Genomic DNA, 72,089 nt, shown 5'->3' with positions numbered 1-72,089 from the left:
GGAAAAATATGAACGACACATCTTCTGAGATTCGGAACTCGTCGAAGTTCCTACATTGTTCAACTCAAACAATGAAGTATCGCTTTCCGATTTCGACACAGCTAATAATCATAACTGATAAATGTTCATATACCGCATACTGTTCTTTCTTTATATGAGAAGAATTCGTGCCCTCTGAAATAAACTTCCATAATTTAAAACAAACATATTATAACTGACAACATCTGAGGAATAATTGTAAATATTGGCTATGACAACTGCAAAAAGGTGAGTCGTCCCAATCAAAATTCTTCTTCTTTACTAAAGGTGAGTATTCGTTTTTAATAATTTAGACAATTAACACAACAAAAAAAAAATAACAAATTATTTATACTCTTCCAGGCATCTAATTTTTTAATCTATCAACTATGTGGTAAGAGATAAATATCTAACAATCCAATGCAATACAATGCTATATCAAACTAATACGCTCTAACGTGGTTTAAACTTTGTATTTACAAAGGGATGTGATCAAATAAGGTGAGAATTATAATTTACACAATTTAAGTAATTTTTCCTAACAGATATATGTTTTCAAAGAAACTAAATCAAAATTGTATAAATATTCTAGACATATTTATTTATTTTAAGCAACAAAATATATAACATTTTTTTATTATTAACATTTTTTTGAAAATACGAAGTTTTGATAATAATTTAGAAAATGATACAAAATCTTGATTGAAAGCTAAACGTAGATAAAGAGTCCAAAAAAAGTACCCAAAAGTTTTATATTTTGTCTTTATTTCATCATACTATTATTAAAAATTATAGAGCTTATAAAATTTATAGAAATTATAGAATCAGTACAAGCAAATTACTTGAAATAACTGCTTTATGATTTCCAAAAATGGAAGTAGTATATCCTTTAATGTGTAGAAAATCAGCATTGTCAATTTTATACACAAGACCTTTAGGGACAATCTGTAGCAATAATCATATTGTTTGAAAAACTTATACCAGTTCAAACATGAAAGAAACTATTCTTTAGTTAGTTTAGTTAGCTTTTGGCATATTCATGTTTAAGGAAAATTTCATTTTAATATCTTTTTTACTGATTCAGAAAATTTGATCAACCGAATTTTGAATCGTTAAATTTTATATCTACAAATTTCCTTAGCTGAACTTGACAATATAAGAAAGAAATACAATAAAAGACTGACAGCATAAGTTAACCTCTATTTCCACTATTTCCCGTCTAAAAGGAGCTGACCGTTCAATCATTAATTAAAATTCAATTGCTTTAAGTGAAAACCCCACTCTTCTTTTTAGTGATCTGATAAAGCTAAATTGATTGCTTAAGAAACCACATAGCAGTCACTCCAATGAAATTTAACCCACTCATTTTAGTGAGGTCCGTGATAAAAGGTTTACTTATTTTATTTTATATTATACATTGTATAGTTAAAATAAAAATTGTAATATTATGTGATTAGTGATAAGATTTTAAAACTTTTTGTTCGTAAGAAAAGATACAATAAAAAAAAATTTTATTTCTGCCGTACTGTCCATGATGCCCCGGTCTATGTTATTACTCTTCAGGAATTACTCTTATTACTCTTCGCCGTGTGCAAATTCGAATAAATTAATGGTAAATTGGTAAAGGAGATAGTACATTATGTCGGTATGGCAGCAAATGTTGATGTTTATTAAAATTTCGAGTAGGGTAAATTAGATAAAAATTAGGTAAATTAGGTGTTACCATTGTGAACATTTTATAAGATGTTTTATAAATAAATAAGTGTAATAAATAAATAAATAAGTATTTACATAAGATCAGTGAAATAAATCGCTAGAAAATTACAATTTACTTTACCTCAATTTACTCGAACTCGCACATGGCCTATATTATATTTTGAAATAATATCGTTACCGGCTCTTTTTGTTTGAGGCACACAAATGTAGGGCTTAAAGAGATCCATATAAACTTTAAATTTTGGCAATTTTATCTTAAAAGTGTGTGTGTGTGTATGTATGTGTGTGTGTGTATTTGTGACTGCCTGTAGCATATAACAAGCTATTTTGAGTTTTTATATCATATGATGTAATCATACGATTGAAGTGGTTGTGTTTTCTTTTAATTATGCACAATTTTACTTCAATTAATTTCATCAATTATAATGATTGACAACTGTGTGTCTGTTATATTGAAGTATATAATCGAATAGATAATAAAAATTAAACAAAAACAGTTCTAGCAATTATTTTATAGATAAAAAAGTTTAGAATCTTCAATACAACAATACAAGGATAATGTACAGAGGCACACGTAAAAGTGAAATCTGTTGATCGTCAATCACAACAAGTGAGTGAGTGAATGAGTAAATGAGTGCACATCAAATGTTTCCAATCATTTCAGTCTGAAAGTACTGACATTGATACAGGGTGCTGCTTACAGGAGTGCTCTACAAATGCACAAGTGTCCGCTTCAGTGGAAATAAATTGCAATTATTTTTGTATTAGCATAAGCGTGCGAAATTCATTAATTTAGAATTGTGTGGATTACATACATAAATTACTTCATATGCACTTATGAGCGCACATTCATAAATACTTACTCGTGCCATGGCGAACGAATGAATGAATGAATGAATGAAAGAATGATTGCATGCGGCAATGAATGAGCGAACGAATGCGTTTTCATTAGGTGGTATACATTACTTCATAAACACATCATTCAAATGATAAGCACATTTACACAAGGTTTTTTTTATGTTTTTACTCTTATTCCTATCTATGGGAAAGCATGGATGTATTGGTATGTGCACACATAAGAGCGTGTGATGTGTGATACTTGGCAGCTAGCTCTTATTGGAAGCAACAGTGTGTGGCATCAACAACAAAAACAACACATAACAAAAACACCAACAGTAACAACTACTACAACAACAATACAACAGTACAAACAGCACAAGTAGTTGGCACGCGTTTGTTCATTTCTTAAATTCAGTTTTGTGTTTAACTCTCATGTTGTTGTTGTTTTTTGTGATGCTGTTGCGCTTATTATTATTGTTGTGTTGTTGTTATTGTTATTGTGTTGTACTTTAGTTTCATGTATATTGTGTTTTAATATTTTTTATTTTTTTTTTAGGTTTGGTTTTGATGAATTGTTTGTGTTTGTGTTTTTGGTTTTTAGTTTACATATATGAGTCCTCTTTTCGCTTTGGCTTTGTTTTTGTTTTTTTTTTTGTTTTCTTTTATTTGTCTATTTAAATATTGAATTGTGCTTTTGAAATGTGCAAACGAAATTTCTTAAGCGAATAAGCAGCGTTTGTTGTGAGAAGACATACAGTGTAGACAGTGTAGTTCGTTGCGGAGTAGTTCGGTGCGGAGTGGATTCATTTATGCTGCAAGCACATTTGAATAAACACTAATCAGCAAAAGAACAAAAATTGATTGAAATGTTTTACAAATAAATTGGGTTGCACCGGCGCCACTTCCACTTATCCAATTCAATTCCAAACACAAAACATGGAAATTTATTTGACGCAATAACGCACTCGTTGCACCTCCATGCATGAGCCCGCATGTGGGTGTCCATGTGATTATTAGGCAACACGTGTACTTGGAGTTAGCGAGTCCTGCTTAGGACAGGACTTCACTGTGTTGCTTCATACTTCACAAATGGAGATCGTAATTTTATTAGTACCTCAGAGGATATATAGTAAGGATAATGCACGCATATTTTGAGGTAAATAATTGCCATTAAATTACTGTGCAACATTTCTCTATAGGTTCCAATAGAGGTTGCCCCACTATTAATTTAGAACTCTTATCAATTTCAAACTGGTGGCAACCACTTCGTCTATATTTTGCGTAATTCATTAATATTGGGTTTAATTCAGATTGCTGCGAAATTCGAATTGCACGAATTTTGTAGAAAGTCCATAATAAGCTTATATACAATACATTATACATAAAGGTATAAAAGTATAGTAGAACTCTACTAAACCGTATCTATTAAAATTGAGGTTTATCAGGATTACTTATATATTCGAATTGCAGAATTCATATAAAAATCTTAGAAAAGTCAATTTAAATAAGTATAGTTTGAATCCGCTTATCCAACTTCAAAAAAAATTTGGGTCAATTCAAATCACTAAAACTTTTGGATTCTGATAGTCATACAAAGAATCTAAAAAAACTCCATATAAATAAGTACATTAGATATGTGCTAACCTTAATTATGTCAATATAATAAAAATATAATATAATATAATATAAAAATGTCAATATAAGTAAGTCCACTGTTTCTTTCAAATTAGGGTGAAACCTGTAATCTGCATCCATAAATGTCGTGGTTATTTTAGATTACGGAGATATTTAAAAAGTCATATCAAAAATGTATATATGAGTAAAATTGGATCATTAAAATTCGAATTCCATAAATATCGTAATTATTTTAGATTACGAAGACATTAAGAAAGTCGTATTAAAAATGTCTATATAAGTAAATCCGTCAATTTAGATCTATTAAAATTGGGATTAAGCCGGATTAGTAGGATATATAAAAAATGAGAGTAAGCTTAACTACTTAAATAAATGCATCAGAATATTAGAACATTAAAAATTCAGAAAAGGACTTTATAAATATTAAATACTTATATTTATGACCAAAAATTATTATTATAATAATTTGTTACCGGGCTAATTGGTCAAATTTAAATATAAATAAAAAGACACTGATTTATTATTTATATTTAAAAATCGTTTATACTTTATTTCCGATATTTCGACTATCTTCGATAGTCATCTTCAGGGAAACGATTTTTAAATATAAATAATAAATCAGTGTCTTTTTATTTATATTTAAATTTGACCAATTAGCCCGGTAACAAATTATTATAATGAAAAGGACTTTATTGAAAAATACACCAGAAACCCGCTAATTCGGATCCACTAAAATTGGAATAAGATCAGATAACTGTTGCATTCCGATTGTAGAAATCATGTTAAAAAATCAGATTGCTATTATTATAATCAAAATTCAGGAATTGTAAATAAATACAGTAAAACCTCACTATTTCAAATCCGTTAAAATTGTGGTCAATCCGCATTACGAATTTATTCAGTAATCTAGACATTTACATTTATTTACAAACTTTGTAGAAGCCGATATAAATAAATACAGTACAACCACGATAAACCGGATGAATTCAAATTAGTACCAATCCGACCAATCTGATAGCTGGAATTTTTGGGAAAAAATATTTTGAAAACTATTTTCATTAAAATATTTTGGTGACTCAGCGTGGTTGTTGGAACAATGATTTGCATCATCACATAATTTACCAACAATGGCTGAGTGTGAGTGATTCACACTTTATATATAGATTCTTACAGCCTCTTTAGTCACAAGAAGCTAATCATCGCATAAAGTACGTAATAATTAACAATGGCTGGTGGACAATATTTCACAGTGGTCAGAAGCAAACCATCATATGAAGTACGTGCTAACTAGCGATGGCTGAGTGAGACTTCATTCTGATACTTCATTCCATTCCCACAAAGTGTTACAATCATCACGGTCGGTAGAAAAAAACCATAAAGTACTTTCCACATAACAGTGTCTAGAGGCAACGTTCCAGAATTAACTACGAAGGGTGTTAAAACCTTCACAGTCGTCAGAAACTAACTCGCTTGGGTTTTCAGTATGAGGGTTGGATATACAGCATTATCAGCAATGAAAAAGATCGAGGTATTGATATGCTTAAGAAAGTATTTTTTTTAAGAATGGATTTAAAACGATGAACTTTTAGCTACAGGTGTGTCTTTTGTAGGAATACTCAGAAAAAGAGCCCGTGCTTACGATGATCATATTGAAAATTTCAAATAGATTCTACAATTTTTTTTCCACTGTTTTGAAATTTAGTTACAAATAAAGAAGGTGAGGTTTCAAAATATATTTGGCTTAATTGAAGCACTCTGTAAGAATAGCTGAATGTAAGATAATGTAATTTCAACGAATGTATCTTAAAAATGCGTTTAAAAAAGCGTATTCTTAATTAAAGAATAATAATGAATAATATAAAAATCTGATAACTTATAGAAAGTAAATGGTTCGTCTATGTTTAAATTTCGTTTAAAATTTATACTTAATTAATTGCTTTTATACGGACCAATAGCAAGTCTAATTTTTATATTACAAACTTATAGTAAAAATAGACCACCCCATGGGTGATAATACTGCAATATATGTGACTGCAGGCTTTTATAATATTTTATTGGATATTTCACTTACGTTTATTAAAAACGTTTAAAGTTTAAAAACCGAAGTAATTTACGCAAACATATTTTAACTTTTAGTTTTAATTAAAATATTCACTTTACCATACATAGTATGTAGAATATTAAAAAATATTACAAGCTTTAAAATAATTTAATTGAATTTTTCACTTTTGTTTTTTCATTTTTATTAATTTTAAATTAAAAGAAAACCTTATTTCTTTTATTGAAATTATATAAAAATATTGTAAGCCTAAAAATAATTAATAAAATAAAATGTTTTCTTACTACAAATTCCAATTACCAAACAATTAACGAAAGTACTTCATTATTTTGAACAAAAACCAATAATATTCCAATAATAAACCAATGATATTCACATATCCTTTACACACAAAAAAAGGGTGTATCAGGTTTGTCAATGCACTTGTCACGCAATAAAGAAAATATCGTAGCTCAACGAGAAATGTATATCAGACATGTCCATTTAAATATTTAAACATGAATTTGTCACAGAGTATATAAGCACATTTTTTCCCATAGAGTTTTTCGGAAGGAGTTTTTCGGAGTTTTTCGGACCTTCAAAACTCACCAGAATTATGAAAATCGAAGGACTTTATGCATAAATATGCAATGAAAACTGAACAGTTGGAAGTAATTCTTCATCTTTTTTTATAAAGGCATTTTGTTAAGATTTGCTAAATAATTAGTATGAATAAAATTTATATTTAGGAGAAGAGTTGGTATGGCGACATGATACGGCGAGTAATGGCTCTATTACAGCCATTGCACATCATACCTTGTTTCCCGTACAAGCGGCCTGTCTTGTTCTTCGATTTGGTGACTCAAAACACTTACACTCTTTCGTGTAGGTAAATATTTTTAAGAATTACCGATGCATTTTTAAATTAACTTCAGAAATTCTTTAATCTCAGGATTTCTTTTTGTTAATCCTTTGAAGTCCCACAAATCTACTAGACCCAATAAAGTTGCTTGATTTTAGACTACTTAATGCTGGCTTCGAATGAAGATCTTTTATAAAAAATAGTTTGAAAGCTCAATTTTTTATATATTGCTGAATATACCAATTTTTAGTTTTGATATGAATTTACTTTTTCTTACATATTAAGAAGCTTTAAGAAATCTTTTTAACACAATATTATGGTTGTTTGGTTAGAGTGACTAATCGGAAGACACCCCTTCCGATTCAAATACTTACGAATTGATTGCCATTTCAACAGCACATTCCTCGCTCTATTTTATTTTTTATTAGTAGGACAACATTCTGTAATTATGCCTAATTATGGTCTTGATATACGAGATCATTTCTAGTTGTAGGCTATTTTCTTCTGACTAATATGGTCCTTTCAGATGACTTTCTCAAGCTGTTTAAAAATCTGCGATTGTTAAGAAAATTTTAAGAACAAAAAATCATTATAAACAATCTGCGCAAGTATAGTCTTAAAAGGTGCAAAGAAACAATCCTACAAAATGGAACAACTCGCGCTAAAAGCTCCTAACGCAAAAGGAAAGAGAAAAAGAGAGAGACAGATAGAGAGAGACAAAAAGAGAAAGACAGAAGTAGAGAGGGAGATAAGGAGTGAGATAAGGAGAGTGACTGAAGGAGCGAGACTGGAGGTGAGAGAGAGAAGAAGAAAGAGAGTAAGAGAAAAAGAAAGACAGGGAAAGAGTAAGACTGTGAAGAAGGGAATGAGAAGAGGGGAGAGAGAAAGAAAAGGAGAAAAGAAGAGCAGAAGAAAAAGTTATAGATTAAGAGAGTAAGAGTAAGTTCAATGCTACTAAGGTTGCTGTACAAAAAATAATGGTTAAAACATATTGTTCAATAAGGAAAATTTTTTTTTATAACAATTAATTATCAAATTTTCATATAGTAATTATTTGTTTAAATCGTTTATTTGTAATTATCTAAAAGAACAACAAAATAAAACCAATGTTTCCAATCTGTAATAATAATAATACATGTAGGGTACAAAGGATTCTATAAAGCTCATTCTTAATTTATCATTTTTTTATTTTTCTATTGAAATTATGTCAAACAATTTTGAATTTAAGTGGCTTTTGTATTTTTATATTATGATTAATTTTACATTTCATTAATTAGCCTATCAATCATATAAGAGAAATTTTGGTCCCATATTAATTTCTTTGATTTTTTCTAATTAAACGAATAATTAAAATTGAAATAATTTTGAGATTTTGAAATTTTTGCGAATAGCAAAAATCCATTATAATGAAAAAACCTCAATATTGTTTGAATTCCTCCACACATAATCGCCCTTATGAGATCATTTTGTGAGTAAATTACTTCGTTTTTTATTCAAGACAATAAATATGTGAAGAATTCTATAAGATTTATTGAAGATTTGAAAAAAAATGGCATAATAAATTTTGATTTCTAACCGAAACAGAGCATGGACTGCATCTGAGAACATAAAACGAGCGTATGTCTTAATATAATTTTATCAGAAAAATGTTGAATATTTGGTAAATAGATTGAAATAAAAATTTTTATTATTGTTGAAGTATTAAAAAAAAAATATATATACATATATACATATTTATTAAGTACGATTTTATATTGGCAATTTTAATAGACAAATTTAATAAAAAAATTTATTACAAAAAAAATGTAGCTTAGAATCTATCTTGTAGATAAATAGATATATTAAATTTTACTATTTATTTAAATCAAATCGACTTGTCATACTATTCAATAATGTACCTATATGGTCAACGACATATTCTTCTCTTCACAAATTTTCAAATGTTTTGAAAAATCCACTGAATATATATTTGCATATATATATATATATATATATATATTCACTATATATATATATATATATATATATATATATATATGTATATATATCCACTATATATATATAGATATTAATCTGACCTTCGTAAGTCACGCAAAAACGTCCCTAGTGTTACCCTATGTACGATTATCGCTAGGGAATAAAGACAAGTATTAAGTGGAGTTAAACATTATGTACTAGTAAATTCGTAGTTATGTGGGATGTCAATGGATTTTACGAATCTCAATAATGCTTTAAATTCTATTATTGACTTTTAATCTCTTATATTTCACTACATTTCAAACTTGGAATAAAAAATTTTTTTTCTATCGAATTTCGCCAACTTAGTAATAAAACCCCAACATGAAGAAAATTCTTTTACTATAACTCTTGCTATATTATCTTGCAGTTCTAATATTGCCTTAGTTTTTTTTTTATTATTGAAACATAATAACCGATTGCAGTTAAAAGATATTAAAAAAAGCGACTAAATAATGCCTTATACTAAATCTATCAGGTTTTTATATACGTCATTCTTAAAATTTATTGCTTTAGTGTGTGGTAAAAATAAGCCCATGATGGACTAAAAAAACTTAGCAATTCGGTTTATTCTAAATGGAAATAAAAAAAAGAATCTAAAAAATCGTGAAAATGTTTACAATGTAAAGAAAAAAAATGAAATCCATTTGTAGATCAAAAAAGCCTATTATGAAAAATACATTTTTTCAGGTTGAATGTTTCGCATATTAAATATTTTCAAACCGCAACAATTTAAAAGCCCGCCATTAACGTTTGCGAATTCGGTCGTATGCCATAATTTCATTGGATTTTATATAAATTTGTCAACAAATTAGCATTACCACTAATTGATTTAGTTTTATTTTATTGGAGCAATTAAGTGCTGCCTTCAATTAAAGTGTGAATTATTGAATCAAGGCAGAAATTGACAACAAATTCTGGAACAAAATTTAACTAAATGCTTTAAAAATTGATTACACAGACTGGAATCAAATCACTGTGGATGAAATATATAACTGCATGTGGTTTATATGCTATAGTATATGAATACTATTATCATACATTCACTTATATATTTCAACTATCGAAGCAACTATAGTTCCGAGGTGCTCTAAAACTGACTGAACAGAGTTCTTCTATTTGTTCGTCTGAGAGTGTACCCCACGCAGTCTCATTTGCCAAAATTCTGAGAGTGTGCCCCATCCAGTTTTATTTGCATATCTGAACTAATTCCGTTGCTTGTCTGAGCCAACAGATCAAGACAAAATTTATCGTAGACATTAGTTTATAAAAGTATAAATTTTAGACTTTACTAAAGTTGGTACTCTTTACCATGTTCTATTTCCATAACATAAAATTAATCTACGGAGTTTAGAATTGTATTTAGGGTCGATAAAAACTTCTGGGTTTCTATAAAAAATGATAAATGCATTTTTACTTAAATAAAAAAGCAGAATATATATAAATTAGAAGTTGAGTGAGTGCAAATTTATTCTTAGAACCACATATTAATTCATATATTTTCGTTTATTATGGATACTTAATTAGTTCTGTTCAAATTATGTTGTCAAGTATTTTTAAAAAAACCGAAGCAACAATAGTGATTTGACTGAAAAGATAACAACTTCATGAGATATGGGGCAAGACTACATTCTGCTACTTATATTATTTAATATATACTCTGAGAAGAGCTTCCAAAATTCGATTACCAAAATTGGTTAACTTGTCAAAGTGTATAGTGCTTTTCAAACTTATAAGAAGTTATTGAACCATCATATTTAAACAGTCAAAACTAAAGTTCTAAGATATAAGTTGTAAATGTTCCACTACTATATCTTATTCCCTGAAAACATGAATTTTGGAAATATAAGACATTAAATAACTCAATTTCTTCAAATTGTGGGCCTTTCAAAAAATTCTGAAAATATTGTTGACTATTATTTAGAATAAACTACGCTCAAGAGCTAGTGAAAGATGTAATTAAAAATAAAACACATCGTATATATAACATATCATGCGAAATTCCATACATAATCTACTGTAAATTAATGAAGCAGCAACGGAAAACGAGTAACTGACCCCAAACAATTCTCGTGGCTAGAAAATATCCTGATCCAGACCCGTAGCAAGGAATTTACTGAGAAGGTGGAGGTGGCTTTCAGATAACTTTAATTAGGAAAGAAGGTGAAAGAAGATGAAAGAAGAAAATCATATTAGAACCCGCGGATAATCTTAAGCATTTTAATAATTTAAAAAACTTTTCGTCTAATTGTAATAATTAATGATAAATTAATAAAAGATTATGAAAATTGTTTTAAAATCTTAATTTAAAAAAAAAATAAGGGAAGAGGAGAGTTCAATTTGGAGGCCGAAGCCTCACTTCCCATTCTCCCCCTTACCCTTACTAACTTGATTGGAATAAATATGCATTAATAATATATACTTCTGTTCATTCACTCAAGATATGGGATATGGGGTCCTCCTCTAGTTACGTGTGTGATATGATAGAAAAATAAAATATTGCTGAACTTATAGATGTGGCCAGAAACAGAGTATTAAATATGGAGGTGATTTTGGAGTTTAAAAAAAATAAATGATCGCCATAGTTGAGTTATAGCAGCGTAAGTAGTATAATATGTAGATAATAAATAAAAATATCAATAAAAATAATAAAAGATAATAGATAATATATAGCTAATGCATAATAAAAGGATAATATAAAGAAGAAAGTAAAAAGAATTATATTTAAATTTCTACATATTTTATTTCCAAACCAAATTTACAATAAATTTGATTATTGTTGTAATATATATATGTATGGAAGTACATATCTCTTCCAATAGCACTATATTATTGTAGATGTGATAAATTAAAATGATTATAAATATCTTTTTATTGTATCTATTCTTACGTCTGCAATAGAATAGGGCTATTTACAGAGATGTGTATTTAAAATTACAATAATAATGAAATTTATTGCAAATTTAATTTACAAATAAAATTTTAAAAAATTAAAATTAATTCAAAAAAAAAAAAATAAATTAAAAATACAATAATATACCAGAAAGAAATTTTTAAAAAAAAAATTAATAAAAAAAAACAAAATTTAAAAAAAGGCTTAACATAATTTTTATTAAATTCTGTAAATTCTGAAACTATTTTTTTTTTGGGGCACTGTTAGCTCCACGGTTTTCAGTAATTTTCCCATAAATTTTGTGCGCTAATTCGAAATCAGTTTGACTCGTCTATGCTCTATTTAGAGTCAAAATTCGTTTGCTTCGACTGCAAGTGGAAGCGGAGCAGTCGTCTTTATGTACTTTGCATGCCGTATGGTGTACAGTGTACGGTGTACAGTGTACGGTGCATTTTGTATTTAAAACACTTAAGCCAAATCGAATTGAAAATAATTTCTATTACGCAAACGAATAAATAAAATTATGAACTTCAACAGCAAATAAAATCAATCAATTTCTACATACAAAATAAAATGAAGTAAAATAAAATAAAGTATTCGTATAGGAAAAGTGAAGTTAAGTAAAAAGTGTTTGCTTAAAATTTAGTACTGAAACAATAACAACAATAACAACAATAACAACAAACAACAACCACAACAACAACAACGAGAAGAATAACACATCGGCAGAAAGTCAAGAAAGTCACTGAAATGCATTTAAAGTAAACTACATACGTATATATAGATATGCATAGATAGATAGATATGTGCATATCTGAACTGAGTACCCCTTATTACACTAGTCTACATGTGCATGAAAACAAACCAACAAACTAACCACTTAGCATTCGGTATGAACAGAAGTGAAGTGAACGAAGTCTAGAAAATTGTATTAACACATTTTCAGAGATTCACCCATTGGAATTGGTTTACGACTGTGGTACATATTGGTTCGCATATACATCCATCCGTAGACGTACTAAATGTGCTCATATATCATATGCATACATATACGTATGTATTGAGAAGAATAATTAATATAGCATTCTTCGGTACGAAAAAAAAAAAAATAAAAAAAAAAAATAAGCAAAACAGCAACAAAACAGTGTTGGAAAAAAAAAACTCAACTGAACTGAACTGAATGAAAAATGTGGGGTGCACATAATAAGTGAAAATTTAATCCATTTTCCGAATACGAATGACAAGCTGTCAATGCTTGAATGCCTTAATGTGAGTGTCCTTAGCTGGTATAAGAGCGTTAAATGATTTATCAGCAAAAGTAAACAAATAATATTCGACTGCGGATACACATAAATATACATACAGGCACTTGTATCTGTAACTCTGTATCTGAAGACACATCGAGACAGACGGTGAGATTGACTTAACGCGGACGGACACACAAATATAAACCATCGCACGCTTACACATCAGCAGAGAAGTAGAAAATTCAGAGTACGGATACCAAAGGCAGAGAATTCGTTTCTAATTCTGTTGAATGAATACAAATACGGATGTAAATGTAAACACTTCTGTAGGATTTGTCCCATATCGGAACTGTTTTAGCACTTAACAAGCCTCAAGCAGGCAAACGGAGAATGGAGCACGGAGAATGGAGCACGGAGAACGTCAAACGGCGAACGGCGAACGACAAACGGCGGTATGGGCAAATGGGCGAACAGACTAGTTGCCGTTTATTTTGACGAGGCGGCTTTGTATCTGTTGCCTTTTGATCATATCGAAAGAGTTTCAACTTTAACATTTGTGTGCTTAATTTTTATTAATTTAATGGCACAACAGCAGCAATAGTACAAGCAATTTGCTACTATGCTATCGCCAACATCAACATCAACATCAACACCAACGCCATCTTACCATCTCACCATCTCACCATCGCATCATCGCATCATCTTCAAATGGAAGACCATTTTCATCGGTTTTCTCATCACCATTGCTTGCCATCACCAACGCGCTATTGCCATTATCAGCATTAACATCAACACCAGGGAAAGAATGAGTATGAAATTGAAATTAGAATCAGAATTGGAATTTTCATTAGGCGTAAATTGCTATCAATGTGCGTTTTCGTGGTGGAATTTTTTTTTTTTTCTTTTTTTTCGGGGGGGATTTTTCTCATTTGATTTCACTTTTCATGAAGTTTCCTCTTGTTTTCTTATTTGTTTGATTGTCTAACCCACTATCTGCCTATCCGTCTGTCTATCTGTCTGTCTGTCTGTCCGTCTGTCTGCCTGACTGTTTTTATTTTTTTAACGCATCTGTCAAGGGCATTTAGGAATGAATTTAAATTCACCCAATTTGCCACAATATAATTCCCTTAAGAATACAATTTTTCTTTCCTTACAACTTTTTGTTTTTCTTAATTGATGTGAGCATAAAAATCAATCAACACACGTTCTTAATAGCGACCCAATATTCAATTATAGTTCTATGTATCTGACAGATACTTTGACGACTGATGTTGTTTTCATTAAATATACTTGCACTACGCATTCGTGCACAAATTTTTTATTTTTATTTTTATTTTTATTTTTTTATTTCTTTCTTATTTTTACTTTATGCCTTATTTAATTTAGATTTTTATTTTTTTTTTTTTGAGATTTTTTACACTTCTAAGGTGTTGAGGGGCACAGTTTGTGGATTCTCGTACAGACAAATTATTGTTCTGTATTGTTGCACCAATTTGTATATATAGCTATATAGCTGCTATAAGTACATAAGAGCACGTGCGGCATAGGGAAGCATTCTAAAAGAAAATATTCACACGATACACAAAAAAAAAAAAAAACAAAAAAAAAAGAAAAAAAAAAGAAATTATATAGACGCGCACACGGAATTCAGATTTACAAATTTAGGGCAACAAAAACTTTGACTGGCTGATTACCGCGCGAAGCATTGTAATCTTCTGCACTCATAATTATTTTTATTTATTTTATTTATGTAAATCAAAATAGGTTCTTTCATATAACATTTTTTATTAGATACTTTCCCTTTACACACAATACACAATACACAATACAAATCCACAAGTTACACTTTACGTTTTAGTTCTTTCTTTTCTTTCATTTTGTTAAGCTTTTAATTTTTAACCTGAAAATATATATACATATATCGAAATTATACACATAGACAGAAAAAAAAAACAAAGACGAGGTCTCTCCCATTTCACGCATTTGTAGAAAATTAAAAAACAACGAGAAAATTTTTATTTTAACAGTCTTTTTTATGTCTGGCCTTCGTCGTTGCATCTTAGTACTTTTATGGACTACCCTTTCAAAGTGAAGATATATTAAATTCAAGACTACATATGTGATCGGTTGTAAGTGGAGCAATAGTCTTTATCAACTATTCAAAAAATTCAACGAAAATAAAAGTTCTATACTATTACTTTGATTAGAGTTTGTGAATATGACTTTTAAATATACTTAATATATTCTTAATGTATACTTCATTAATACTTAATACAAACTGTTATATATCATATACATAGTGTTCTTTATATTCTTTATTCGTATGGCGTTTTCAATTGACAAATCTGTATTCACTCCAGCTTTACTCTAGGTCTCTCAAATATTATTTCCCAAATGAACATTTTTAGAGTAATCTACAAATTTTGTGAAACTGCTGTTAATTTCAAGATTATCTTGCTGCTCTGGCAATATGCCTAGAGTCCTATAAATTAGTCTCGAGTGTCTTACATTAATTTCGAGTCTTATATATAAAACTCGAGTTTCATACTGATTGACCAATCGAAAAAAAAAAATTGCACTGAAAGTTAATCTCGATTAAGAAAGTCACTCAAGATTTACCAATCGAAAACGCCATTAGTGTGAACGTTATAAGTTAAGTACGAATTAGATATTTAGAATAAAAAAAGCACCAAATTCCATATTTGGTCTTCAAAAAACGTTAATTTAAAATTAAATATTTTGCTGATATTGCTAGAATTTTATATGTATGAGCCCTGACAATTGTCAAATCTAAATTAGTACCAGCAAAGCAATAAATTAAAAAAAAAAAAGCGTTGCTTAGACTTCTATCAATAGCAACAATTTCTGACTATCAAATTAAGCTGAAATATAAGGTAACTGAAGATGAGACTTAGATTTCTGCATTAGTTCTGAAAAGAACTCATCAATCAAATGCAAAAATAAAAGTCAACACCTAACAGATAACGCCAGGGTTATATTAATAATTTTCTTCGATTATCGTGGCATGGTGCGTTATGTCTCTTGTATATATATCTTGTACCAAATTTTTAACAATGATTATTATTTTTATTTTTTTGTTTTATATTCACGTTTATGTGTAGCTTTTTGTAATAAAAGTACAGAATTATAGATAGACCTCTATATGGTTTTTACTTCACTATAATACGCCAGTTTATATTGCAAAGGTTATTCAAGACCACTTCTTCAAATAAATTTAACTCACGTTTATGCACAACTAACGTATTTGTCTGATTTAAAATTTAAAACACTTTTTCGACACGATTCAAAATATAAAGTCTTTACCTTTGTTATATAGTAACATTTCAAAACTAACATTTAATTCCAGAAACTTTCGCTTCATTATCTTAACTATTGTTATCGCCTTTCTCATATTTTTTATAAGTTTCTTACATCAAAAAGTCATTTTTATCATTGCTTTTTCTCTTTCTTTGTTTATTTATCTTTCTTTTTTTCTGCTTAATTCTAACTTCTCCATTATCTCTGAGATAATCAGCTTTCCATGCGGTTTTTACATTATTATATTACTATAATACTTCATATATGTTTTTATATATTGTTTGTTGTTATTACCTCATATTGTTAATGCAATATGTTATGGGTCCCTGGCTATATTAAACCCAGTACTTTTTACCAATGGTTTCTTGTAAAGATAGTGACTGTTGCGGTCATAATGGTAACTAGATAATAGATAATGAAATAGTATGTGTATTATTGTAGTCTGATTTTGTATAGTAACCCACTTATACTAATTTATAACTTAGACTAATTCTTTTTTTTTTAACTCCGATTGCTATATAATATAATACATATAATCATTTTTATTTTCTCTTCCGATAAAATGTGGTAAATTTGCTTATTAGGACCTTTTATATATAATTAATAAGTTTATTATTTTGGATTTAAAAATTGTTTCATATTTTTAAATATTTTTTTATATGTTTCTCGGATCTATGGTTTGTATAGCAACTCAGAATCTTGTTAACTAATAACAATCTAATATTATATTAAGTTCATTATTGAGTTCAATATTTTGACCTATCTTCAAGGAACAGATATATTGATTTTAATGTGACTGAGCTTATATTATTATTAATTTCCATTTTAATTTTAGTATTGCCATATATAAATATATGCATGAATTCCCTTGAGAATAATGAAAAATGGTTTTAATTAAATTTATTTTACAAATGAATCAAGAGGAGAAAGCACATATTAATTAAATTTATTTTGTAATTAAATAATTAAGAGAAAGCACATATGATAATAGGAGATCCAGGGAAACGCAACTAACCTATACGATGTCTCCATGGATTCTGCCACATAATCATGCAGTATATTTTCTTCAGCTGATGGGTAATCCTTATGAGTTGGTTAAAATATATTTATGTATTTATTGTTACATTCATTATATATTAATGGTAATATTTTATTCTAATAGCATATTAATATTGTTAATAACTGATTGTTAATATAATTTTTGGCTAATGGTTTGATTTTTAAGCTACTCTTGTTAGTAGAAGCCATTTAGACAACTGGCGGATAGTTCATATACTGTACGGTTTGTTACGGTCAAAATTTTTGTCGATCTTATGATCTAAGGAAATTGTTGACACATATTTCTTCAAAGATAGTACCAATTGAAAGATATGTTATTATCAATGGATATTGTTATGTGTCCATAAAGACTTTTTGTGCATTTTTTTGGAACTTTACTAAAAGAATCATATTTATAAAGATAATTCTAAAACTCTTGACATTTTGAAAATAAACATCTGTCAAGTTATTGTCGAGAAATTGCCAGCTGTGTGCCAAAAAGTTATAGAAAACCTCACTAAAAGGATTCACTGCTGTACAATGTACCCTGAAGAATATTTGAATGATGTTGTATTGACATCGGAGTTTTCTTCTAAGAAACTCCGATATTCCAGAGACTCCTTAAAAATACGTTATGATTAATAGAAAGTATTATAAATCGATAGTTATAGACTTTTTGTTCATGAAACTATTGAAATATGTAACAGCTTAAGATTCAATAAGTTTCAGCATATTGCAATATATTATAATGGGCGCTATCAGGTAATTGCAGAAAACATTCCATTGGCGTATATTTTCAAGCGTATATTTTAGGGCTCTGTAAATTGAGCTGCACAACATGTGACCTCACCTATCCGGATTAATCACTATAAGAATATATGAAGTTTCTAATATGCTCTAATAAACTAAAGACATTGGTAAGCTAAAAACCCTGCAGAATTACTATTAATATGCGGCCACAGCTTACTGAGATTCTAGATGGCAAATCTCATTTATGCTTTAAGCCATTATCAAAAATTAATGTCAGACAATTATTTTCAATATTATCCATTTCTATAGATATTACTGTGATTTCAATGTGTTTAATATCAGTTTCAAAAGCTAGACCTCTAAGACAAACCTTGTTTATTAAGTTGGGGCTTTAATGATTTTCAATGAGTGCATTTCTTCCAATATTATTGGGTTATATACACAAAACTATAGCCATACTAATTTGTTTATTATAAATATATTATTGTACATAAGTTCGTAGTAAAGCACAAATATGCCAATGTATATAAATACTAAAGTGTCTTATATGGATTGAGCACTGACATTTTCTTTGGCAAAATTCTTACTTTGTGGACATGGAATTACACGATTTCGTTCTAAATAAACTCTTTAAGCGATTTTAATATCCGCAGTAACTTTTTACTTTCTGATTTTTGAAGCAATAAAATTGATTTCTTTAAAAGTTAATAGGAATTCTAATTGGGTTCTTTCATCTGTGAGTCTAAATCGTTTCCAGATGTGAGTGTACAATATTTATGTTAGAGATTGTAGAGACTGAGCGCTGTTTAGGGTACCAAACGACCAGTGTTTACCCATAAGTAATTGAGAAGCTTCTCTACATATTTACATTTGCACTTTTTGTGTTTTCTTTTTAGGGAAAATCACTTTCCCAACCACTTTGTGGGTGCTTAAATTGTTGACAGTCGGACTGACAGATTGATGAATGTTTTATTTTATTATCTTTTACATTTCCTACGTTGTATGCTATACGTAATATGTGGAACATTTTAAATATATAAGCGCATTTACATTTTAGTTTAAAATATCTTTTCTAAATATACATTCACCCAAACCAGAAAACTTACTGCTAATATGCCTCACGCTGCAAAGCAAACAGCAATGATGATTTGATGAATTAAGCTCTTTTAAGGTGAATTAACATTTGATGTGAGGTGAAGAGAAAAGATATATCAAATCAGTAGAATATAAATATTATTGAATGCTTTAGTGTAGTATTGAAATTTACCGAAATTTGGTATAATATAAACTAACAAATCTACACACAAATATTGGAACTATTCCATAAACTAATGGCACCCAGATCAAAAGAAAGAAAAATACAAGTTTTTGTGGTGATAATCACAAGTAAAGACAAGATATATCTGTAATAAATTATATATAAATTATGTTCCCATATTAATTGAAGTGAGCTATATATGTAAATATGAACAGACAAATACTTAAACTTTAGTTTAGAGTTCTCTAAAATTATTTATAGGTTAGGTTATGCCGATGTGCCAAAGAATTAACTTAGACTGATTGCCTAATTGTGTTGCCGTACAAGGAAAATCTGATAGGTTTAAAAACCAGCTTGAAGCTGCCTAAATCTGTTTTATTGCCCAAGAACCTAAAAAAAACTTGATTGTAACATATAGATTTTAATGATCGAGCTACTCATGAAAACCGGGCTACACGAGGAAATTGGACTAACATAGTCATGAAACCGAGTTAGTCATGAAACCCAGGTTAGATATAACAACCGGGCGAGTCATAAAAACCGTATAAATGGTTAGGTAAAGTCTGAGTGAGTGGTGAACTAAACTGATCATCGCAATCATTCAACCTAACCTAACTAACAAATATACCTGACTAATTTATTTAAAAGATATGTGCATTATTTTTAGTTATCACGTTTGAATCTGCTAACTGAATTATATACACAAAATTCCAAACTCCACACATAAAAAAATTTGTATATTTTATTTAATATATCGGAAAGTAATAATCAATTGTTTTTTTTAACATATATTGTAGGACACCTTTCAACGCAAAGGTTTGCAGTTGGAGAGGTACTTATGCTAATCAGACCACATATTCAATAGTAAATTTATCTTTATTATCATTTAACCAATCTGTAAATCATCAGATGATTTCACCCATAACAATCTTCTGTTGAGTTGTATAAAGCATATAGTTTTTAATAAATTCTTCAGCTAATATGAAAATAAATACGATTAAAAAAAATGAAAAAATCACTTGTATTGTAAGATGCTTACCATCTTAAGCGAACAGCACAGTGTTTCTTAGATCTGGGTCCAGTGACAATGAAATGCAGAGTGAAACGGAAAAGTCGTTGAACTGACGGGGAAATGGTGTACTTTGCAAGAAGCCCTTATAGTATTAGTGTTTATTCAATTTAATGTCATTAAATAAGCTATTATCACAAAATATCTAATATCAAGTAATCACTATAGAACATAATAGCTTGGTCACAATCTCAAGCAAAGAGGAACTTAAAAACAGAAAGCGAAAGAATCTCTTTAAACAGACGGTAAGAATTATCGCTAGTAAATAGAAAGAGAAATTTCTCTAGGTAGTAAGTACCAGGTGCTGGCTAATTACAGAGCAGTCTATTAAAATGAGACTTCTCATATTATCTGTTACAGTTACTATTAAATAGAGATAAAAAAAATTTTACTAGTTTCTGAATGCAATTTTTCAATATTGATCAAAAGGTATCTCTAGAAATTTTAGTAGATATGAAATGATCTTCTCCCTTCGCATTTTTTTGAATGGTTCCCGAATTAATGTAGTGGCTTCAATCGCACTTGAACAAACTGAAATTTGCACAGCACTACTTTTTCCGTAACTTATGGCTTTTCTGATATACCTATAAGATAAGGAGCACAATTTAAACAAATGAGTCAAGACTTAATTTTGTATAATATTGTAAACATTGATGTAAATTATGGTTAATTACGAATCACGAAAACATCTTGTAAGTTGGATTTTGACTGAACTAATTGTTAACAACTATTTTAAAATAACTAAGGCCTTACTTATGCAATGTCATGTTTTACTAATAATGCATAAATCGTTGTTGAAATGTCGACCATAGACTTTATGTAAAATCAAAAAATGGTACACAGGTGGTTATATTGTTATGTATTGTCATAGGTGAAATTTAACAGGTTAAGAAGAAATTTAGGTTAAGAAATTGAGAATATCGAGGTCCAAGCCAATTAAGAAAGTAATAGTTCAAAACAAACCCACACAAACAATATAAATACAGCTTACATTAAACATGAAAATCAGTACTTAGGGAAATTAATTATAAATCAGGGATGGTCAGCAAAAAAAAATTGATCTATTATAAATCAACAAAATAATAATATCGTATATCAAACATAAGTACTAGTTGTCAAGAGATTAAAATAAATACAAAAAAAATTAAATAAGTAACAATTTTGGAATCACCCATTCATAAATATGTAAAAGTCGTAAAGGATATTCCCTTTAAGCAGCAATATGGCACGATACAAACTGATAATATAATAATAGGTGAAAAATTCCTACAAGATTTCACATATACACAACAATACAATATGATACAATGAACTACATATTATTATTATTTTTTTATTTATAATTATTTGATCACAATTCTAATTATTATTTATTTTAATTCTTATTATTATAATGTTATTATAATTTTTATTATTACTGTATTGTAATTCTTACTACCATTTTATTGTAATTCTTATTATAAGTTTATTATAATTCTTATAATAATTTTATTATATTTCTTATTATTATTTAATTATAATTCTTATTATTATTTTATTATAATTCTTATAATAATTTTATTATAATTCTTATTATTATTTGATTATAATTCTTATTATTATTTAATTATAGTTCTTATGTTTTGTTGTAATTCTTATACTAATTTTATTATTATTTTATTTTAATTCTTATTATTATTTTATTATAATTCTTATTATTATTTAGTAATAATTGTTGTTATCATTTTTTATAATTCTTATTACTATTTTATTTTAATTTTTAATTTGTATTTTATTATATAATATTATATATTATATTCATGTACGGTATATGGTATAATAGTATATTATATTAATTATACAATACTGAAAATTTAAAGCATTTATATTATTATCCAACAAGTTGCTTAAACATAATGCAATGAAGTAATAAAAGTACAGTACTTTCTCGGCAAGACGAGCATACTGCGAGTCCTAAAGAAAATGAAAAGTAAGAAGCAGTCGGGATAATCCAGACATAGCAAAATCTTTTGTCCTTATCTAGTTAAACCCGGAATTAAGAACAAGCTTTATCTCTATAATTGGTAAACTAATTTTCATTAGTTTGTAATCATATATTCATCATATATATAATATAACATATATTGTATATATAGTATATATCATATATAATAGGATCATATATTTTTATTTATTATTCATAATATTCATATATTTTCATATATTACATGTATTTGTATATTTATATATTCATATATTATATATTTTTATACATATGGTATTCTATATGTTTAAGGACAATTTAATTTGATACTTTGGTCGTTAATGTATAGTTTCTGTCCGTACGAAATTTTTCGACTTTCGTTTCGGAGTATGATTGTTAGGCAGTTCTGTCGCGTAAATACACACTACAAATATATTATTTTATGACTATATAACATATTAATAATTTTTAAAAATTAATGTTTATTATTTATTATAACAACATCTGCATTATTTTTCAATTAGCAAAAAAATGATTAATATTATATTATATTATTGTATTCATTGTCTTTATTTCTTGGAATAATTGTCGATATGTACACTGAAGATGGCCTACGAAGTAATCCGAAATATGTATATTAAAATATATTTTTTTTAAATATAAACAAAATTTTACCAAAAACCTAGTAAGTATTACTTACTAAAATTTGAGTTGGTAAATAAAAATAACCGTCGTTAAGTCCAATTAAATAAAATTTTATTGTTTAAATATGCTTTTGATTATCCATAGTATTATGTTCCAATTTTTATTCTGATTATCAAGAACATATTGTACATATTATAAATGATAAGTACAAAATATAAAATATTATTAATGTTTTTTTTCAACGTTTCATATAGTGATTTTTCATTTATCCCCACATATCAGAGACATATCAGAAATTTTGACCCTTTGCTAGGTTTGGGTTCATAAATTTAATTTAGTATCAGCTTAAGATTTCTTTTAACATATATTTCTCATAATTTTTATCATTTTTATCGATAGAAATTACAGTAAAAAATAAATTGTTAAATATTCTAATATTAGATAAAGTTTATCAAAGACTCAATCTCAAAAATTTAAAAACCTTCTACGCTAAAACGAGGGGAGTAGTGACTGTCTAAAATCTTCTACACTTAAACGAGGGAGTAGTGATTGTCTAAAATCTTGTACAATGAGAAGAGGGGAGAAGTGATTGTCAGCGACGGTAGTTGTTATTAGTTTATATTACAAAAACTTCTAATTTAAGTGCATATATATTTCAGTTCATAATATATAAATGTATTTAAATTAATTTTTATTTAATATTTACTAAAAAATTCAATCCATTCAATTTAAATTAAAAGTAAAATAAAATAAGAAAGGAATTAATTTGAATATTTTTTTTGTTTTAATTTTTTTTTTTTTTTTAATTTTTTATAATTTAAATTGACCACCGCATGCACAGCAATTAATTGCATCCTGCGTCGCTTGAAAATTTAAATTCAATAACAAAAATAATTTTATGGCATTTGTTAATTAGCTCATAAAAACTGACAATGTCAGACCATAAAAAACATGAGATCAATTTTAGATATTTCCTGACATTGTCCCACAATTATTTAATTTTTTTTTTAGTGAAATTTAAATAGAAAAACTTTCCGCTCTATTGCGCACTTCCCGCATCCCGTTGGGCCTGAAGCTTTCGTTGCACATTTAATGATCGCACATAAATTTATTATTTGAAAAATGTAATAAAAATTAAAGTTCAAAGCGTTTTGACATCAAAACTCAATTAAGAAATTTTCATCAAATTTGATGATATTATAATTAAAATGCCGCCAAAAACGGCGCACTCAAAGCCTACAGATCGCATTATGGAAACAGAGTCTCAAAACAAGCCATGATGACACTTACTTGATTGACTACGGGGTCGAGTACCGTAAATTGACACTGCAGGTTCGATGCCTGACAGGAAGGAAATCCAAGTTGAGTTCTCTGTTGAGCTAGGTTTTGTTCTGGACACGAAGGATATCACTGGACACAGTTAAAATTTGTTTATTTCAGCATTTCAGGTTATTACATTTTTTTTTTATTTCTTTGAATTTTTTTTTATTAAACAATTATTTTTCACACAACTTGAATAGGTTTTCAATTAATTCTTAATTTTTTTAAATATTTTCTTAATATTCTTTCTTTTTGTTTGTGCCAACTGCACTGTCAAATTTATTTTTATTTCTTAAGTATTTTCACAAATTTCTTGATCTCAATTTAGAGATAAATATTAATTTATTTTTGTTCCAAATTTTGTTCAAAAAAAAATTTTTTTTCTATATATTTTTTACAGTAATTATTTTTAATTTTTTTTTTTAATAATTTAATTTATTATTTAGAATTTATTTTCTCTTTTTCTCACACAATTTCAAATTCAAATGTAACCGTTTATCAGTTGTCATTCGTGTTATTTGACTGCCAAAGCAAAAATTGAACTAAACGCCACTGTACACAAAACATTGAACATTCATTGAAAATGCCACAAATCCAAAATGAACTTTCCGTCAATTGAACCGTCTTAATGAGCGCGTCTAATATGACTGAATTTACGTCGCAACAAGCCCATCAAATGTTGCAAGAAGCACAACGATTGGCCAACAGTCGTCGAACAGTCACACATATTTCTGCTCGCAAATCGGTTCGCACGCACGAAGCGCATAAACCCAACAACAATGCACACAACGTTAGGGCACGAAGTGAAGTTTGTCTACCTTCGTAAATTTATGTTTGATGAAGGGCAACTGTAGCACTCTGTAGCACACTGTAGCGGTGGCAACAAAACAACACCACCAGCCGCAACAACAACAACAGCAACACCAGCAGCAACTACATTGAGAATGGTAATAAAGTTAACAGCACCAACAACAATGTCATATCGTAATAACTGTATTATAACCATTACAACAGTTAAGGGAATAACGGTGCTACTGTCTGACTACACAAACTACACTCCTTGTGTATTTTACAGTAACATGAAGTTGCAACTCAACATTACCACTGTTAAAGATGCTGTTAGTGGTAATGTTAAGCACTGAATTCGCCGCAATAAAATGCGTACCAAAGGATGGTTTGAATGAAATAAAAGCGTAAGTGTTAGCAGTAATAAATTCAAAGTTTTTTATTTAATTTTTTTTTTTAAAGTCTTTTATTTATTCCTAACCATATTTTTTTTTAAATTTTTTATTACATATTTATTAAAATTATTATTTAAATTTTAATTTAAATTATATATTAAATTTGTGTTTAAATTTTTATTTGAATTATCATTTAAATTTTTATTTGAATTTTTTATCAAATATATAATTAAATTTTTGTCAAACTTTTTTTTAAATTTAAAAATTTAAATATTTTTTATTAAATTTTTACTTAAATTTTTAATTAAATTTATATTTAAATTTTAATTAAAATCTTATTGAAATATTTACTTAAATATTTATTTAAGTTTCTGTTTAAATTATCAAATAAATTTCTATTTAAATGATTAATTAAATTTTTATTAAAATTTTTATCTAAATTATTTATATTATAATTTCTATTTAATTTCTTATTTAAGTTTTAATAAAATGTTTAAATTGTTTTAAGTTATTATTTTTATTTACATTTTGATTAAAATTTTATTGAAATTTTTATTTAAATTTGAATTTAAATATTTATTTAAATTTCTATTTTCATTTTGATTTAAATGTTAAGTTAAATTTTAATTTTAGTTTTATTTAAATTTTTTATTAAATTTTTATTTAAGTTTTCATTTTAATTTTCATCAAAATTTTTATTAAAACTTCTACTTAAATGATTAATTAAATTTTTATTCAAAATTTTTATTTAATTGTTATTTAAATCTTTATTTGAATTTTTATTTAAATTTTATTTTAAATTTTTTATTTAAATTTTTAAATAACCATATTTCTTTTTTAAATTTTTTATTATATATTTATTAGAATTATTATTTTAATTTTAATTTATATTATATATTAAATTTCTGTTTAAATATTTATTTGAATTTTCATTTAAATTTATATTTGAAATTTTTATCAAATATTTAGTTAAATTTTTATTCAAACTTTTTTTAAAATTTTTATATAAATTTTTTATTAAATATTTAATTAAATTTTTTTTCAAACTTTATGATTAATTTAATGAAATTTTTAATAATAATAAAATTAAAAATTTAATAATCAAATAATCAAATTAAAAATTTAATAAATTTTTAATTTGAGTTTCAATTTAAATTTTATTTAAACTTTTATTTAAATTTCTGTTTTATTTATTAATTAAACTTCTATTTAAAGTAAATAGAAGAATACATATTCATTTAAGTTATTTAATAAATTTCTATTTAAATTCTTATTTAAATTTTTATTTAAATTTATAATTAATTTAAAATTAAATTTTTATTTAAATTTTATATAGATTTTTAGTTTATTTTTATTTAAACTTGTATTTAAATTTTCATTTGAATTTTTATTTCAACTTTTATTCAATTTTTTATTTAAGCTTTTTGTTAAATTTTTATTCAAATTATTAATCACATTTATTTTTATATATATTTTGTTTTATATATTTATTTTTTAGTTTTTTTGAACATGCCTCAAAACAGTCGAAATTATTATATATTTTATATAATTGTTTTTTTTTATTACTTAGGTATATTTCATAATATAGTATTTCTAAGATCACAATTTGTTAGTTATTATTTTTAATTAATACTCTTCTTAAATTATTTTTTAAAATTATATTACATTTTTTTACCATTTCCTACACTTTTTAATACCATTTCGATTTCACAGACCTTAACTCAAGCCACAATATTAACTTAGGTGGTGCTTAGGTCAGTATATTGCTGATTTAATTGATACGGGTACTTACATCACTTTCAAAACTCTATATAGAGCGCTACCTTAATTCTAAATAAGAAAGACACCGAACTTATGGGAGGACAAGTAAACAATGTTTCTCTAAAACTCCGCAAAGAAAATCAGAGAACATCCGGGTGTTTCCGCTGCAATTAAACGCAGAACAACTTTTAAAAAATACGGAAGACGACTAAAGTCCTACTGATAGCTGACTTTTATAATTTGTTATTAAAAGTGTGTCTGTCCATTGTAGAGTTCAGTACTTTATTTCATTTTTCAAAGTCTATCTTCCGGATAGAGGAGTATTCGTAATTCTTATTCAAAATAAGTCTGTCGGAGAGCTAAGTATATTTTTTTTCTTATTGAAAGTCTAATTTCGAATAGATGAGGAAAATTAGTTTTTATTCGATTTGAGTTCATTTGATAACTGAGTGCTCTAATTACTTATTAAAATTGTGATTCCAAATTGCTGAGCATTTTTTACTTTTTATATAAAGCGTGTCCTGAGTAATAGCTGAGTATTGATATTACTTCTTTAAAACGTATTGTTCGAATAGTTGAGTATTATTATTTCTCACTTTACGTTTACCTATAGGTAAGTTGACTATTGTATAAATATCAGCTTATCATATTACCGCTTTATACTCTAATTCTTTTCTAGGTGGTGGAAAAGGGTTACATAAAACCTCTTTTAGGCCGGTTTACACTCACAATAAAACCATAACTCATAATAATAGTTATACTAGTGATACTATTAGCTTATAGGTTTGTGATAAAGTAAATGCAGTTGAGTTGTAATATTTAATATCATAAGGCAAGATATTCTAATCACCACTGTTTCAAGTTCAACCGATTCCATTTATGGCGAATTTTTAATTGCGCCTACTAATAATCAATATGCTTCATGTTGTAGAAGAGACTAGTAGTTCTAGAGAGAAAAGACTAATAGAAGAAGTTTTAATGTTTTTTAATATTTTATGCATACATATCTTTATTTATTACACATTATCATGATATGATTGTATGCTAATATGATAGCCCAAAAAGCAAAATTCTGGCTACAATCCTAACCGTCAATATAGACTTTCTCTGTGTAATTACTTTCAACAAATACCACTTACAAGCAGGCTGAAGATCTACTCTTTCTTTATTGATTAAAGCAGTTAACACTCATGCCATCCAGTGCTAGGATTGTCTTGAGAATATAGAAAAAAATATGTAATACTAATTACTTATTACAGTAATTACAGTAATATATATTTTTGGGTATTCAACACTCATATTTTTATTACAATTCTGATATATTCGTCAGGCATTTATAGGGTAACACTTGTACATAGAGCGTTGCCCTTTTGACTACGCGTATTTCATTAAATTAAAATAATAATGCTATTAATAATAATAATAATAATAATCTTGTATTTCCCTGTTCCCTTGAAATGCACACTTGGTAGTTTCGATTTAATAATCCCGTTTAACTTCACCGAAACATCTGTTGAGGGTCTTCGGAATGTGAATTTAATTGTGCATATCAGCCTGAATATTGCTTGGAATAATTGGGGTATTTAGCATGCCAATTGACATGAATGTTAACAACATGCTGCATGTTGCCATCGAACATGTTGTATGTCGCATAACATTAATTGAACAATTGTTATGAATAATGCATATCATGAACTCACACAATGCGCGAGCATGTGAAGCGCCAGAAAAAAGTTAGTTGATTATAAAAAAATTTTTTATATATTTATTATAAAAAAAAAAATCCCTTAAATATAAAAAACGATAACGAGAAATATTTAAATAAAATTTTTCTTATTAAAATATAAAAATATTAAAATAATTGAAACGCGCTAAAACTAATATGCGTTAAATAAAATGCATCTCCAGCTTCTATTGAGACTGTTATCAGTCACCATTTCTGGAACAGATAAATGGAGCTATAGAGAAAGCGACGGACACAAAGACAACTATTTGACCAATCAGTTTGTGAAGTTCTTCGTTTCGATTGGTTAATGTGAAAGGTTGCTATCAGGCAACCTTTCAATAATATTCGCTGATATCGTATGCGCGCCGTAGTCGATTTCCAAACGGAAGTCACCATACTGTATTCTCCAGAATGATGTCAAAGGGAGTTACACTAGAAAATTTTTATTTTGGCCGTATTTTTGATGTGTCTAATCTGATGATTATATTGACAAAGAATGCATCTTTTCCTTGCCTAGATACCAAACCTTTCCCCCAGCCCACATTTCTTAAACCACTTTCCCACTTACGGCACTGCGGACTTGCATGCAATTTAAAGCTCCTAAATTAAAGCACTTAAGCTTCTAAATTATGGATTAATGAAGTTACTTTCTGTTAATTTTCCAGTAATAAAAAGTAACTTTGTCAAGAAACGGGTTATATTGAGTGATTGAACTGCATATCTGTCAAACAGAATAATTGCGATGGATTACTTTAACTTAAATTGGTTAATTTCGGGTACTCATGCCACAAACAGACTGAAGACAATCATCTGTCGTTCTAAAAAGTTAATGATTTGAGTGGATCACTCTATGTATTTTTGCTGAATAGAAGATAGCAGACTAACCTTATAGCTAAGGTATTGACAAGAATATACATATTTGTCATGGTGCATTATAAATATGAAATAGAATCACTCTCTCGACTTGAAAAAAAAATTGTACTACCATTTTCTAAGTCAAACTTTTTCATTAAGTATTTAGGATTCTGTTAAAAAAGTCTACTACTAAGTCAAACATTTTCATTGAAACATAGTCTATGTGGTTCAAAATCTCTTGCACCATCAGATGTAGCTCTAAGTAATAGCGTTTATGATTGTATATATATTGTTGTTACGTATCTTTAAAAAATGAAATAATGAATATGCTTTTCTCAACTGTAAATAAATATTACCATTTTCTCAATTTTATCTTTTAACTGAAGCATCGTCTTCTTCCAGCCTTTCAACTTACTGCAGAATATAAGAAAGAGAGAGGTAGTTTCTTTCAAAATTACAAAATGATATCAATCGTATTCTTTAATTCAAAGGTAATTGTTTGCAGTGAATACATATCAGAAGGTTAGAGGGAAAATACATGATATAATATGGAAGTTCTACAAAAATTGTGAACCAAAATTTAATGAGCTTGAGTAAAATATAGAGACTTAGGCAGTTGGTTTTTATTGGATCAAGGGTTGGAACCATCATGGTGTTCGAATTCTTCAACAAAAAATATCAAAAATTGTTAATATTAATCCACCGAATACGAATAATTTGGCTATAAGCGACTTTCGACTATTTCATAAACTAAAATCATCAATTAATAGAAATACCATTATGGTTATCCAAATAATTTCCACCGATATACTAATAATTATTTCGGCATATGTATGTAAAAAACAATTTAAGACATATGTTTTTCACCGCTTTGTTGATTAGGAATGGTAAATTTTGAATTAATATAAATCAATAATCAAAATAAGTTCTTTGTCACTCTTTTCTTTTTTTTATGAGGTCTGAACACGTTGATCTCTGTGTTGACTATGAGCGAGACTATTTTGAATAAATATCTTCTAAAATAAAGAGTTTTTCTTAGACTGGTCTCATTAATCTTGGGTTTAGTTATATATATATAGGTAGACCAGAGTTTTTAAAAATTTAATAATTAATCTTGTGTTTAGTTATATATATAGGTAGACCAGAGTTTTTAAAAATTTATTAGAAAAATTGTAGTTTTTTAGTATTAGTATGGAAAATAGGATTAATTAAATTTAACATCTAAAGGGGATCCAATGATTCTTCTATTTTTAAACTAGTTAAGGAACTGGTTTAAAAAAAAATAAAAAATATATTTTTTATTTATAAGAATACTTTATAGTTTTTATACTTTATGTATAAAACCACATGCAATTGAATATTTTAAGAGTGACATCTCAATAAGTATTGGGGTATCGTAATATGACTGGAACTGAACCAGTTTTGGAAGGGTTTGAAACCAAACTTAACAAAATCTGCTATTAATTTAACAATAAAAAAAAATTGATTATAATTACTCTTATTGATCTGATACACTTAAGTTTTCGAAATCTTCACTCCAATTTATTTCTGAGGTCTTTTATTAGTCATACATATTTCAGAAAGCATAAACCATTACTCATAATTTAAACAAATTTTGTATAAATTTCGACCAAAGCTTCGCGCGTCATGATTTTTTATTCCAAAGAAGTTTAATGAAAGCCTATTAAAAGGACTATTACTGACACTGGATGAGATTAAATTCCAGATTGAAATAAATTTTGGAAATGTGATATTGGTGGTAAATGTTTCGAAGTCACTAGACAAACATGGATTGATGAGTTGACCAAAGGACATGGCGTGGTTCGTGAAACTTGCATTTACTGCAACATTTTTAAAATAAATGATTTTTATTGAATAAATCAGAAATACAAACCGAATAACGTTGAACTCTTTATTTTATTTTAATATATTCTTTTTTTTTTCTTATTTGTGAGTATTGAAAAATACGCTAGAATATGAATAGTATGGGATGCTTTTCGTACTTTTAACGGATTTGCAGTGAATATTAAATTTTATGGTTTTTATATTAAACATTTGAACATTTTTATTCCTATAGAATAAGAGAGAGCTCAATTTTTATTCCGACTGTCATCGCAACTGTGACTGTGACTGTGACTGCGACTGAGAGTGTGAATGAGACTGTGACCGCGACTGTGATTACGACTGCGACTGAGAGTGTGAATGAGATTGGGAGTGGGAGTGGGACTGGGACTGAAACTGTGACTGAGACTGAGACTGGAACTGCCATCATAAATAAAACTTCCCTAATTGTATGCATAGAAAAAATTATTTTAATCCATTAATCTTTTATATTCAAGATTGTAAAAATCGCTTTATGTTCTCGGACACAAACATAAATACCCGTACGTTGTGGTTTGCGAATTATTTATCGTTTCTGTTATTATTATTTTTTTTTATTTTGATTTTTATTTTGATTTTTATTTTTTTATTTTTTTATTTTTTTTTTAGTGGTGTGATATTGTTTTTATTTGTGATTTTATTTGAAACACATGTTAAAAATATTGTTGAAAGATTTAAATAAATTTTATTACTTACGAGTAATTGTTTCGGGCTTATGCCGTTATGCTGCGCGAGAAGGGATTTAACACATGATACCCGTTGAAGGCGAGCAGCGCAGAGCACCCATTTAAGGACGCCCTTCGATGGCTCTCGACTGCACGGTGTGTTAATGCTCGGTTTAAACTGCTTTCTTCATACCTTGTTGATTTCGGATTACAATTATATCAGCAGTCATTTCCTATCGTATCAGTTGTGCTCGTAACCCATCAAAATGTGTCAAGTTATTTTCGTAATTCGAGTTTTAGTTTTCCGTGCGCTGTGACAGGAGACTCTTTTCAATTTTTTTAAGTGGCGCTTATCCTTTTTGTTAAAAATCTCATGTTTACAAAACAGACTAAGATGCGTTAAATAGTTTATACATCATGCTGAGCAGACTTGCCCGCTGCTCTCTATATGAGGCTTATCAGCATTTTCAGTTTATGACACAAGAAATCTTTACGATTGATAAGAATTTCTTAGAGTGTACACAGATAATTTATATTGTAACGATAAATAGGAATGAGAAGTTCAATTATATTACAGAATACAGATAAAACTAAAAAAAAAAATAAAAACAAATTATTTAAAATCAGCAAAAAAAATGTTAAGAAAGAGATTGTTATCTTGTTTTTTTTCTTTGCTTTATATTAATAAATACTTAAATAATATTATGTCAAACGTAGTGCATAATAAGAAGATATAGATAAGAAGATACTGCATAAAATCATAATTTTTTTTCATTATATTATTATATTAATTAATTAATTAATTTATAAATGAATCTTATGAACTCATTAAATCGTATCAAATTAATTAATACACAAATGTATTATATTTGAATTTGTCAATTTTTGTGTCCAAACCTCCAGTTATCCGCTTACTGAAGCTTTATTACTATCATGACTCCATAACCACTTTCATGGTTATCAACCCATTGTCACGATGTATTGCCTAATGACAATACGCGGATACGATGCAGGTCAGTCACCATAGAAACGCCAAAAACGGAAAGCTATATACTTAGCCCTACAGACTATAATCTATCTGATGGCATACTTTTCCCCCCACCCACAAACTAATAAGTATATAGATAGAAAATAATAAATATTATCATGTTATTTACCATTTATAGCTAATATTATTTTATTAAGTTTTACTTTAATTATTTATAAAAACTGACTGCAGTAAAAGCTTAGCAGCTATTCTTCTTCTCTCATACTTAACAATTCTTAACAATTCGGATTTTTCTCCCAATAATTCCTAATAATTAAAAATTAGATTCATTTGATGAATTCTAGCGACTTATTTGAACTTTACTCCTCATCGGTGAACAAACCAATCAATTTTTGTACTGATTTTTTTATAATTTCCAGGATATTTCGATGATTTTTGTTAGCTATAATGACAGATCGGTCAGCAGATAACTTTCATCTTCTCATGTTTAATAATTAATTCACTTTTTACTACCACATCCGTAGCGAGAAATCACAAAAATTAAAAACTAGATTCATCCATTGAGTTTAAATAATTGATTAGATCTTTATTCCTTATTGAGGAACTAATTGTACAATAAATTTTTATTCAAATTTTTGAAGATTAATTTTAAATTTTGATTTTACTGAGATGGTTCCACTTTCACTATGCTTATTATTCATAACCATAGCAATGGTAGGTTAATGAGATATTATTTCACTTTCCAAAAAAAAATGACTACTCAACGTTTTACTACCATATTCCTTGTAAGAGACTTAAAAAGTTAACATGTACCGGTACCGATATAGATACACTCATGGAAGCAACAAAGCGAGTTAAATTATATGCTTTTTTATTTCCTTTAATAATGCTATGTTCAATAATCTGAATGTACAATAATTCAGAGGAATTTATAAATACACTAAAAGAATATGAATTGTAATTGAAGATCATAACGATCTAGAGGGTAGCCTAGTTTTGTACCACAATAGATATTTTAACAATGGCAGTTCAAGATGGATCAAACTATTTGCTTTTTCATACCCTTTCATATTCTTATATCTGGGAACTCCAGATAGATTTATGAACATACTAACTGATTTTGCATTATTTAATATCCTGATGATCTTCAGAGTACCATAAATAGCTACTCGTATGAGTTTATTCAGGGAGGCATATAGGCGAGGAGAGATATCAAGGCGAGGAGAGACATCAAAGCAAGAAGAGACATCTAACTAACTACTTTTGTGTTTCATATAAATATTCTTATTATTCTATATGAATTTATTAACATACTAACTGACTTTGCATTATTTAATATCCTGATGATCTTCAGAGTACCATAAATAGCTACTCGTATGAGTTTATTCAGGGAGGCATCAAGGCGAGGAGAGATATCAAGGCGAGGAGAGACATCAAGGCAAAGAGAGACATCAAACTAATTACTTTTGTATTTCATATAAATATTCTTATTATTCCATATGAATTCATTAACATACTAACAGACTTCGTATTTGAAATTATCATAAAAAGACTTTACTGACACAAGTACAGCTCATATATCATTTTTCAAACGAATTTTGCTCATAAAAGGATTTCTTCACTTTCAGTTGTAAAATTTGTGCTGATATCTCGTCTTTATGATGTGTCTTTTTCCCAACACAAGCAGTTGTAGTTGAAGTTGAAGTCGAAGTTTTTAACACTTTCTGAAATGAATGAAAATTAAGAAGACGAAAACGAAGACTTAGACGAATAAGAAGAAGAAGCAGAAGCAGAAGCAGAAGATTTCTTTTGTCCACATAATAAAAATTATCATAAGTAAGCAGAATTCTTTTTGATAAATTTGAAGTGTTCTTATCTGTTTGAAGTGTGTGTCATCTAAATGCTCTAAATTTATCCTAGCGTTACTACTCAGTACACATCCGAACAAGTGAGTGAAGTGAGTGGAGTGAGTGAAGTGAGTAAAGTGAGTAAATGTAATTCCATCCCTAATAAGTGATAGGCTACAAGTGGCAAAAAGTATCCCAAACAAAAAACAAAACATGTGCGTTTGGGGGCGAAAAAAACGAACTCTGTTGTTTTCCCTAATCACTTACTTTAAACCAGACAACTTCGCGATTGTTTGGCACAAGGAGTAAACAAGTGATAAAAACAAGATAAAATAAAATTTTCACACAAAAACGAATCTCCATTTGATTTCATTTTACTTATTCAGCGATTTTAGGTTGGCGTGGTCGCCTGGTTCAAGTGAGACAATTTTTGTGGCTCTTGATTTGGGATTGTTTTGTCTGAATTTGACTCGGTCGGTTATGTTCAATATTAGGAATATATGTATGTCGGTATGCGTATACTAGCAGCAAGGGATTTACACTGAACTGAATGGGAACATTGCTAAAATTAAAAATATTTTTTTTTCTTTATATGAAATATGATTATTTATATTTTTAGTATATGTACATGAATTAAATATTATTTAGTTGAACGCGACTTATACGAATTGGTATATATTATTAGTAGTGAAGAGGTCTTGCTCAAAGGTTATTAACCACATGAGTGGTGTAAAATGTTTTCTTCCCTATTTTATTGTCGACGGCAATAAAATTATGTACCACATATCCTTGTGTATCTTCTGTTTATTGTTGCATTGAAGGAGCCACACCTTACTGGAACTTATTTCACTTTACAACTATTAGTTTATATATGAAGAACTATATGAACATATGAACATAATATAATTTTTATTATGAACTTATTTTACTTTATAACTATTAGTTTATTGTATGTAGGAAGGGAATATGTGTTATGGAATTAATATAACCTCAGAATATCTAACCACAATGTGTATGCAATTTTAGGAAGATTTTTAAATTTTTTAATTTTTTTTATCACTAATAATTGTTAATACGATCAATTTTATTAATGACATTTTTAATTAAGAAGAATTTTGGATATAAAAAACATAAAAAAATTACACATTAATTTAATTATTAAAAAAAAATATTTATAATATTTGTAATTAATTGTTATTGCGATTAAATTTACAATAACTTTTGGACTATTACCGGTCTTATATCGGGTATCTAACACATCAAATTAAAAAAAGATTTAAGATTTAAGTTCTATACATAAGAAAGAATATACATATATAAAGAATATATAAAATTTAACAATTAAAAATTATAAAAAAAATAAAATTAATTTAATCATTCTAGAGCTGGTTTATGATTTCATTCTAATATAAACACAACAAGTGAATTTATTAATAAAACTCCAGAAAAATGTGAGAACATAAATGTCACGTACGGCTTTGGGTTAGTTAGTTAAGGGGCGCTGACTCTGAGCTTCAAGTTTGGCAGAACACGATTTCGATTCCTGGTACTTGCAATCTCAAAAAATTATTTACAAATAATTAAATATAAGAATTTTTTCCGATAATACTGATGATGGGTATTTGGCAATGCTCGAAACACCTGTATGGTCAATTAATTAAAATAATGTAAAAGAGAGTTTTTGTTATTGTAGTTTACTACTTTTCGAAAAACCTATTTAAAATTTTTTTTTGAAAAGTTAGTTATTAATTTATGTTAAATATTTTAATTATATTTTAAGTTTTATAAAAAATATCTTTAATGCAAATATTTTTTATTAAAATTAATATATAAATTAAAATTTTTAACACAAATTAATAAGTGTAATTTTTTCAAAAAAATTTTTGAGAGTTTATTAATTAATTTTTTTTTATATATTTTACATCCGGCTACAAGTCACATTTTTTAAATAGAACGTTTGTTTAAAATTTTTGAATATAGACTAAATTTCAACATTTCTTGAAAGTCATCATCAGTATAAGAACTAATCAATAAGCATTAATAAATATTAACATAATCTATATCTATTCGTCCATGTTTTTGGTTCCGTTGTCCGTATTGCACTGCAAGAAGAGTCAAAATATAGAATATTTTAAAAAATATTAATATGGTAATATGGTAATACTGTAATATATTAATATTAATAAGCCCGGTAATAATCAAAAACCTTTTTATAATATTTCTTTATTTTTCTTATCTTTTTTTTATCTTCAATATTTTTTCGGTATATTATAGAAAAGTATATTGCAGACGTTTCGAATGGTACAGAATTGCAATAACAAAAATTTTTATTTATTTTTATTTAAATAAATTTTTGGCTGACTATACAACTGTTTTGAGTATTGCCATAAATACTAGTAAATATCAGTAAATACCAACAAAGAGCTTCATATATTATTATACACACCTACCCACCAGAGTTTGGATATGGCTGAATTTTCTTTATACTATAACAAAATGAGCCAATAGGCCTGAATGGATTTTTTGGATTGCCGGCATAACCTAACCTAATCTTTTATAGAGATAAGTTATTCTTTTAACATTTTTTAGATTAATTTAAGCGGAATTTTTTAGATTAGTTTATATACATATGTTAGTTGATTTACTACTACTTAAAAATTATTTATAGTTATTTTAATTTTTGACCTACCCACCAGAGTTTGGATATGGCTGAATTTTCTTTATACTATAACAAAATGAGCCAATAGTCCTGAATGGATTTTTTGGATTGCCGGCATAACCAAACCTAATCTTTTATAGAGATAAGGTATTCTTTTAACATTTTTTAGATTAGTTTAAGCGGAATTTTTTAGATTAGTTTATATACATATGTTAGTTGATTTACTACTACTTAAAAATTATTTATAGTTATTTTAATTTTTGACAAAATAACTAATAATATATGAAATTTTGTTATTTATTTTTAGTTTATATTAAAAGCCATGCACTGCCTTTCGGTTTCATCCTTGCAGTTGCTATGCATATTTTGTTAGTTAAATATTTAACCCTTCCACCGATGTGTGCCCGTATATATAAGTATATGTATTTTGGAATCAGAGTGTTATATTTCACACCAACTGTCGTTGTCATATTGACACAAGGGCATATGTGTACTTTTACAAAATGTTGCACATTTTGGCTTTCCCTTTTAGAGTATATTATATATACAATATATACTTCATATACAGCTTAGAGTAATAAAACCAAACAAAACTAAAATAATAAAATAAAAAATGACATAAAAAATGTTACTGACACAGAAGAGAAATAAAACCAAAAAAAAACATAAAATATACATTTTTATTTTTTATTTTTAAATATTAAAATAAATACAGCTGATAGTTCCTTTATTCTACACTCAAAGTGGATCAATAGTTTAGGGTTGCATAGCGACTAACATTAAAGTGTTGAAACCACCATAAACTAAGCAAAAACAAAAACAAAAAATATATTCCATATTTATCTAATAAAAACCAAATAAAAGATAAAATAAATTTATAACATAATCACAGTCAATTTTGACTTTGTCTTCTATTATTATCATACCCCATAACGATACCCTTTATATGCTCATGTGCCTTACAGGACTCGAGCCTTTAATGGTCGAGCCTTTAATGAAAAGAAATGCACATATTTACCTACCTGTGATGTGAACAGGAACACAACAAATAACTGACGAATTAGGGTACTTCTGGGCACGCGATCACTAGTGCTCTGCAGGCAAGAAAAAGGTGAACAAACAATCCCAAATGTGCTTCGAAGCAATCAACAGGATCGAACCCAAATTGAGTTGCCAACAGAAGAGGTACAGAGATAGCAAATGAGCACGCTTCAAGTCAATAAAATCATAAAATAAAAATAAATATAAAAACATGAAAAAAAAAAGATACAAGCATTGAGTTGCAAACCTTTTGCAAACAATACCTAAAAACTGAAAGGAATATCATCTGTTGCCGGTCTTCGAAAACCAGAAAAAGGTTTTGTGATCAGCACCTGGCTTTGTTCTTTTGTGGTTTCGTCCGCTTCACTTTTGTTCACATTTTAAACGATGTTTTTCTGAATGGATTAATTTGCATTCTTATGACACTAAACAGGAAATTAATGACTTCAAGAAATTAATTTTGACATTGAGACATAAGAACAATTTATTTATATAGTCTATGAACATTCAAGATGCTGCCTGTAAAGAATCATAAATAAAAAAAAATATATTTTTAATTTGAAAATTAGTGCATTCCCATAGGATTTACACATATAAGTCTTGGAAATATACTAAGAAAAATACCTACAACATTAACAAGTATATTAATATTTGTGACGATGGTATGTACTTGTGCATATCTCTTCAGAGATAACTTCAATAGACACTTTCTTCTTTCCATTTTTCTTTTAAATTATAAATATTATTAAAGTATGAAAATAACAAAATTTATTATAACAACAATTACTTACATATATTCTAATGTCTTTATTAAATACAATATATGAATATACGAAAGCAATAAAAAATTGACAATGCTTAAATTTCGAATACCAGAAGAAACAGAGTTTTGGGTTTCTTAACGTTATAAGTACAGCTGATTGTTCCGTCATTCTACTTCTAAAGTGGATGAATAGTTTAGGATTGCATGGCGACCAGCACTTCAGTGTTAAAAGCACCATAAACTAATCAAAACAAAAAAATATGTGCTATATTTATCTTATAAAAACCAAAGGATAGAAAAAATCATCTTTTAAATTTAACCTGCCATAAAGGCTTACTATGTCGGTGCTCTTAACACACGTATCAGTATAATGTAACGATATAAGTCTTGGTTTTCCGCCACTACCGATTCAAACTAGACGTTTCGATACGAAGACGAAGCCTAAGTAACATCTCTGCAACTCGTTGGAAAATACAAGTTTACATCAGATGAAAGTAAGTAAATACAAATATTCTACTCGCTTATCATTAGGGTTTGAGTACAACCACCACTACCGATTCAAACTAGACGTTTCGATACGAAGACGAAGCCTAAGTAACATCTCTGCAACTCGTTGGAAAATACAAGTTTACATCAGATGAAAGTAAGTAAATACAAATATTCTACTCGCTTATCATTAGGGTTTGAGTACAACCACCACACTATTCAAACTAAAAAAAACCCACCTATATTAGTCAGAACATCCGAAGATATTAGCCCAGACCGACGTGGTAACAGATTTATACTTTCAGCAGTGTATAAACTACTCTAAATCGTATCAGGAGGCACATATCTTAACTTTTTGCAGCTAATTAATAATATATGGATGTAACTCACAATGTATAAAACAAGGAACCCGTGAAAAGAAACCTAGTACATACTACTAAGATAATTACAGTTCGTTCAGGCCACTATTTTATAGGATCACATGATAAACTGCGACTTTCATTTAACAATTATTGTTTTTGTGACTTTCCAGCTTTGGATAATAAAAAAAACAGATATTTAGTGAACTACTTTCTTAACAGTCTGTTAAACTAATCATCGAAAAGAATAGAAGATCTGTTTAGCTACATAAACTTAATTGGATGTATCTGGGTTGCCTACAGGAATTTCTTGCGAGGAAATCCTTAGATGCAAAACGGAAAATAATTGCTATTTGTAAGTGGCAGAAGGGTGTCAGTCGATTAACCATTAAAATCAACTAAGTAACCGGGACTTGATGTTTCTAGTTTTGTGAATAGTTCACATAAACATAATGGAGGTACAATGTGGAGAGTACAGGAATGGATTACAGTTGGAACTAATACTAGCAAATAAGAGGTCTTTTAAGATTCTTCTTAAATGTTAATAGTCTGTAATAGTAACCATTTTCATTTTAATGTTCTTCAGAAATAAATTTGTCTTAAACTGGATATAAATTGGATATTCTTCAGTGTTCCCGATATTATTGACTTCAACCGAAGAATACGCTTTGATTATCGTCGTTTACTCCAAAAACGCTTTTTAAACAATTCTCATTTCTCTTTTCAAACGAGAACAATTGATTTGATTTTTTATGCATTAAGTGGTGTAAAACTATCGCTGGAAATATGTTGTGGAATCACAGTGCAATATCACAGTACAGCAGTATATATTTTTCTATGAATTCGGCTTCACTTACCAATCAACAAAGCTGTGAACCCAAGTAATTCGTTCTTGCCGGTAATTACACCGCAGCGTTACACTGAATGGAGCTGTGACTAAAGAACAAAGACAGTGACTTGATTCATCAACGGGAACGAGTATGTGAAAGTATTGTTGCACTGGGATGTGCCTACCAAGTGGGAGTAGGTATAGTGTGCCAGTGGTGTGTGGCATAAGTGTTCCACGGGTGACATGTGCAGCGTGACACAGTGAAGCATAGGTGCTCCGCAGCAATCATGTGCAATTTGTCATATCGCAATTCTCCAAAGCTTCGGAGCAGTTATGGGAAATGGAGCTACAAACTGGAATCCACAGCAAAGATAAAAACATTTTTATGCAAATTAAACTGAGACGTTTTCTAATTATTTTAATGTGTTCGAAACAAAATATTTCACCATTTCAATGTTGCTGCGATTATGCATTAAAATAGCATTTTTCACTACATGAGGCGGAGTAGGAGGACACACGGAATTGCACATAAAACTGAAAAAAAAAATATTGACAGTTAATGTCGATTTAAATAAACTTTCATATTTTAGACATTGAATTGTTTCGTTTATAATGAACATAAAATAAATAAAACCTTCTCCAATGCATAAAAAGTCGACATATCTGGCATGAGTGAAATGCACTTGCATATCCGACTTTTGTGCACTTTTTTTTAATTTGTATTAGTTTGGACGGCCTTCAGTAATTGTTTCCGTCTCGTACTCATTTGCATTAAGTATAAAATTAATGCTGAAATTAAGTTAATTTCGGTTTATGTACATTTCCATTAACTATATTTGGACAAAAAAGATACCAGTAAACCTGCAATTATTGAAGCACTCCACATGATTTGTAAGAAATTTGGAATATCTCATAATTCCAATAAATAGGTTTAATATAATCCCTTATAGAGAGATTTTGAACAGCTTTGGGTCAGTTGGTTAATTAACACAGACCTTAAGCTTCAAATTTTACAGAGTACAAGTAATTGCAGTCTCAAAATATTTTTCACAAACAACTATGGTAAATATAAGAAATAATTTCAAGACCACTGATGATGGATATTTGGCAATTAATTAATTAAACCTAAAATTTGATTAATTAAAATAATATGAAAATTTGTTGTTGTGATTCACTATTGTTTGAATTCTCTTTATTAAATTTAATATTTTCTAATAAGTAAATGGACGAAAATGGCGTCATGTTTTAAAAATAGTTTCTAGATTCTATATCGCGAAATCATTCATTTTAAGACGAACCCAAAAAACTGGCACATGATAGAGTCATACGTGACTAAAGTACTCAAAGCCAAGAGATCAGCTCTAGAAAAAAGTATCAGTAACTAGGCTTATAAATAGAGCAGACACCAAAAAATACATTAAAATAGACGAAGTCTCAGATCATAAATCAAAGAATGGTTGAGGATGCCAATAGAAAAGTAAGCCAATCTAAACTAATGCGAAAACGATTCTGGGAAGAATAAGCTGGGAAAGAAAACAAACAAGGGTTTCATTCTTATGAAAATTACAAGTTTTCATCCTTGAGTAAATTAAGTTGGATTAGTATTAGCATATTTTTTGACAATATTTTTTCTTTTTGCGATACTTTCACATAGCTGTAGTCCGTAATTCCAGATATATTTGATATGAGAGCACTTCACAATAAATCAAAAGCATGTTTTTTAATTCATGATAATTCATTATTTCAATCGACAAACTGAAATAAGTTTCTTAATATAAGATAAAATGCCTTATAATAGTTGGAGAGGTAAGTTCATCAAGTCAATTTCCTATCCAGTTAAATTTCCAAGTATTTTGTCATTATAGTCTGTAATAATTGTATTGAACTTATTGAGACAGGTGAGTAACTAAATCCTTTAGTAATAAATATGATCGGAAATTGCTTGGATTTATTTGGATTGATTCGTTAGTATCTCATCCACAGGGCGAAACTGTTAGCATACGTAGGTAATTTTGCCAATGCTTAAATTGAATTAATATCAATATATAGGACAATATATATATAGGACAACATAGCAGTCCTATATATTGCCAATAAAAATCATCAATTGCGTTATTGCATTTACTCTTAATACATAATATATAATGCATTTTGCATGATTCGCGAAAACTAAAAAAACAATATATCAGAGATAATTTTAGTCCTGCTTTACTTCTTTCCCTTTAAAACTATAATAAATAAATTTATTATATTCGTATGTATTTTTGATATAACGTTAGTACATTGTTTGTACTCAAGTGGGCTTAAATATACAAAGCTGCTACTTCAACTTAGGTTTTGGGTTCTCCGTCGTCGCTACTAATAGAAAACCATTGGTCTCAAGATGAAACTTTGCAAAATCCATTTCATACGCCAAAGACGAAGTGCCTAGTTCCTTATTCATTATAAATTTTAGCGTTTTAGCAGATGTTTGCTAAACATTCATTAAGAATTCATGTATGAAAACAAGAAGAAATGAACAAAAAGCGTCAATCAATATTTACGATGTCGTCATTTTAAATATTTTTATATTTGGAGACTCTAATAATATTATATAGCTTAGTTTTATTTTCTTAAAAGAATATCTTCTGTTCGTCTTCGCCCAAGCTAAAATATTGTCAGCTGCTTCTTTAAGTTTAAAACTTTTAAAAGAACTAAAGATTTCACCTGTTTTGTTTTTCATAGTTGCACGAAGAGAAGATGCTGTGATGACGTCTTGCTAATGCAGTTAAAACAGGATTAATACTTGAACCAAATGTATAAAAAATAGTATATGCCGATCGTAAGGAACCAGCAGCATTAGTGTAACTTTTAACGTCGCTTAACATCTGTAAAAGTCAACTTCTCAAATTTACTTCTAATATATTATAATACATATACTTAATTTATATTTTTTATATATTATTATCATGTTTTTTTTATATTAATATTATATTATTTAAATTATTTTAATTTAATTATACACAAACTCTTCACAGGCTGGTCTAGAAATAAGAATGGGAGATAGTAAAATTATGAGCAGCGGATGTGCAACAGAAAAAATGCAGAACTGCAAGCACTAAACTGGAATCTCCAATGTGCTGACAACCTGTTACGCCAGCCATGACTTGGAGAAGAACAGTGGAATGCAAATTGAAGGACACAGATTACTTATGGCATGACATCATTATCTATTCTCATAACACAGTTCAACTTAAATTGATTAAAAAGGCTTACTACTCCACCTAAGAGGGAAAGTCACAAAGGGAAAGTGATGCAAATTTTAATTATTAGTAAAAGACTTAGGTGTAATATTGCATATGGGAGATATAGGTGCTAAACACTAATATAAAGGATTTATATACTGAAGTATAAAAATCACAAAGCTATTCTAGAGGCAACTAAGACAATTAAGATTCATATAATAATCTATTTATTATTTATAATTATAAGTCAAAGATTCTGGTAAAAAGCCATCAAATTTTGATGTGTAGGAGATCCGAGTTTTATATATTAAGGATTTGAATTCAGAATTCTGGCTTTAGAGATTAATAATCCAACATATTAAGATTTACAAACTTTAATTGTAACTGAAAGTAAAAGATTCGGTTATAACATAACCGGAGGATGTAACTCCGGAAGTCTGAGTTTAGTAATTTATATATAGTAAGTGTAAATACTACAAAAGTTTAGCATTAGAAACAAAAATTTATTGAACCTTAATTGATTATTAGAAGTAAAGGATAAGGTATAATAAGGTTACTAAAATATTCTTCTTTGAGAAAGACTGAAATCTAACTTAACAGATTTATCCACTGAAATGCAATAACTATATGGGTTTTCTTTGAAGCAACCAAATTTTATTCATTTATTTCTGATAATATATGAAAGATCTGAGTCTCAAAGCCCTTAATTTAGTGATTTATCAATTGAACTGCAAGAATTCGGAACGCTTTCATGGTACTTTCATTAAAGCAAGCATTTACAGAACCAACAAAAATCTATTAAAACTTGATCTAAATGCAATTATAATAGAACTCTTTCACGGGTTGATTTTTCTGAGATTTATATAAAATTTAATTAAGCCTTGTATTCAGTCCTTACAAATTTTTCGCTAATGTCCATACATAATGACCCGCAATGGCATTGAGCAAGAAAGGTTTGAAAGTGTTTGTTGCTTCTGTGATTTTAATGGAAATTCGTTTAGATAAGGGCGAGAGCCGTTTAAGTTGCAGTCCATTTGGATTTGTTTGAGCAAACTAATATTTAAAATTGAGTTGAAATGAATTGCCCTCTTGAATTTCAATTAAAATGGTAGACCGCGTCTTTATGAAATTATTTTATTCAAGTAAATATCAAGATTACAAACCGAAAAGTTACCGGGCAATAATTGCAAAAATATCTGAAATATAATAAAACCAAAGGAACAAAAAAAAAAAGAAAAATTGAAAAAAAAAAACACAGAAGCACAGAACTGCACAGAACCCACGAGAATAGCTTCGGAACCAAAGAAATGCGACAAAAAGTGAAATAATGAGCAAATACAGAGAGCATGCCAGGAAGGTACGCCGCGCACATAGAACCACACAAAGAGTATTAGTCCTTGTCTGCGAGGAATGGCACTAAAACTTCGATTGCCCTGTTCTCTCCTCCGTGGTAATGAAAATGGTTAAACTGGTTAAACTGAAGGAATCATGATTAAAAAATGAATAAAGAGAAAAATTAAAAAGGGTAAAGCTGGCTTTACTAAGTCAAATCAAAAACCATGACTAATGTGGCAATGAAAGTGAGTGGGTTCGTGAGTTTGTGAGTTTGTGAGTTTGTTATTCTGAAAGCCAATATGCATAATCTTTGCTTTGCCCTTAATAAAACATCGAGTGGAACACATAAAGTAAATTAGGCAACAACACAAAAAGGACGCAGGACGAAGTAAGTGACCTTTTGTGTTAAAAAATTTGCTTAAAAATATTTTAAAATTATTAATGTGACATTAAGAGATTTGAATTATGTTTCAACCTCAACTTCAACTTCCTACAAATAAATGAATTTTCATCATTCAACACAATGTTTTATATGGTATGCTTTCAATGATATAGCACTGATAAAGGTAAAATCTCACCTTGATGATCTATAGTTTTTTGTAATCTGTGTTCTTTAATAGTTCTTAATATTAGGTGTAGTAAAAAGAAATCCATTATTTTCCCAATAGATGGCTTTAGTTAACCGTATTCCGCGTTGTAAAAGTTCGATCGGGTTATGCCAGGCGGCATTATAAGATGAAACTTTGTTCTAAAAATAAAGGATGGAAAATCGACTGTCTAAATTTTTTGCCAATAGGGATAAGGACTTCAATGAGGGAGGCATAATAAAATTACCTTCAAAATTGACTAATCGGATCATTCTAACTATGGTAAATAAGCCTTCAATTTCATGCAAAAATAATGGATTTCTTTTTACAACATCTATTATATACTTTAATTTATGCATATTTAAAGTATTTTTATATAATATTTCCATAAATATTTTTAGAAGGGTTTTCGAATAACAAAGAAAGAAATAAAGGACAAACACAAAAATTTATTTTTAATTTTATTGAAATTTGGCTGACCATACAACGCTGTTTCGAGTATTGCCAAGTACTCTTCATCAGTGGTCTTTGGGAATAATCGAATTTTATTTAATTAGTTTATAGTCCGTATATAATTTGTTTGGACTGCAAGTGCCAGGCTTAGAACTCGTGCCTGTCAAATTAAAAGCGATGACTAATCGTGTTTATCCACAAGAAGGCAAGGCTGCACAAACTTTCAATGCTCAAGTTCCAGGTTTTATTGTCACTTATTATTATTTACTAACTAATTAAATAAAATTTCGATTATTTCGAAAGACCACTGATGAAGAGTACTTGGCAATACTCGAAACAGCGTTGTATGGTCAGCCAAACTTCAATAAAATTAAAAATAAATTTTTGTGTTTGTCCTTTATTTCTTTCTTTGTTATTCGAAAACCCTTCTAAAAATTTAATAAAGCTTCTTTGTCACTATACAAAGTAAGTCTAGCTTAACAGCAACACTAATACTTTATTTCCATAAATAGTTCTTATTTATCACGTTATCGATAGCTTGCAGCAATTTGTCATATCTGAGGTTATATCTTTATTTGATTTTTAAACTTCTTGCAGAAACTGAAAACTTGACTTTGGAGCAAAAAACAACAAATTTACAATTGAATTACAATTTTTATTAATTTTTAATTTTTAAAATAGTTTAAAATTTTTTTGAAATGATTATTTGTTTGTTGTAAAAGAAATCTTGTAGAAAAATATATGCATATTACAGAACATATTTTAAGAACGTTAAGTCTGATCAGCATTTTTAGTAAAAACAACTTCATGACTTATGGCCTCAGGCTGGTGGTCGAATTCACTCTCGTCAATTTCAGTGTAAACCAAATCAACACACGCTGTTATTGTATTGTAGAGTTCATAAACACCACGTACTATCGAACCATTTATCTTGAAATCTCTGCTATTTGGGTCACGTCTAAACCACGTGCAGGAAGGTCCATGAAATCTCCAGTCACGTGTAAATAGTTCAGCGGCAACCTCGAGTTCCTCATCAATTTCACTATTGTAAAATAGTTGAAATAGTTGTTCATCAAGCACCATTTTGAACTTTGTATTAGATACTTCAGTATTTGCGATCACCACTCCGTCCAACTGACCCATGCTGCCACCAGAAAAACCAGGCATATCATCGTCAAATTCTACATTGGACTCAATTGACATATCAGCAAAAGCTTGCTCAATGTCTAGATGGATATTTGGATCCAAATTTGACGGCATAGTTGTCAACGCAGACTCTTCAATAAACTGCTCAACGTTATAATTGTTGAGTTCAGGTATTGGTTGCGACACATTTTCACCATTCGCTAAAGTAGGCAAACCCTCGACTAAATTCAAAGTCGGTACCGATAAACTGCTTTGACGGACAATGGCCTGCGGTATATTAAATATACCTGTAAATACCGGAAGACCCATATCTGGTAATTCGATGTTTGAAATGCTGTCCTCAAATGCAGTTTCAATATTGTCACCTTCCATAACGTAAGGATTGTTAATATTTGCTTGCTGAGGCGTAATTACTGCCGCTTGAAGCGTGGTAGACGCAGCATAGAATTGGTCAGCATTGTGCAATATGGACGCATTCATGTCCACCATTACTGGAGTACTTGTTACTGGTGTTTGTTGAAGTGCCACTTGTTGGTTATTTTCTATGAAACCAATACCATTATTTACTACTGGTGGAACAATCGGTACAAGCGGTATAACTGGTACTACCGGCACAACCATATTGCTGTATACTCCAGCCATGGGTGGCGCTGCAAATCGAAGTGTATCAGTGTCGGCGGGTTGTGGCATAATTTGACTGTTTTGTGTATTTAATACAGTCATATTAGCCGCATTTAGTGTTTGCCTTACTGATACACTTGGAGCAGTCGAACAACCTGCGGGTGCGCGGTAGTAAAGTATTGGTGACGCAGGTGGAATAGCAGGCGCGGGGACATATCCATTGAAGCGATAAACTGGTGTAGAGGGACTTCTAAATACTATTGGAATGAGCAATATGGGGCGTGGAATCAGGACTGGCTCTACCAAAATGGTTGGGCGATGAACAAATTGTGTAACTGCATTTGGTGACTCAGTGTTGCGTGGATCAAGATTTGGTGTATCATTGGGGTACATGATGGATAATTTGGGAAAGGTTTGTCTGAAAGCAATAAGAAAATTTTATTAATTAAGAAGATAGGCGATAAATTGATTGTATATGATATATGGTAAAAGTATATGTATATATATATGTATAAGTATTTGTATATGTAAAAGTATAAAGTATATGGAAAAACTCTTTAAGAACTAGAAGTAAATATCTGTTAATAAAAAGTTATTTTTGATGTGTCGAAAAAATTATAAATATATTTATCAAAATAAAAAAAAACTTTGATAAATCGATAAAAAAATTTGTTTAATGTGAAAAAATATAAAATTTCATTTATATTATATTATAATATTATATAGTGAAATCAATATTTCAATAGTATAAATATATTACTTATATATTATATGTGTTATACATTATATATTATATATATTACACATATTGTATGTATTATATATTTTATATTATATTTATGTATATATATACATACGTTATATGTTATCAGGTATGAACACAATGAGAAAGTAGGATTTAAGCTGAAGAGTTTAGAGTCGGCAATAGGCTTAAACCTCAAAAAAGAAAACGTGAAGTGATGATTTAGATTTACTTAACACTTTTTTTTTAATTATTTCTAATAAAACTAATAAAACATAATATTTAATTAATTACCACTTCTCAATGTCACACTACCAAGAGCTAGAACAAAATTCAACTTCCTTCCAGAAAAGAAATTTATTTCTACTTTCTAAAAATTGATGATGCCAGACTGTACAAATATGTTGTAATGAAGTTTTATAGTGTGTTCACACGAGTGTTTAGTGTTTAATACCAGCTATCATACCGACTTATTCGTAATTTTGATATCGAATCAAGTTGAAATCAAAAGGATTTCTATGGAAATATTAACTTCTATTATTAGGATTATATTGTATAATCAACAAAATCAAGTTGATATCAATTTATGCAATTCACAGTAGTACAATACTGTATAGTGAAATATTATGCTATTGTGACTAGTTTCCAGGAATGAAAGAAGCTTTCATCCAAAATGAAACAAAGACGCCATATTTTATATTTAGAGTGCAAAATAAATATTTCATCGAAGTAATGGACAAGTTTGTTCTGATCCTAAACTACAAATTTTTTTAATCACTGCAATTCTATCTTTTTTATTCTATTTATTTCGATATACAAACCCGAATTATTTTTATTAACACTAACTATTTTTAGACTACAATTGGAATAATTATGGTGTTTGACATTTTTCAAAATTTAATTAAGCCTAACTATTTTTCCATTAGTCAAACATCAAACAATCTACAATAAACGTCCTGTGAACAGTTATTTTTGCTTTTTAATATTCAATAATAAATATACTAATTATTAATATTAAATATTAAAGCTATACAGTATTGCCTTAAGTGTGTTAATCCTAGTTTAGATTAAGTTAAATTAGGTTATACCGACGATCCCAAGGGATTCACATAGGCCTGTAGGCCCATTGTGATACCATATTTTTAAAAAAATACAAGGGTTAAAATCATTTAGAACCTTTGGCAAAGCTTTAGTGTAATATATTCCTAGTTTAACTTTCGAAAATAATCGTCTTACGTCTTTGTTATCAAATTTAAATAACCAAAATCAATAGTTCAGAGTATCACAATTTCTATATTATATACATTGAATATTGAGCTCCTGAGGGCAGATAATCTTAGCAAACATTTTAAACAAATATTGGAGATCCTAAAAAGGTACCCACACAGTAACAAAGTAAACAGAACTCTCTACAAGCAAATCCCATTGTTTTCGAAGTAGATATGGTTCAGTTAGTAAAAGTGGTTGTGAATGTTGAGAATAGTAGAACTGAAAAAAAATTGACTTTATTCCAAAAACTTTTTAGTCATTGTTTCTATAGACACTTATATGAAATAAAGCCTGCATAGTTATATTATAATCTATAATCAATTTCAATGAAATAATTAAAATTTAATGAACTGAATTAAATAAATTGACTTCTGTAATGGAAATGCTTTCTTCTCTATCATTTCGTATTATATTTTCAAAAGCCTGACATCTGGAAAGTCTATTAAGTCATGAACTAAAATTTAGGCTATCAAGGTTTCCCGCTAATCGAGAAAATCTTCAAATTCAAAAATTTTTCATTAAATTTCTTTGCATAGTTTTAGGCATAACAATATATTCATCTGGTATGTAAATTTTACGTCTACGTTGGTAAGTTTTTGGTGTGATTGTTGCATGTATGTTACTCTCACTTATTCATTATCATATCTAGTTTTCTCTAACTTGCCAGAAAGTTGCGTTAAAAATTCTCGCTGCAACTTCTTGGCAAGAAATCACCAGCAAATAGAATATCATTTAGAAATAGTCAAATTCGATTATATACCATAAATGGCAAATAAGACGTATTTACACTTAAAAACTCAAAACTTGCCAAAAACTTGGCACTTGCATTAGATCAACTAGTAAAATCAACTAATAATCTATTCACACAGCACAAGCAATTGAGATTTTGATTTCAATATACTTCTATCGACTTATTTAATTACAATATCAAGTTATATTGTATTCACACGAATATCGACTCAACTTTGAATACCAACTCTTAGAAATTATAAAGTAACATTTAATATTAAAAAGCAGAAATATAATAACTGTCTTCACGACTTATCATTGTAAACATTTTAACTGTAGTCTAAAAAAAATAGTTTAAACAGAAATATTTTGGGGTTTAGTTCCAAAATAAATAAAACATAAAAAAGTTAGAATAGAAGTAATTAAAAGAATTTTTTGTTTATATGAACAATAAACGTTTCCACTAATTTAATAAAATATTTATTTTATACTTTAATTATGAAATATAACAGTTTTGTCTCACTTAACATGCACATTTTATTCATTTCTGGAAACTACTCATAATAGTATAATATTCCACTATTGTGAATTGTTTACTGTGAGTTGACATCAACTTGATTTTGTTGATTATACAATTTTATACTAATATCAATATTAATATTTAATATTTTTATATAAATTTTTTTCATTTCAACTTGATTTGCTAACGAATTCACAAATCAATCGAAATGTTCACTGGTATTAAAATCAAAACACTAATGAGAATATAATATGAAAATCACAAATCTATTCCTCTCAAAAGACGATATTTAAAGTTTGCAGTGTAATTTGTATACAATTAAGTTAAAGTTACAATCCAAATCTACACACAAGTCCGACAACCAAAATTAACATTAAAATTTAAAATATCACAATTCACAGCAAAAATTATATTCCTTATTCACAATAGTACAATTGTGAATGCAATAATAATGCTCTTATGTTAAAGCAAAGAAAAAGAAAAGTTCGCCGCAACAAAATCTTCTTTTGGTTGTTTCTTCTGTGAGTACACCTAGAGAAACAAAGTTATTATAAAATTAGGATTTGCTGTGTGAACAGGTTTATCGCGAAGTGAGCCGAGCGAGCTATAACATATCACAAAGTATGCTAATGAGAATGCTTTGAAATTTCTTCTGAGGAAGCAAACAGTGTAACCCAAGCTATAGTCTCTCTCTTGAACTTTTAAGAGTACATTGGTGAGTGAAATTGATGAGTGAAGTTTTGATGTAAGTAGAAACTCATTTATTTTCACGGTCTTGCAAGTATTTCCCAGAAATGGTGATTTGATATATTACTAAATATTACTAAACAAAATAATGGATATAGAAAATATATTAATTAATAAATTCCAATTCCTGAAATAGCAGCGAAAGGTAAATAAATTTTTATGTGCAAAATTTGCTTAGTATTATTTATCGTTCCTTTAATTTTAATTTCTTTTACTTTATTATATATAATTGATTGAATTTCTTCTGGTTAAACATACAACTAGTCTTTCAAGTATCGCTTAATACTTATCATCAGTGGTGTTTGAAATTAGTAGATTTATAAGTCCGTAGTATTTATTGACCTATTCATTAGAACTCTGAGCCCCTCAAATTTGAAACTATGACTAGTACGAATATTAATCGAACAAGCCATAGCTGCACGAAACAAAAATTATTAAATATTTTTATTTTATATCAAGAAATGAAAGACGTTATTGTGTATTGTTAGTGAAACTTCAGTCGCGTATAGCAAAGTCGACAACTCTACTATACAGAAACTGCAAGTTGCTCAAAGTCAGACTCTCCGAAGACTCTTCAAAGTGCCTTCGTACATCCGCACAAATGACATGCTAAGACACCTTAGAATAGACCAGGTCAAAAAATACATAAGAGTCATTAGTAGGGAACAGGCTAATCTAGCTAATCTCAGCACTAGCTTATACAAGTCATCGAATAATCACGAAGGAATACATAGTCAGTGAGTAGTGTGAGACTCTGCAGGAACTCCCCAACAGTCAAAGAGTAAAAGTGCCCCGATGCATTAACTCAGAAAAGACTCAACATGAAATAAATGAAATAAAAAAATTTCGTTGTCTATTAATTTGATTAGTTGATAGAAAAAAAACAATCTTGAAAAATTCATTTGTGTAATAAGAGTATATAGCAAAGTAGATGTATTTCATATTGTTTTTAAGAATTTATTATTTATACTGATAAATCTGTCGATTTCAACTAAAAATGCATTTAGTTTCAAAGCTTTAATATGCAAAGTTCAATTCCTGATAGTATTTTCCAAATGTAAACGATATTAAATACGGAAATATTTTTTCTTATGTTACTGTAGAAAAGAAAAAAAAATGATAATTTGCGGAAATATGAAACCCACAGGGAAATGTATCTCTACTCGGCTGGCAATATTTTGACTACTTCAGAGTTCAACGAACATGTAATAATTGCATATGTGTAATTATTCGGACTTTTTTCGATTTTAATGAAGTTCAACATAATTATTTTTGCAAATGATATTCAAGAGACTCGCAGGTTAAAGAAAATTACTTTGGCACAACATTAATTTCATCATGAACATTTTTATCAAACCACACATTCCATTCGAGCAAAATGGTGAAGTGTGCAGACGAAAGAATAATGCCACGTTCCACACATCCCCAAACGTGTAATTTGCGGACACACAAAACTGAAATTTGTAGGTTCCTACACCTGGCAAATGACAGAAAAATTGCGCACTGTGAAAAACTACACTCGCCACATACAAACAAACATCCGTCCTTTCATCATATGAATCTGTATCTTTATGAACATTCGTATATCGCATATGTATCTGATTCCGCATCTCAATGTACACAACACTTGCACACCGTATGGGACTTGGTGTGAAGACTTGAACCTGGATGTGAAAAAAACATCAGTAAACTTTAGATGAAATTATGTCTAGTCACAAATGCAAAGACGTGTAGGGATGAGTTCATTCAAGTACTCTAATTTCCTTGATATAGGATGATAATATATCTGGAAAAACGAAAGGAAAAAGGCATATTTTTTTAGTATCTTTTGCTTTAAGCTCTTCAACAATTTCTGTTGTTACTTTTTGCCTTTTTAAGATCAAAACATACAAGTATAAACAATTGCATCCTTACACCATTCACTTTTTCCAATTCTTTTCAAATGTAAATCACAAAGCAATGCGATTCTTCATCGCAGCAGTCACAATGCCACTGCACACGAGGATGCACTGACATTTTGATGTGTTCATTGCAGATATTAACATTCTTAAATATTAAATAAAATACACAGCCAAAGCTAAATGTGAATATTAACTTTGAGAATAATGTAAAAAGAAATTATTGAGATATAATAAAACGTTACTGATTCTTTATTGGCTAAGGCCCTCAATAATATATAAGAAGATATCAGTGAAACGTATAGATCTCAGTTCGTTTATTATGACTGAAAGAACTGTTACAACTGGAAGAAGATTCTTATAAGTAAGTATTACTAGCGCTATTATTTCGATTCAGAAATTCACTTAACTGCACGGGTTCTTTGCAATAACGCTACTTATCACAAGGTCTTATCCGTTAAGCAGTTATGAAATCACTTTATGGTTCTAAACGAACATAGACCATTTTTAGTCGTAACATTCGACACATCTTTAAGAGAGACATAAATATTTCAGATGTTCACTCTGCTTCCTAGGCCCAACCTGGACGATTGAAGAGGTGATCCATTATTTTCTTCTTTTTCCTTATCCATACAATTCTTATATTTATAAGAGAAAGTTTCAAGTTTATTTGGCATGTCCTCCATACATCCACCAACCATCTATATAAGCAACGACCTTCTACATGTGCTAAGTTGTTGGGCTAAATAGGTCAATTGATTTTTTCCTTTAAGATTTTGGTCATATCTACGTTTAAATAAGAGCATTGATCTTTTTAACAACACTATTCTTTAATAATTATTTACAAGTGCCGATAAACATTCCCACATTGAGCCAACGATGAGTTTAATATCGCTTTGAGTAAGTTGATCGGTTTTATAATTTCTCTGAATGTTGTTAGGTAATGAAACCCACAGTGAACGTTGCCTAAAAATGGTATAGCTATCATAAAGTCTGACAACCAGCCCAATATTTCCCCGAGTTTATTAAGTTAGTAGCTGGCTGGCTATCCAAGTATATATTTAAAGTATTTTAGATTACTGCTCGTCTGCTAAGTAAACAACTAATTTTTGTACAATTAACTTTGTCTGATGTATCGCTCAGGAAAACGTATAAAAATTCCTGTTTTAAGTACTTTGAGAAGAACCTAACGCCTAATATATTAATTTGCTTAGACACTTCGGTGTGAGAGTTCAGTTGTCCTCTTCTTCTTGGTATAAGGTCTTTCTACTCATATTTTGATTGAATTATTTTTAAGTATCTGACGATGTCTCAGCACAGAGTGGACGATACCCCAGCAACAGTTCTCTATATCTTCTCCTTATCTCTTCTTCAAAAGCGCTGAGTTTATTCCACTCATTTCGTAACGTAATTTTTCTAATCAAAATTTTTGAATTCATTTTGGCTTAAGAACGTATTAGGCTGGTGCATGTCTCCAGTTGTCCGAATAAATTATTATCAGATATTTTAAGATATATCAGATATTTTGATTAAAAGTTTTTTTAGTATTCAGTATTTTTTAAAGTCTTTTAACACTAAAAGTCAATCTACCTTGCTCTCATATCGTATTTTTTTTTGTTTCTTGAACCGTTCAGATTATGGTCTTACGAAAAGACCTTGGTTTTAAAAATATTGATTTTGGTTTACAGGAAATACCTTTTATATTTAGATAGACAGTTAAAATCTTTAAAGTAAATTATAAATGTAAAAGTCATGATATGCAGATGTCTGGAAAAAATGGGCAGCTTTACTCAAATTTATTGTAAAATCGAGACATTCCAGAAACACAAATCGTGTTCTAAAATGTATTAAAAGAATAGTAATAGTATGACAATTGTGATTTGACTGCTTGCATAACATGCTATTATGTTTAAGACCGCAAAGATCAAAAAACTGACGTTACCATTAGCCGTTTGACTTAAAACAGAAAAGGATATGTACAAAAAATGTCTATTTAAAGCTAAATTATTATTTATATAATTTTATCTATGTTGAAAAATACATGCCCGGAATTTAAAGGAAGAAAAATGTATACTGCACCTGCTGTTTGCTGTTCTAGAAGTATGTCAGTCGGTTTGATTTGTATATATATTTCTAGACATTTAAAATAATTTCTTAATGAATTTGTGGCTTTCCTGTAATAGTAAAACCTCTCTTTGTTTCAACTTCATGCTATATTACCACACTGTTCATCGTCTTATCCATCCTCACCCTCAGCCTCGCTCTCGCCCTCGCCCTCACCCTCAACATTAACCGCATACAAGGCAATAAAATATTTTTAAAAATTCATTATTTCATTATATCTCGCACGTACTGCCTTAATGTCAGAAACGTTACGGCTGGAGTGGTGGCCTTTTTATGGGCTGAGCTGTTGGTTTAATGATTTCTGTTTTTACCTTGTTAAGCAGGCTTAAAAGATTTTCTGAAAAATAATTGCCTTAAATTTTTGAATGCGTACAATAAATAACTGCTTAATTATGAGAGTAATTATTGCTAACAGAGATAAAAGCGGTAATTCACTTTTGAATCAATTACTACATTAAATGCGCTCTTAAGTGTATAAACGTGTAGAGAGAAGTGTAATACCATCAACACAATCCCGCTTCTTCGATAATGGTACATGAAGAACGAACATAGGACCTCAGATAGCTGATGCCGACAACGTTCACACCGGAAGAAGAGAAAACGTGATTTTACTATAAGTTATTTGTTAAAATGACTAAATTTTTATGTAAATAGAAGACAAGATGAGATTTTTGAATATTTTTAAGAGAGTCAATAACATTTTATTAAATATTATTTTTAAAATAAATACTAATATAAAAAGAAAATATTTTTCTAAATATTTTTAAAAATTTATTTTACAATTTAATTAATTTTCCTCAGTACTACAATTTAATGCACTCTAGACAGTAAAGCATAGAAGCAAAGACATATGAATAATTCACATTTTTGTTAAAAATTAATATTCAATAAATTGAAAGTAATTTAATTGTAAACAATCACATATTGAATAAAAATATCGGAATTGTATATTTTGTATATGGTTTTTCTTTTTCAGTAAATTTAAAAAAAATGTTGTTCGAATTTCCCAATTATTGAAATCAGTTGCATATGAATATGAATTTTTGTTTTCATTGCAAATATTTACGAAAATCTGATGGTCAAACTAAATAATAAATAATAAATTGCTTGCAAAATTTTTATAGTTATCTTGACGTCAAGAAACAATTCCTACAGTAGGACCTCAACGTGATTAACAATGCAGAGATAAAACTATACCATCTAGTGGCCTAGACAGTAGGACCTCAACGCTCAACTTGATTGGCAATGCAAACGCAAAAATAAAACTATGCCATCTAGTGGCCTAGATTACGACAGTAGGACCTCAACGCCCAACTTGATTGGCAATGCAAACGCAAAAATAAAACTATGCAATCTAGTGGTCTATATTCCTAATGCCATCTCCAGGCATGCACTAGGCGCTATTGAGTGGAGTTACACATTCACATAGATGTCAATGCTGCCATATAGCTTAGGACCCCCCTGATATAGTGGATTGCAACAGAGAAGCATAAAAGTTTACAACAAAAAAGTACATTGTTAAAAAAGTTTTTAGCTGTTTTTTTTAATCACTTTCTAACAGTGAATGTCCAAACAGCAGTAAATTGCAACAACATATATTTTTATTTACTTTTAAATAATTGAATTTTTGGCTGAACATACAGCTGTTTCGAGTATTGCCAAATACCCATAATCAGTGGTCTTGCAATTATTTTTAATTTTTTTAAAACTACAGGTATCAACGGTTGAATTCGTGCCCTAACAAATTTTTAACTCAGAGTCAGTGTTAGCTAATTAATCCAAAGCCATATTTCATTTATATTTTTCTGAAGTTTTGTTAATTTGCTAAGAAGGTTCATTAACAAATTCACTTGCTAATATATATTATATCGGAACAAAATCGTAAATCGGTTGTAGAATAGTTGAATTAATTAATTATAATTATTTTGAATTAGTAACTTCAATACTATTCTTTTGTAGAGGCATGATTTATTGCACGTTTCTTTTTTAAATAAATAAACTATATACGAAATTTCAATTATACAAGTTGATAATTTTATACTACAAATTATATAGTATTTTTAATATATTTTTACAGTCAAAAAGAGTATGTTTAAGTACTTCAAAAAAAGCAACTTGGAAAAAAAAAATTTATACTAATCTTACTTTTCACAACTAAAATTGAAGAATTGAACAGTGAAATTCAATCTGAATTGAATCGAATTGAGGACCACTTTTTACTTAGAAGTTTACTACCTTCGGAGTTTATCATGTTTCACACATAAAGACGATCCCACTGACAACATTGTTTATATATTCCAGTTCAAGCTACTAATAATTCACGTCTATACATAGTACGTGCTGATGCGAATAGGAGTATGAGTTCTTGGATTAGAACTCATGCCTTACAAAGTGTCTGTTAGTGCTTGCAGTCCAAACAAATTATATACAGACTACAAACTAATGAAAAAATTTGTATATTTCCTAAGACCGCTTATGATGAGTACTTGACAATGCTCGAAATAGCTAAATGTATGATCAGCTAAATATCAAATAAATTAACTAAAATTTTTTTTATTGTCTTTTTATTTTGGAACCCTTTTTCTTTATTCGAACCCTTTTAACTTTTAAATAGTTTCCTTACATCGTAAGACGCGTCATTTTCGGAAACAAAAAATGCACATTAATTTGCAAATATTTTATTTATTAATTATAAAATAAATTAAATATTTTTTAAATAATTATTATTTAAAAAAATATACCATATATAAAATTAAATTATTTAAATAATTTAAATTAATTAGTTATAAACTAAATTTTATTATGTTGAAAAAACTGTTAAATTTTTATTATATTTTTTCATTTCAGTTGCTACAAAGCAAGGTTTAGTTCAAGAGATATATATCTATATAAATATAAATTACAAAGTACAAATATATTTATTGCTAATATATAAATTTGTGTATTTACTATATTCACTATATATTTACTATATTATTACTTGCTTTATATATACTTTTAATTGTATAACTAAGAGAAATGTGAACTTGGCGAAGTAATTAAATACACTTTTATTTAATTCGACTCAAGTTCTTTCGTTTTTATAAAATTTCAATAAAGGTTGACAATTATTTTTACTAATGAAAATTAAGTGAAGGTAACAGCAATTAAAGATCCACCCAAATAATATATAATCGATCCATCTAAATGATCTTAGCAATATCTGAGCCAAAATGTAATGTTTTTATTGGATTTAAATTATTTTCGTTATTATAATTTACATTCAAGTGTACGAGTATCTTCTTTTCATCATTTTTTTAATAATAATCTTATTCATATATTTTTTTGTTGAAGTATTTCATAATTTTATGCTGAGAATTAACTGAGTGTGATACACTCATAAGCATCAGCATTTTTATTTATTTACAGCTTTTGATCTGATGATTTATCTTAAATTTTGAATATAAAATCCTCTGAAAGTACTGTGCCCTTCACATAAAACTATAAAACTCAAAAAAATGAAAGATACTGCACTGCCTTGTAATGGTAATAATGCAGATGATTGCTCTCTTTACCTTCTTCCTTCCCATGTACGTTACGTATGTGTACGAATATGGAGCGTTATATTATTAAGCATATTATTCATGTCCACAAAAGAATTCGGATTGCAGTCTGCCATCCAATGTCCAATGGTGTTTATTACGAATCTCCAACTTAATATTGGTAATATTTAATGCGCTTAATTGTCAACAGATTCATTGTTGTTGATAAATTACTTTACTTTTTTCCATAACTGAGCTGGTTAGTAGGTATGTGTGTGCCATTCAATCACAGCATGGAAAACTTCCCTGAAAAATTCAATATCCTTGCATTTTCTCTTTTTTTTTTTTTTAATGACAACGAAAACAAAAAGGGAATTTCGAGGGCAATAAATACTCGCAAAAATGAAAACATTTTGATACTGGTCTGCCCGCATTCCTTTCCAACTTTCCACTTTTCCACCTTTCCACTTTTCTACCTTCTCATATTCATTGTCTACTCGAGTTGCAGTCATTGGCACTCTTTAGATAAAATGACAGTCCCGATGATTAAAGTACTTAAAATTTTATTAATTACAGTTCCGAAATGAAATACAATCGTATATCGTATATTGTTGTAAGTACTTTTTTATTTTAGTCTGAGCTTGAAGGCCTATGGTCGTATAATGAAGGTCGCTTTTAGTTGCCGAATGTGTATATTAATTTCATAGAAAAATTTTAATTAGTTTACAAAGTTCAATGCATTATTTTTGTTTGTCTTTTTGTTATCTGCATATACAAAGGACAATTGCAATATTATTATTTACTACCTAAAAGCTATAATAGGTAATTAATACAAATTTTTCACTGCAGCCCCGAGCAACCGTCGTAACCTTTGCCTTTTACTTCACTGAAATGCGAAATTATTCGCAATCAAAATTAATGAAATTTAAAAAACCACAACAAATACCAGTTTAAAATAATAAACTCCATAATAAGATATTTATAATAGCAACTTGAACTAAAATTAACAGATGTGAAGCAATAATTTAGTTATTTTAATAAAAATATATTATGTATTTATTTCAGAGTTCGTATTTGCGTACCCATGAGCGGCTCATTTTGGCTCATTCTGCTCACGGCTCGTGAGCCCGCGAAAAGCGCTTTTCATACGATGGCTCACGCTCACGAGCGAGCCCAACTACAGAGCTCATGAGCTCTCGGCTCGTGAGAGCTCATATCGAGCAGCTCTTCAATATGAGCAACTTGAAGGCTCACGCTGGTGAGCAGATCTTCAATATGAGCCAATTTTGGGCTCATGCTCATGAGCCAATTTTGGGCTCACATAAGAATTGGCTCGTGCTCATGAGCCTGAGCTGCTCATGAGTGAGCAAATACGAACCCTGATTTATTTACTTATCTTCAATATTTATGAGGATCTACTCATTCAAAGGTTTACTTTGCTGTTAATAATCAGTAACTTCTGTTGAATAGTTAGATTTCTAACTAAGAAATATGGTGGTACTACTATACTTCTTACTGGGATTTAGTACTATTTACAAAGTAAAATATTATTTAAAATTATACAGAAGAATGCTCAGAGTTTGCTATAACAACTACTCCGTATTATCTCTCTTCATACGCTACAATATATGGTATGTATAAGCAAAAAAAATTAGATTATATTCACTTACAGTGGCAATATAGTAAATAATAGTATGTTCCCACTGCATACTTAGTAATTTTAACTTACTAATAGTACGTTTCCACTGGCTTTGTTAGATCAGTTAACTAACTTGAGATTCAAGTAATTCAACCAATCTCAAGTTAACTAGCCTTAAGAAGCCAGTGGAAATATATATAATGAAATTTACTTATGGTATGAAAAAATCATCAGTAATGGAAAACTATTATTTGGAAAAAGAAAAATTAAAATTGGAGAGAAGTGAAGGGAAAATTAAAATGAGATGAATTAGAGATATATAGCAAGGTATAAAAATTGTGTAAAGATATTTTAGTTGTACTCTATTTGTATTATCTTATTTTTTTGCGATTTGGAAAAAATTCTTCAAATATTGGAATGCCGGTGTGGCATAGAAAGAATGACAAGAAGAATAATAAATATTCCACAGTTTGTGGAACAGTATTCTTAAACACTCACTATATTCTGATTCTTTTAGAGACCATAGTTGTTAATATTGATTAAGCTTTTCGTGTATATTATGTTCATATTACAGATAAATGATTTTATATATATGCATTAAGTTGTGTATATTTCACACAACAATAATATTTTACACAAAATATAAAAACTTTCTTATTAACATCTATAGTATTGGCCAAGTAACAGATGGGTCCACCTAATATGTTTAACGCTGTATATAATATTTTTAATAACAGCCATTTGATTCAGTGTCCTACACAAGCTGTATACTGGGTTGGCTAAGTTGAAGTGTTGCCATATAAGTTCACCGCTATAACCTATCAAATAATTAATATTTACAGCCAGTATTACTTAATTTATTGTCTACACAAGCTGCATTCGAAACCTACAAGGCTCTTAAAAATCAGTATTTTGTAGCTTTACAGGCCACTAGAACCTAAGATAGTACAAAAATAAATTGACGATTTCCGTTAGTGTTGTCTGTGGATGTTGTGATATGAACATGGTAATGCCTCCATATAGATTATAGAACAACACACTGTTCTTAAACTTGAAAAAATAGCCAAGCCTATGAACAGTAGTTCTATTTTGGTCTCAGTGCATTCTGGCCTCCAATAATAATACCAATAATTATAATTGCCAACTGAATTTGCGTTCAACGAATCCAACGAATAAAAAATTTGTGGAAAAGTTGGGTACTTGATACTTTTAACTAAGAGTTTAGACTGACTTTATATTAAAACTTTAATGGGTTCGTGTTTTTTAAGCTTTGATTTTCCGGTGGTCTATAAAGCGATATAAAGTAACGGACTAATAGTTCAATGAGTTATTTCTAAAGATCATTGGTGATAAGTATTTGGGTAATATTTTGACTATTTTAGTTATTTGAGATGAGTATTTTATAAAAAAAAAATTTAAATAATTATGTATGATGTTGTCAAATTTTACCTAAAGTGGTTGCTTTTCAATATGCTCATCTACTTAATCAATTATATCGTTCAGATGGATTAGTTAAAAAGTAGGTGATGTACGAGTATACCGCATGGATATTACCCATCAATTAACTCATCATATCTTCAGTAGTTTAGAGTTCCGTACTCGTACCCTGAAGAAATGTTTTGTAAAAGTAGAAAAATATTATGATAATCTTTGTATTTTTAAGTACACTAACTTTCTGTTCATATTCCACTTCCATTGGAATTAAATTTCACGAGTAAAAAAAATACTCGACAATTTAGTCTTACTGAAAAACTAAATGAACAACTAGAGCAGCTCATGAATAATTGGATATATTCTTATAATACCATTAATAAGAATGTAGCACATTATGCAGCAGCTTTTAATCCTTTTTGCTCGTAATTAGCATCCTTCAAAGCAGTTTCTGATGTTTTGTATTTTAATTTTAAATTTCAAATATTGTGCAGCATTGAATAAATTGCGCTGCATTTCGCACTGCAATTTGATATGCAAAAATAGTTTCACAACTAAATGTTTTCGAACTACTGTCAATGCGGTTGCCTTTCCCTTCACCATCGCTTTCACCATCGCTTTCGCCATCGCTTTCGCCATCGCTTTCGCCATCAGCTTTCACCATCAGCTTTCACCATCAGCTTTCTCTTTGTTTTCCATGTATTTTGTTTTGTTTTGAGTTCTGCAAGTTTTGCATTTCAATACAGCAGTGTTAATGTTGGCTAATGAGTCTTCAGCAATTTGGTTGCTGCTCAGTTTAATAATTTCCATCTAACTCGACTGATTCTCTTCCACGTCATCCAGGTACGTTGGAAGTGTAGTCAGTCGCAACAACAAAGGATTGAATCCAAAAGTTAAACACACCTAATGTAAGATGACATTTCGGGTATAGAGCGCTTGGCACGTATTTCCTTCGAAATGTTACACAATTGCCATAATCATCATCAGGACAACTATACAACTATACAACTATATTCACAAATTGTCTACCTTAAGGTTGTGAGTTATTGATTAAGTAAGGAAAAAAGATTAAATGTATATCAAACCTGCATTATGTACAGATGCATTGATCAACTGGCGACTGCTGGCAATATGGCGATACAATGTAAATATTCTTACTTTGGAATGTTGCAACAGTATAGATAAGTGAGTGCTCAAATGGGCTTTAAAAAGTTGTGTGTTAAAGAAGTTGCAGATAATTGTAGTTTCTCCTTTTGTAGTGCATAAAGTATCTAAAGGGATATTAACGTCTTGATGTAACGAGCTGTAGAATAGAGTGCAACGTAGCAGTACAAGATGCACTTAAAGTAAAGGTCACCAACAAAATAACCGTACATCGCATTTTTTTTTTTTGATAAAGTTATGTTTTTGTATTACGAAAATACACAGTGACAAATATTTGAATATTTAATGACTAATAATTTTTAACAATATCTTTATATAAAACTATTATTAATTAACTTCATTTTTAAACTTGATTTTTATTAAATTTAATTTTAACGTCAGTTATGACGGTAACGACTATTTTATTTAATAGAAACAATTGTATTTAATAGAGAGGTTTCAAACAGTAGTAAATTGTAACAACAAAAATTTTTATTTATTTTTAATTAATTGAATTTGTTTCATTTTTATGTAATAACCATAAAAATTCTATAAAAGATTAGAAAGCCATTATAATTATGAAACCAAACAAATTTCATATATGGAACTTCCACTATATGGCCTCTACTAAAAACCTTCCCTCATTCAATACAAATATAAATGCAGTTCTATTTTCTGAATATGAAATGCTGAAGATTGTCATTGCTGTTGAGTCATAATTTCAGACTTTTATAAATGGACTTTTCTTTAACGTCCATGAAGAAATTTGTGCGTTCGAAGGTCGACTTGCAGAGAATATCCAATACTGCGAATCCAAATCTTTGACCTTATATTGACAAAATTATAGTTACAGAAGAAACACAAATACACTCATAGAGCACAAACACACTCTTAGAAAAGACAGTAACATGGTTTCTCCACAGTCATTCAAAATAAAATCGTTAAAATTCTATAAATCGAATTCAAAGATTTAAAATAATAATTGTATGACATTTCAATCTTTATAAAAATTGTTTCAAATTGATAGCAGAAATAGAAAGACAGAATCACACTCTTACAGATATTTATTAAACATTTAAAATAATTAATACTCCATTTTAAATAAATACTTCAGGTCAAGTTAGGTTAGAGTAGGGGCCTTGTACCCAAAAAAACTCAACGGTAAATATATAAACTCAAATAATGGATCGTTGTAGTATCACAGAATTGACGTGTGTGTATACATGGACTAGAGATCAGCATACGATCAGATTGGGTTTATCTTCCTCTATTAGATGAAGATGCCCCAACCTGACAATTCTTGGCTAAATCCCTAATTTTGTAGGATGACAACTCGGTCAGATCATGTTTGACTTGTTGTCAGAAAAGGGGCTCCAAGATTTTAGATCTTTTTCTACCTGAAGATGGGCACTGTGAATAATTACTTGGTCATACCGAATACTGTTATAAAATGCGACTTTGTGCTACATTTGTTAAATGATCATATGGTCAGTTTATGATTATATATCTTTTCATATGATTAGACGATTATTTAGAACTCAGATTAGATTATATAGAAACCCATATTTTGTTAAATTTATATAAGTTAACAATTATTTGTATATAAAAAAAAGTTAATAGTATAATTACACCCAACAATATTTTTCCTAGTGTAAGTATGATTAAATTTTAAATAGATATATAAAACCTTTCTTGAAAAATAAAGTGTGAAATTTAAACTGATATTTAAATTAGTGACAAAAATTGTAACAGATACTGAACCTCATTAATCAAATGAAAACTTGTCAATAATTTTGGTATTTTCTTTAGAGTTGATCTCCATTAAATTAATAGCAGTATTGATTTTTGAGGGAGTGGGTCATTGCGACTACGTTGCTGGGGTTCAAATCATCCCTTAAATACTTGGTATCATGGGAAATTGGTTCTAATGGTTTTTTAAATAAAGACTGTATGCACTTTAAATTCGTTTTCAAAACCCCACTTAAATCTCTTATTTCTAATGCGATTAAAAAGATATATGAATTTCTTAAATAAGTATCTATATAAGCTATGAGGGAATACAATCAATATTTCCAGTAGACCTCAGTATTCCTAATTTGATTAGAAAACTGTGGGTAAATAGAAGTATTTGTAACATTAAGACTCTAGTCCGTCAGAAATAGGAACGGTGAGCACACTGCTGAATAAAAATCGATATGAAATGTGGATGAAAATCGACAATTATTAAACAAACTACGTTTTCAAGAACGTAATAATATCCTTCAGAGAGATATTAGTTTTAGAGCATAAAGATTTTTTTGTCCAAATTTCTTGAAAACAATGACCATACTGTTGAGAAATGTTGTAGATTCAATTCATTATTTGATTGATCCATTATTTAATGGAACTATCATCTGTAGCGTATTTTATCTTTACGAAATTCGTAAACAAGCAAAATTAAAGTTAGGAAAATGCAAGAAAACACTGGTATGGTCTTAATATTTGCTTGTGGATGTTATTGAACGGTTGTTTTTTGACCATTAGTGGGTAATACTTCACGAATATAATCACTGATTTTTTTTAGCTTGGACAAAATATGGTCTCAACAGATTTTTTAAAAAGAGAAAGTTCAAAATATTCAGAAAATATTTCAGCACACTTTAGTAAGAGTTGTAAAAACGTGTTAGCAAAGTATTATTTTTACTGATATATAATAATATACTGGTACTGATAATTATTATATATTCTTATATATATCTATATATAGTATTATATATAAGAATAAGCATTGCATTTGTTGAATATTATAAATGTCATTAAGCTCCTTAATGAACTTGTTCTGTTTAAATTAAATAGCTAATATTTTTTGTATGCGCGTGTTGGGACTTAACTGTATGCATAACATGACTCTTAAAGAATTCAATAAAATATTCAATATAATATTTAGCTTCTGAAATTAGTGCCTAAGCAAAATGTATATAAATTTATAGGAAGAATGATTTCAATGTTGCAATGTCAATATCTATATAAAATCAATGGATTGATTATATATCTTAGCAAAGCTATTCTTATTTTACTTTTAACTAAAAATATTTTTCTTCGATTATTGGAACTTTTGTAAAGAATTTAATTGAGATATATTGCACAACGAATCTAGTAAGTTACTTAGTGTGAGTGGATTTGTTCCTGACCAAGCTTATACCTCTTAATCATGATGTTGTATACGTCATAAAAGTTTTTCCTCTTGCCTCTTTCAGAAAAAATTTTCTTTATTTTCTTTATTTAGTTTATTTCTTTTTTTTTTGTTTTTTTTTGGTTTTTCCTTGGTTTTTGTTTTTGTATTATTCTTACATTGAGTTCTAGTCTCTTTTTATGTTACTTTTGGTATTTGAGTTTCTTATCTTATTGCACTTGAAGTTAATTTGAAAATATGGCAACACTAAATTAAGTTACATACTACAACAAAAAAGTGATTTAATGCCAATTCTTCCTCACCGAAACGCAAAAACTTTCGCAACTTAAGATGTTAAAGCGGAACAATAAGAACACCAGCAATTACCACAAAACAAAGAAAAATAAAAGGAAACATAATAAAATGAAACAAAACAAAACAAAATAAAATAAAATAAAATAAAATGAAATAAAATAAATAAATGAAATTTTAAAACAAAAAGCAATTTTCAGTTGATCTACGTTGAGATTTTGTCACGCCAGTGTCGACGAAGAAGTGTCTTAGCGGCAGAAATAGGAGTAAGAGTAGGAGTAGGAGTAGGAGCAGAAGCAGTAGCAGCTGCTAGTTGGCTACTGTGTTAGTGTGCGGTGTTGCCACCACATTCGTTAGGCGGCTGAGGAAATAAGAAGGCATATTTGGAAGACGAGGAGACGATAGCATAGCTTAAAGACTTTATAAATTTCACTTTGATTTAGTGGCTGCAAATGATGTTGTTTGAGTTATTTTGGTTCCTTTAGTTTTTTACTTTTAAGGTTTATTGTTGTCGTTAATGTTTCTTCTTTGTGCAAAGGTGAAGTTAATTATAACATGAAAGACTCAATTACAAAAGTTTTTACTGGAAAACCCAGAAAGTTAAAAGAGCGTCTACAAAAGACAACAAGTCAAACATGACACAGGACAACGAAGCGCAAGTGAATATGTTGCATGCCTGAGCATCCTCTGACTGGGTGTGTTCGAGGCAGTGTTCGAGGAACATGCTTTTCTGGTTAGTGCATTTATTAAGTAAATTGCGTCATAAATTTTTTGACAAAAATTATACATATAAATAAATTATTTTATTTTATATTATGCAAAACTTACTTGTTGTGAAGAACAGTTGAGATTTCCAAGTATGATACTTGGATGACGCAGAAAAGCGAGGATGTGACTTCTTTTTCTTTTGCAAACTTATGATTAGCACCGAAAAACTTCTTATAAGCTTTTCGACAACTTTTTTAAGTCCACTTACTTTGCGCTGAATCAGAGTCTTTTCTTAGTTGAATTATGCTCAAACGTATAAAACTGTTTTCAATATTTGAAACAATTTTATAATTACTATTAATAGAATTTATTTTGAAAGCAAAGATTTCTAGGTGAAATTAATTATTTTACGTATTTATAAACAATATTTTCTTCTTAGAAACACTTTAAAATATTTTGGAGTATACCTTACAAACAGAACAAGTTTCGACTGAATGCAAATGTAGTATGCAATTAAAAAAATTTTTGATTTTCTTAGCTATATGTCAGTTTGCTGACGTGTCATATATATTCACGTTTCCATAGCAACCAGTAATACAACCCTGTGTTTTAAAATACCAATTTTATTGCTTGATAGCTCGTATTTTAAGTTGGTTGCGATAAAATGAGACTCCGAGTTAGTACTATGTTCTAGTACAATCTGAAACGCCGATTACCATAAATCAAAATCCCTTGATATTTGCAAAACATATGAAGTAATTGTTCCAAGGTGATAAATACATTCAGACAATACACAACATAACTCTATTGGATAATAGATAAAACATGTCATTTGTCCTGCTAAATGGTTTAGTATATTGTTACCAAGTATATTACCTTTTAATGTATAATTTAATAAACGCAGAGATGGAGGCCTTAGAAATATAGAAGATTAAAATGAAATACATAGAAATATCTATATTTTTATTTATGATATACTATGGGTTGCAATAATTTGTGCTCTGGAGTTTGTGTATTTTTCTAATGGCTTAGTACATCATAATATAGACTTAAGTTGAGTTTATCTGACGTAAGTTAGCAGTTTGTGCTTCAGATATATTTAAGTGTTTACACTTTAACTTTTACAGGTGAGTTTAGCAAAAAGTAAAACAAAAGAAAGTAAACGAAAAATAATTTCAAATAATTTGCTTTTAAATTTTTTATCATTGAGTTAAGTCGCACGAGGTAAACAATTTTATATCAAATTGATTTTCAACGTCCATTTAAAAAAAAAATTAATATAAACTATTGTTTTCAGTAGAGTAGTGAATTGCAACAACAACAATTTTTCATTATTTTTTAATAATAAGTGATTTAAAATAAATAAATGATATTTTGTACTGATAATTGAGAAGAGGTTTCTTAACCTCTCCAGTAAAAAATGATATTAATATTAAAAAAAAGTATATAAAACTTATCATATATCTATTTCTGTTTTGAATTTATTAAATATTATCGATTTCGATTATTAATTAATTCATTGTCGTATTTTTATTTGTTACTGTATTTTATTTGTTTTTTAGAAATTTATTTTGATTTGCAGATTTATATATACTCTATTTTTGTAAAAACTGGCACATTATCAAATTTGAGTTTTAAGAGGCAGCATTAACTACTCCAATTAACTTAAATGATAAAAATGCACTACCCTAATAAATCTTTGTATAGATTTTGTATAGAATATATAATTAAGATCTACAAGCTTTTCAATCTGAAAACCCAAAATGAGTTATGTACAATAGTCTATTAAATAAATCTTCGTATGGATTTGGTATGGATTTTGTATAGAAAATGTAATTAAGATCTATACGCTTTTCTATCTGAAATCCGAAAATCCGAAAATGAGTTAAGTACAATAGTCTAAAAACACTATCATATGAGGTACATACTTTCTGTTCTGTTGTACATGTTTTATACTTATACATTTAACATATATAATGAAACTGTCGTGGTATGATATAAAGATCGAAAGTATACAAACTAAGTCCTTTTTCTCAAGAGACTAGATTCGGAAATAAATAATTTGCCTTTATATAATTTAATAATCTCCTTATGAATCACAATAAAGCTAGAAACGTTCAACGAATATTTTGAGATATATTTCATTTTCTGCTGTCAAAATTGTTTTTAAAATTAGGTCGTAGCATTTTCTATGGCAGGGATGTTATTTAAACATTCTCTTTTTATTGATATGTAAATTTTCATATATATTTTAATGACGTTTTTATTTTTGACATAGTCTCGAGCTTCAGTAGGATATAGTGGAATCACAAGTATTTTACTTATATTACTTATATTATATTTTATTATATGTATATTTTATTTACAAGTATTTTACATTCTTTTCTCGAAAAGTGAGATTCAATAATCCCACTGTTTAATTTAATTATAGTTCAAACTACTTTTCGAGAATAGAATGTTACTAACAAATCATTTTTGGCTTTAACAAAACTAAACACACGTTATTTAAATAGCAACGTTGCTCATTTGGCCACTGCAAAAAACCGAAGTTTCGGCCCCAAAAATCATGCTCATACTACGCACTACCTCTACGAACAATAAAAAATAAAGCTAATAGGTCTAATACCGCTACCGTAAAGCTGCACTTAATCGGTAAACTTAAACGGAAGAATAATCAAAAATTGGCCGACTAATCAAATTTATTAACTTCTTTTACATGTCCCTGAATGTGATCATAAGAGCACTCGCAAATACTTTCAGTCAAACCCACTTCATGCCTAAAAAGCACTAACCAAATGTTACGAAATTTTCCAGGTAGAAACCGTTGGGAGTTAATGGTCACATCCGCGGTCTTAATGAAATAGTATATAAGCTGGTTTGCAATCCATCGCTAATAGTATCATGTGTAGTTCTTAATCGAAGATCTCTTGCTGAGATCAAGATAGCAGATAACATGAAAGAATTTACAAAACGAATTAATGAATTAGCATATGGATATTTGATTGATCCAGTGCGTACCTTCCCGCTAACAGCAACTTGCGAACGGTTTTAACGCATTATTGCAAATTTGATCCGATTGCACATAACTATGGCATGTGCAGAAAAGATCAACATGCTTTTAA

The 72,089-nt window shown here is 28.8% G+C and overlaps 2 protein-coding genes across 4 annotated transcripts in view; both read right to left on the bottom strand.

Moving 5' to 3' along the window:
• Window positions 1-24,784, bottom strand: part of LOC119661829 — a 205,993-nt gene extending 181,209 nt beyond the window's left edge. For both annotated transcript variants that reach the window (XM_038071330.1, XM_038071331.1), the window contains exon 1: window positions 24,597-24,784. The gene's annotated coding sequence lies outside the window, so the exon portion shown is untranslated. The remainder of the gene's footprint in view (window positions 1-24,596) is intronic.
• A 23,200-nt stretch (window positions 24,785-47,984) lies between these two features.
• LOC119662751 lies at window positions 47,985-69,302 on the bottom strand. Of its 2 annotated transcripts, none has more exons than XM_038072497.1 (2): window positions 69,088-69,302; window positions 47,985-49,451 (listed from the first exon to the last, which is right to left on the bottom strand). In XM_038072497.1, exon 2 carries the CDS (start codon window positions 49,424-49,426, stop codon window positions 48,038-48,040), a length of 1,389 nt encoding a protein of 462 aa, XP_037928425.1. In that variant the 5' UTR covers window positions 49,427-49,451; window positions 69,088-69,302; the 3' UTR covers window positions 47,985-48,037. The 2 variants fall into 2 exon arrangements, with proteins under 2 accessions (XP_037928425.1, XP_037928426.1); XM_038072498.1 differs by lacking the exon at window positions 69,088-69,302 and adding an exon at window positions 49,891-49,996.
• Window positions 69,303-72,089: the final 2,787 nt, after the last annotated feature.

The sequence above is a fragment of the Teleopsis dalmanni genome, chromosome X (genome assembly GCF_002237135.1).
Source record: "Teleopsis dalmanni isolate 2A chromosome X, ASM223713v2, whole genome shotgun sequence".
Lineage (NCBI taxonomy): Eukaryota > Metazoa > Arthropoda > Insecta > Diptera > Diopsidae > Teleopsis > Teleopsis dalmanni.
This window is presented reverse-complemented; position numbering and strand designations above follow the sequence as displayed.

Coding starts and splice junctions, on each gene's coding strand:
- LOC119662751 (XM_038072497.1), bottom strand. CDS start 49,426: ATGTACCCCAATGATACACCAAATCTTGATCCACGCAACACTGAGTCA.